Source organism: Marmota flaviventris, chromosome 10 (genome assembly GCF_047511675.1).
Source record: "Marmota flaviventris isolate mMarFla1 chromosome 10, mMarFla1.hap1, whole genome shotgun sequence".
Lineage (NCBI taxonomy): Eukaryota > Metazoa > Chordata > Mammalia > Rodentia > Sciuridae > Marmota > Marmota flaviventris.
The window spans coordinates 32,917,802-32,989,890 of NC_092507.1; the positions used below are offsets into that span (position 1 = coordinate 32,917,802).

The window sequence follows — 72,089 nt, forward strand, 5'->3', positions numbered from 1 at the left end:
TATCAGGGCAGGGTAGAAACCTAAGCCTACAGTCTTGCCAAGCTCACATTTCCACAGGGATGGATTCAGTTTTGACCTTTCCTGTCACTATTGCTACCTGCTTCTGTATCTGGGCCAGAGCTCAAAGCCTATTGAAGGAGGGGAAGGAGTGTCTTTCCCAGCCTGCCCATTCCCATGGCTCTGTGTTGCCAAGAAAATTCCAGGTCTGTGTACCATGGAGACAAGGACCAAGGAGTCCCAGGGATGTGTGGGGAGTCTGACCAGCAGGTTGCAGGGAGTCCCCCCAACCACAAACACAGGGGCTTGGCTGTAGATCAACTCCTGTTACCATTGTTGGGGTAGGGATGGGTGGGCTGGGTTAAGGTCACTTTGGGAGGTTTCAAGGAAATCTATCCTGGTGAGTAGGGGCTTCAAAATACATGAAGCAAAAACTGAGAGAGCTCCAAGGAGAAACAGACAAATCCACAACTATAGTCAGATATACACATTCTCCTCTCTCAATAAGCAACTGAGCAAATAGGATATCCACAGGAATAAAGACTTTGACAACATTATCAACCAACTTGACCTAATTGATATTTATAGAACAGTCCACCCAATAACAGCAGAATAAACATTTCTTTCCAGAACATACAAAATATATCACCAACATAGTCCATATTCTGGGATATTAAACAAATCTTAACAAATTGGAAATTATTCAAGTCTACAGAGTATGTTCTTCCCAACTCATTCTATGAGCCCAACATTACCCTGGTACCTAAACCAGATAAAAATATTACAAGATAAAAACATACCAATGATTTGGCATCCACAAATCAATCACTGTAGTTCACGTTACAAGTAAGCTGAAAAACCATATGATCACTTCAATAGATGCAGAAAAGCTTTGACCAAATCCAACATCCATTCCTGATAAAACTCTCAGCTCAATAGGAATTCCTGAACCTAATAAAGAACACTATGAAAACTCTTAAGGTCAAAATTATATTTAATGGTGTAAAACATGACCAATTTTATCATGAGATCAAGAAGAAGGCAAGAATATCTACTCTCACCACTTCTACTGAACAATGAACCAGGGAAATGAGCTGGGGTAATAAGACAAGAAAAAGAAAGAAAAGAAAATATATTAGGAAAAAAAGGAGCAAAAAGTTTTTATTCTTTGATGACATGGTTATTCATGTAAAATTTGACAGAACTTACCCAGTAAGTATTATGTAGCTTTGAAATGATTGCAAACACTTACATAATTTACTACATAAGTGATAAAATGTTTTGCTGTGATAAGAACTTGGAGTATACTCCTGCCCAGGGAGAAAGTTGTATAACACTTTTTTCAGACCTCACATGTGTTATAAGACCTCATCTAGTGGACTCCAGAACACATATAAACCTAAGAGTTGGACTTTGAGAGCTTAGGCCATGTGGGACTACCCTCTGTTGGCCACAATCCAAAGATTGAGAGTTTTGCTGTGACAGGACCATACCTATTAGCTTTTGGGCAGATCTCCAAAGCCTCTCCACCAACATGGGCACTGCCCTCTACATCAAAGGACCTTACATGTCACTGTGATCTCTATTCTTATTGGACAAACCACCTACAGGTTCACCTTGAACTTCAATTAGACATTATTGTCCACAGAGGTCTGCCTCCACCGTATGTGGTTAGTGTATCTCATCTATTAGAAGTATTCCCTGTGAGATATGTTCTTATTACCCGCCCCGCCCCCACGCAACATTAAGCATTGGCGTGGTCTATCTCCTAGCTGGAAGGCAATGTGACTCTTTTCTCTTTCAGTGAGGAAAGGGAACTGGGACTTCCTTTTTCTTCACTGGTTAAATAAGGGGTCTCCAAGACACAGAACAGACTTAAAAAACTCTTTGTATGGCATAAACAAATGATTTATGAAATCATACTTTAATCATCTATTTATTTTAACCACCAAAACAATATGCTGGAATTTCTGGGCTTTTCTAAGCTTCTACTGAAAATATCTTACTAGAAGCATGGGGAATGGATGCTGTCTAGCAAAATCAGATTCAACATAATCTAGGACATCAATTTTAGTAATAATTCCTAAAGAAGTAGTCTAAAAATGCAGAATTTTACAGCTGTAAAGATCCTCATTTCAGTATTTTTTTAATGCTATCAACATGTGCATGTTATTTTTCATCCATTAAAGATGATAGACATATTGAATGTGAAGCAACTTTGGGTAATGCATATGGTAAAATGAAGCAAAAAAAAAAAGTCTACCAAATAAGTGACTAGTGTACAGGGAATGGAAATTTATACAAAATATGTACTTGATAAAATAACAAAATACACTGAAAATGAAGTGGAATTATGATTGATCCCCTTTTTATATTCACTATCTTCCATTTTCTCAGAAAATGAAGTTGGGATGTTTTCTATTAGCTCTAAAGTTTAGTTATATCCCCACTTTTTCAAAGAACTTCAATGAGTTTCTAGACACAAACCAGCCCTGTGAAAATCACTTCAGCACTGTTCTAGTGGATTACATGAAAAGACTTGGAATGTGGGAGGAAGGTCAATGAAGTAGAAGCATTTGGCGTGGTCTATCTCCTAGCTGGTAGGCAATGTGACTCTTTTCTCTTTTAGTGAGGAAAGGAAACTGGGACTTCCTTTTTCTTCACTGGTTAAATAAGGGGTCTCCAAGATACAGGACAGACAAACTGTGGAGAGATTCGGCTGTCCTATAGCAGCTCCAGGTTTCCTCCACACCTCCATCTCACAATGCCATTGGACATGTGCCTAGTGAAGAGGTGAGCAATGGTAATTACGTCCCCTGGAGTTTTGTGGATGGATGAGACTGGTGCAGTTGTGCATCCAGCCTGTTTAGAGAATGCCTTGAGAATTTTCTTGGCTCTTTGTCCCTACTCTCATGGAGATCATAACTGAAGGGAAGAGAGATAGAAACCAAAGAATCATATAAATAAGTATAAATCCAATTTGTCAGATGTACTCAAGTGGAAAGGTGCGTGGCACTACAAGAGCTTATGATACATCCTTTTGGCCTAGCTGGAGTGGAGAGGTCTGGGAAGTTTCCTTGTGGAGACACAAGGATATGAGAGATCATTCTTTAGGATGCGTGAGATCCCAAAGTAGGAGATAACCAGAGGAAATTGATGGTGGAGGGTTGAGAGCCCTGGGGGAGGGAACAACACCTTCCAAGTTCCATACTGTCAGAAGGAGTACAGCATGTACAAGGAATAGAAAGATTAGTTAGGCAGAAAGTCAGGGAGAAGGACAGAAACTTGTGAAGCACCCCGGGGTTCTGTTTTTTATTTTTAGAGTGCTAGAACTTTATTGAAATCTTGAAATATTTAAACCTAGGACTGATGTCCTAAGACTTGAATGGATCATTCTAGCTCCAATGTGGAGAACAATGTGTATATGTAGATACACATCAAGTGAGTACTTGATAATCTTCCTAGAATAAATAGAACATTTGATTATCAAAGTATTGCTTTTGAGATTCAGAAAGTTTTCCTGTATCATACTTTTGTATATTGCCTCTGGTCCATTTAGTGTTTTCTTTTCTAGAAATTCTTTAATATTTGTAGAATGTATCAAAGCAACTGATCCTACATTTTATAATTTTATCTTTTCCCTGCATTCTGGGGAATATTTCAATTTTTATGAGAGGTCTATCTTTCCATTTACTGTTTCCAGTGTCCAACTTAATTTTATTGTACTTAATGCATTCTCCTTGTTTCCATCAATTATCTTCTATCATGCTGTGCTTTTGTCTTTTTGTAACTGATTGAAATCACACAACAATTATTTTAAAATATTTTTCTTGTCTGTTTTAAAGTAAAGACTTCTCTGAGTCTTCAGGATATTGGACTGCTCTTATGAGCTGCAGACATACATGTAGCGATGGTCTTGGAGTGATGGAAGGGTGAAACTGAGTGACGGAGTTTGTAATGGTGATGGGGATGATGATAATACCGATGAGCTGGTGAGGTGATGAGTTGGGAATGATATTGAGCATGACAAAGCAATATGGAAAGAGTCTTATCCACAGCCCAGCTGTGTCAGGGCAGAGGAAGACACTGCAGCCGGGCCAAACAAAGTGCAATCAACAGCATGGTAAATATATGATTTATTGGGAAAGCTTCCAAGGGATCAGAGACTGCTATAAAAAGAGTTCAGTGGTGACAGGCTGATAACACCTCTGCTCTCATAGTGCCTTGCCAAGCAGTGCCTCTCTCCCTCACAGTGTTTTGTCCAGTAGCAGCCAGCTGGACGAGAGACATTTATCCTTTCCACAGTGCCCTCAGAGAAGGGTTTTATATCTTAGGCTGCTGAAGCAGTGACACCATCAGCATGAGCTTGCTTAGTTTGCTTGTATGCCGGCTCTCAAGGAGCAACTATTTTGGCATATACAAGAAAGTGGCTTGCGTTAGTTCCCAGTATGCAAAGAAGAAAGCTGGTGTCCTTCGGGGTAGTACATATCTGGATTTTTCAGCCCAGGTTTGCTCTCATTGGTCCCTTAACTTGGCTAGGTTTTCAGGAACAGAAAGGGTACATTCAGGGACATGGTGTCTTACTCTCCCCTTTGCTTTAGGGATAATACAGAAAGGATGATAGATTTAGGATAATATTGGATGAAAGTGATATAATACTGATTGGGATAATATTGATGAGGTTATGATGATGACACAGGGTATTGGTGATGGTATCTTGGGTTTGTGCTTAGTAGCTAGTGTGCACACTTGGGATCCACTTAGGGAAAAGTTAAAACAATTTTTTTCAGGTGCCTCTGAGGGACACTGAGTCACTTTGACCTTTTAGCTGCTGGTATTGGCCCAGCTGCCTAATAAGCTAAGTTCTTAATGATGTTCCTTCCATTTTCTTAAGCACTGAACTTAACAAGCCTCCCAGGAATTCTCACTTCAGAGCTACTCAACTGTGGCTTACTTGGGCCACAGCCAGGAAGAGCTCCAGGGGCAGAGGGACCCAGGAGTGGCCTCAGAAACTGGGGAATAAACATGGAGACTCACAGCAGGAGGGGGAAGGAGGAGGAGTAGAGACTTTTAAGACATTACATTTAGCTCAGTTGGGATTAGAAGGGAGCTGCTCTCTGAATGATTGGCAGTTCTTCTGTCCTCCTGGGAAGTGTCAATCTAGAAGAGCTCGAGGGAGAGTCTCAGTGGCTCAGGATCTAAGTCCTATCATTGCACCTGTCAAGCCACACATAGGATCCAAGGGTGGTCCCTGAATTCAGGAGCCCTGTGCTGCTGCCTGAGGAGCTAGGCTTGACATGCAAGATGGGCACTGAAGAGCAGAGCTATTAGAAGCCTTAAAAGTAGTCTCTGCTAGTTCTCAAGTGGCTGCTCAAGGACCAGTGATAACCTGGCTGTATCAGAAACTCCTGGCATTATTGTTATTTTTAATTCCTTTTAGTTTTTCTCTAACTGTACCAGCAAGCATCCATACATCACAGATAAATGAAAGTTACCTTTGATCCTGTCTTCGATACTAGTACCCAAACCTGAGGTTAAGTCTACTTTTAAAACTTTTTAGAAATATGCTTTAAGGTCGCATTTTTGTGAATATACAGAAATATGTTTTTCTTCTGTTTTTACCTATGGTGAAGGCATATAATTACATTGTAACACAGCAAAAAAATAATTTAAATTATATACTTTGTGCAACTAGATCAAAAGTACACTTACTTTTCTTTCTTCCTTTCTTTGTACCAGGGATTAAACCCAGGGGCACTTAACCACTGAGCCACATCCCCAGCTCTTTTTTATATTATATTTAGAGACAGGGTCTTGCTGAGTTACTTGGTGCCTCATTTTTGCTGAGGCTGGCTTTAAATATACAATCCTCCTGCCTCAGCCTACCGAGCCACTGGGATTACAGGCATGCACCATTGTGCCTGACAGTTATAGTTACTTTTAAGAGATACTTACAGAAACAGCAATATTCTGGGAGGGTATAGCTCCATGGTAGGCAGTTGACTGCGCACACACACACACACACACACACACACACACACACAAATACTATTCCAGTTAAAGTCCCAAAGAGTGTCAATGATCCAAACCCTACATCTCAATCAAAACCAAGTATTAATAGTCCGTGACAGGATGAAGCCAAGACATGTGTGGAACTCCTTGGAAGTGATGAGAACTTTATGATTACTGAATCAAGAGTGATCACTGACCATCAGGTCACTTTGATTATCTTTTCACTGTTTCACTTTAACAGTAGTTTGGGAAGAGAAATATATGTTAAAAAATTAAACCAAACTATCAGTTTTTCATTTAAAATTGTTATTTATATGTCCTGAATATATTTTTTATTTATTTATTTTTTCCTCAGCATTGCTGGTATTACTTCATTTTTCTCATTGGTTTTACATTTTATTTTATTTTTTAAAATTTTTTATTGATTTTTAAAAAAAATAAATGACAACAGAATGGATTACATTTCTTATTACACATATAGAGCACAATTTTGCATATCTATGGTTGTATATAATGTATGTTCACACCAATTCATGTCTTCATACATGTACTTTGGATAATGATGTCCATCACATTCCACCATCCTGGTACTAATCCCCTGCTCCCTCCCTCCCCTTCCCACCCCTCTGCCCTATCTAGAGTTTGTCTATTCCTCTCATGCTCCACCCCTCCCTACCCCACTATGAGTCACCTTATATCAAAGAAAACATTCAGCATTTGGTTTTTTGGAATTCGTTAACTTCACTTAGCATTATCTTCTCTAACGCCATCCATTTTCCTGCAAATGCCATGATTTTATTTTCTTTTATTGCTGAGTAATATTCCATTGTGTATATATGCCACATTTTTTTTATCCATTTCTCTACTGAATGGCATCTAGGTTAGTTCCACAGTTTAGCTATTGTTAATTGTGCTGCTATAAACATGGATGTTGTTGTGTCCCTGTAGTATGCTGTTTTTAAGTCCTTTGGGTATAGACCAAGGAGAGGGATAGCTGGGTCCAATAATGATTCCATTCCCAGTTTTCCAGGGAATCTCCATATTGCTTTCCATATTAGTTGCACCAACTTGCAGTCCCACCAGCAATGTATGAGTGTGCCTTTTTCCCAACATCCTCGCCAACACTTATTGTTTGTCTTCATATATCCTTTATGTATTATGTAATTCTGAATCTTTATATACTGACTCTACCTATCTCTCCTTTATGTGCTATATATAAGTTACAAATATTTCATCTTTGTAACATATCTTTGTTATATATTATATTATCATCTTTCTTTTGAAAATTTTTTGCATTTTTGTTGTCAAATCTATTAGTCTTTTTTCCTTATATTTGTATATGTCTTTTAAGGAATGTAATCTACATCCTAAATTTATAAAAATATTCCATATATGGTAATATTTTCCATGCTTTGGTTCATGAAGAATTTATTTTTGTTGTGGTGTAAGGTAGGGATCTCTTTTTTTTAATAAACAAAAAGCTGATTATCCAAATACCGTTTATTCAAAGGCTTTTATTGTTGCTGTTTGTTTTTTGGTATTGGAGATTGAACCCAGGATCATTCTACCTCTGTGCTATGTCCCCAACCCTTTTTTTTTTAACTTTTAAAATTTGAGTTAGGTCTTATTAGGTCTAGGCTGAGTCTGGTCTCAGACTTGCAATCCTCCTGCCTCAGCTTCTTGAATAGCTGGGATTATAGGCATGGGCCACCATGCCCAGCTGAATAGGATGTTCTTCACACAACTGATTTAAAATTCCACCATTACCATTTAGGAACCTATATAAACTAATTGAGCATAGAAAAAAAAACTCAAGCTTTCTATCTCACTTATTTCTAGAGGAAAACTTCTAGCAGTGGTTCTCAATGTGGAGTGAATTTGCCCTTCAGGGAACATTTGCCATTGTCTGGAGACCTCTTGCAATGGTCACATCTTAGGGCAGACAGTGTTACTAGCTTCCAATAGGTAGAGGGCATGACTGCTGCTACAATTCACAGGACAAGTCCTGCCTCTCTGGCTCTCAGAAAGAATTACCCTGACCAAGCTGGGTATGGTGGTGCACACCTGTAATCCCAGTGGTTTGGGAGACTGAGGCAGGAGGATCACGAGTTCAAAGTCAGCCTTGCAAAAGCGAGGCACTAAGCAACTCAGTGAGACCCTGTTTCTAAATAAAATACAAAATAGGGCTGGGGATGTGGCTCATCCGCAGTATGGAAGAAAAAAGAAAGAAAGAAGAAAGAAAGAAAGAGAATTACCCTGTTCAAAATGTCAGCAGTGTTGAGACTGAGAAGCCCTGCTTTACAGTATTGTTTCCTTTTGTCCTTAACACTTTTTTCTTTTCTGTTTTTTAGGGAGATTGTTTTTGCTTTTTGGTACTTTCATGCTTAGTAACAGTGGTTTGGATGTTTAATATGCCTAAATATAACCAGTGGGAAAAATTGAACATAGACCTAAACATGATCTGCAGGATTGTGTGATGGGGTAAGACAGTGGAGCTAGGCTGCTGGGTGTGCATTTCCACGAGTTCTAAGTCACTTATTGCTATGTGACTTGAACAAGTACGTGACCTTTCTGTGTTTCGGTTTAGTAGATTAAAGAATTTGAACTTCACTGACTTGTTATGAAGGTGAACTGAGACTATACATGGGACTCTTATGATCATTTTTGGCACATATATGTAAAATTTAAATAGTAGTGGTATTAATCACATGTTGGAGTGTGTGTGTGTGTGTGTGTGCGCACACACACACACTTGTTTTTTTTTTCTTTTTAAAACATTTATATTTTAGTTGTAGCTGGATACAATACCTTTATTTTATTTATTTATTTTTATGTGGTGCTGAGGATGGAACCCAGAGCTCTGCAGGTGCTAGAGCAAGCGCCCTACCACTAAGCCCCAGCCCCAGCCCCAGCCCAGCAGGCTTGTTTTTTAACACAGTGCTATTATTGAGAGAAGGTGGACACTTAGAGTAATGGTTTGGAACAGCTGTGACTATCCCTGTGCAAATAGAGGTTCTTCAGAAGAGGCAGTGGCAGAAGACTATATGATGAAGGCCATTAAGAAATATCAGAAAGGTCAGACACCCCTGTAAAGATGTAGGGGAATAAGTGCACCTTAGAGTTAATTTGAAGACATAGGGCTTTGGAATCTTCTTGATTGATTTGGTACTATTGGACCTAAGTTTTGCCAATGGTGTGGGAGCAAAATTTGCTTCTTAAATCAATTTACTGAACAACAGTCTTATTTTGAGGCTTAGACTTTCCTTCTGAAAACGCAGTTGTGCTGATATAAGTGCTTCTCATTACAGACTTCTCTGATAAAGATTTTCTCACAAGGCTTTTTTTTTTTTTTTTAATTTTAGCGGTTCTAGAGATTGAACCCAGGGCCTTGTGCATGTGAGGCAAGTACTCTACCATCTGAGCTATAGCCCCAGCCTCATGGATTTCCTTGAGGGAGATCAGGGATTCATTGCATGGGACACAAAGGTGGGAGCTAAAGGCCAGCAAATGAAGACTTCTTTTTGTAAAAAAATTCCATGAAGTTGTCTATGAAACATACACCCTTGGTTAAAAATTCAAGACTGAAAGGAACTTGCCTAGGAAATAATATTCCCATTTATTATACATAATGAAGTATTACTTAGCATTAAAAGAGAATAAAATTGAGGCATTTGCAGGTAAATGGATGGAGTTGGAGAATATTACGCTAAGTGAAATAAGCCAATCCCCAAAAACTAAAGGCCGAATGTTTTCTCTGATTAATGGATGCTGATCTATGATGGGTGGGGGCAGAATGGAGGATCTTTGGATGGGCAAAAGGGTGGGTGGGGAGGGGTTATGAGGATATAAAAGATGGTGGAATGAGATGGACATCATTACCCTAGGAATATGTATGATTGCATGAATGGTGTATCTCTACACAGTGTACAACTAGAGAATTGAAATGTTGCACTCAATTTGTATATGATGAATTGAAATGCATTCTGTTGTCATGTACAACAAAGTGAAATGCTGCGCGCCTCCCCTGACTCAGGCAATGGCAAGGCCCTACTGAGGTGGATGGCGCAAGGCGTCCATCCTCTGGAGGAGCGCAGTATGTTTCTGGGAATGGGCTGGTTTGTTTTGGTATTCCTTTAAATAAGTATAATTGAGATTTCTCATATGACCATTAAGTATGAAGGAAAAAACATGACTTTCCCAATTAATGCAACTACTTCTAAAGAATAAACCTGTTTGCTCTAAATGCAATGATTCAGCTGTGGAACGTAAATTGTTAATGTTTAATGAAAAACCCCCTGTAGGAAAAACAGTCAAGGAAGTTTTTGAGAAATTAAATTAAAATCTAGAGAAGAAGAATTAATGTTAAGAAGACAGATTAGTGCTTAGTACTGGGCAACTTGTTCTTGTTCCTGTGCACAATAGTTTGGTGCTCTTGCTCTTGTTTGATTAAAATTAGTAGCCTCTCTTTTCAAGTTAACCACTTGCCATAACTGTAGCGCCGATTCTAGTCAGTAAGTCAAAAAAGAATAGTCAAGGTATAGGCCAATAGTCTAAGGACATTTCTGACTATTATTAAAAGCTAACTAAGCAGAAACAGCTCAAAGCAAAACGCGAACTGAAAGTAAAAATGCTTGTTTGTGCATAAGCCAAGATACATTCTTCTTATCTAATTGTAGCTACATAATATTTTGTTTCTTTGAATAATGATTCCTGTTTTGTAACCACAAAATACTGTGAGCCTGCCAAAAAGAAAAGTATATATGATTAACTTCACAAGTAAAGATTGGGATTCAGCACATTCACTTTTGTGTCTGTGTTGTTTCTCCACCCCCTTTTGCGGACTCCTCACCATCCGTTCTCTCCTGAGACCCCCTGTTGGAGATGGACTCCGACAGTGAAACAAATTAAAACAAATAAATATAAAAAAAAAATCAGACTTGGAGTCCAAATTGCCTTTTTTTTTAAAAAAAAATAATAGGTAAAGATCTAACCTATACCTCCCTTTTCCCAGTCCTTCCAAAGAATGACATCATAATCAAATGCTGTCAAGGAAGATACATTGTGATCAGATTTCCTATGTGGGTTGTCCCTTGGCTTAATGATCACCTACACATTTTTTCTCTTGCCTAATTTTCCTTCAGTGTCCTTGGCTTTGTCCACATGCTTTGCCATTTTATCTATCTTATAATTTTCCTGCTGCAGCTCTGGTCTGTCATGGAATAAGTAACCTCATCTCTTCTAGTCCTGAGTTGGCTCAGTGACTTTCCAGATCCCATAGTTTCTTTTCTTAGCTTACGCCTCTTTTCATTGTGCATCATTTTCTAGTATCTTCCTAAGAAAAAGAATATGAGAGGTAGACTTTTTATCTCCACACATTTCTGAAATTGCCTCAATTTGGTTGCTAAAATTTTCTCCTTAAAACGTTGAAGGTTCTGGGTCTTTGTGCTGATGCTTCCTGTGTTGCTGATGAGGAATCTGGTGTGTCTCATTCTTGTTCTTCTCTCTGGAAGATTTGGTTTTCTTCCTGAAGATCTTAAACTTCACGATGACATACCTTGGTGTGGGCCTGTGTTCCCTCTTTCACTAGGATGTTTAGAAGGATTCAATTTCTTTCCTGTTGGAGAATTCCACTTGATAACCTAACCTCTCTGCCACTTTCTTTGTTCTGATTCTGGAATTTTTCAGAGGATGAACATCTACTAAGTTCATATTTTGGTCCTACTTTGGGAGAAACATTTAATTTTTTTTCTAATCATTTTATTGAATATCTAACTTATTTCATTTTATCTCCCATGAATTATTCTCTAATTGTTCTGTCTTACATCATTTTAGTCTTCTGTAGATGCAATAAACTATCTGAATTAGAGTTCTTTCAGGATCATTTCTCTTCATTCTTAATTATAGCCTCAGTTATTTTTAAAAGAATGTTTTCTTCTGTTTCCTTCATTGTTTCCTCAGCTGCTCCCTTCCCCATGCCTTTTAATTTTGTTTTTGATACTGGGAATTGATCCCAGGGCACTTAACAACTAAGTCACACCCCAGCCCTAAGAACTGTATATTTTTTTAAGAAGAAAAAATTATTTTCACATTTTCTTCTTTCTTCTAGCACTTATTGGACACAAGGACATTTCTGGTTACCCAGACACTGAGTTTCCAGAATAAAATGAAACTCTGATCACACGAGTCATGCTTTTGGAAGACTCTTTTTTGTGCTCCTCCCTTCTGCAGTGATCTGCATTGGCTGCTGCAGTCGTACAAAGGCAAGGCCCTCTCGGCACACGGAGTAGTCAAGGAAGGATCTAACTTGATGGGCATAAGCTATTACATCTCCAGAAGCTATGTGCAGCATTTGGTGCTGTGGTGGCAGCAAACTTCTTTTCATTTGCATAGTATCTCTTTAGTTACTGCTGCAGATTCTGGCTTATGACAGCTTCAAGATCGATTCCAAGATCACTGGCTCCTGTGTCTTTAAGGACCCTTCTGACTTCCCTAGTTAGATTTCCCCCTTCTCTGGCATTTCCATGTGAGCTCTATCAGGAGGATGGGGGATTGCATCCCTCATGCCTTTCACCCTCTCCTCAGGGACATACAGCACCTTAAGGTACAGGAGCCAGGTTTTTGTTCATATAAAGTCTAACCAGAACTTTGCACACCCTGCAGAGGTCCATGACCCAGATGACAATGCAGTGGGGGTGGGTGAGGGGTGAGGGTGCTGGCTACAAAGGCTGCCTAGACTCTAAGCTGGCTGAGCCAGGGGTCTTGGAACTCACCAGAGAGATGTTCCAGGCTGAAGCTTGGCTTGCCCTTGCCCTGTATTTCTTGGGTTCCCCAGGTCAGGCTGCTGGACATTCAGATCCTGGCCATTCTGAACTGCATGGGGAGGAGGGACACCATCCCAGAATGAGAGTCATCAATGACTCAGTCTGGTTTTGGGAGACAAAAGAACAGCAGGGAGGGAAGGAAAGGGAGAAGGGAGGGGATAGCAAGAATGGTGGAATGTGATGGACATCATTATCTAAAGTACATATGTGAAGAGTCGAATTGGGCGTCAACCTACTTTATATACAGACAGATATAAAAAATTGTGGTATATATGTGTAATAAGAATTGTAATGCAAAACAAACAAGTACATGTATAAGACTTGAATTGGCATGAACATACTTTATGCAAAGATATGAAAAATTGTGCTTTATATGTGTAATAAGAATTGTAATGCATTCCGCTGTTGTGTATTTAAAAAAATAAAATCAATTAAAAAAAAAGAAGCGGAAAAAAAAAAAGAGAGAACAGGGCACTAGAAGGAGGGTCTGGGAGGAGGAGTAGGGACCATGATGGAGGAGTAGCAGGAAAGGGGAGCAAGAACAGGCTGGCGAGTGGGTGGTCCAGAAGGAAGGGAGGAGGAGCTGGGCATGGAGATATTTGAGGTGGGGTAGTAGGAACTGGCACCACTAGCTAGAGGAGGGAACCAGGTAGCGCAGAAGACAGAGAGGGAGGCGTTGCACTGGACAGTAGACAGAGGGAAGAAAGACAGAGTAGTCAGGGGAGGAAGGTGGGTTGGAGGAGGAGCTGTTGGAGGAACAGAGGGAGGAGGAAGCTGGGGTCGAGGTGGGGAAATTTGAGGGCACTTCCTTGTCATCATTTCAAACACCTGGCTTCTCAGCTTGCCACAGTCATGGTGAGCAAGTGATCTCATGCCAGAGCTGCTCCAGCAGTTATGCCACACATGAGGGCCCACATCACCCCAGCATGCCCCTGCACTTTGGCCAGTGAGTGGGTCTCACCAAGAGGCAGTGGTCCCAGTGCCTTGGTCTAAGAGTGAGCATGGGAGACAACCAAGAGAAGAAATGGGGCTGTGATATTAGACCCCTTCTTGAGATAATGTGTACGTTCAATGTTTAAATATCAATGAAAGTGTAGGACAGAGGTAGGAGCCTGTGGTCTGGGAGAACAGACCTGAAGCAAGAATTGGGAAAGTGGAAGAAGCCAGTGGCCCAGTTATTTAACTTGCCACATTTTCCAAAGCTCTTTATTCTTTTAGTGGGGGCGGGGGTGTACCAGGGTTTGAACTCAGGGGCACTCAACCACTGAACCACATCCCCAGCCATATTTTGTATTTAGAGACAGGGTCTCACTGAGTTGCTTAGAGCCTCACCGTTGCTGAGGCTGGCTTTGAACTTGTGATCCTTTGCCTGAACTTCCTGAGCACTAGGATTCCAGGCACCACATGGGGCTTCCAAAGCTCTTTCACATCATTATATCATGATGATGTCTAACTGATTCCACCATCATTCCTACCCCCTTGCCCTTATGAGTTAGCATCTTCATATCAAAACATTCGGCCTTTGGTTTTTTGGGATTGGCTTACTTCACCTGGTTTTTTGAGGAATCTCCTCACTGCCTTCCAGAGTTATTGCACCTGCAGTCTCACCAACAATATACGAGTTGATTATTACTGTTTTTAATGACAGACTAGATACAATTGAATAGAAAATTAATAATCTAGAAATCAGGTCAAAGTGTGGTGTTCATTCCCTCACCCACAACCTATTTGTTGAAGACCAGTTTGTGGGAAGCAGGGGTGCTATGTTCTGAGCAAACAGCAGTAAATCAGGCTGTCAGGGTTCCTGCCTTGGTATCTAGTAGAGAACTAAGAAGTTGAGCCACACACCTTTATTATTATGTGAGAGGAGGTACAGGATGCTTTGAAGGTGAACTCACTCTCAACTCTTTTGGACGCAAGAAAAGTGTTCTTTTAGAAACTTCAGTTTAAGCCAAGACCTGATGGATGAATAGGAATTAACAGTCCTTTGGGGTGGCATGGAGGGAGGGTAGGGTTTAGGGTAAGGAGAGAGTGTAGGGTAAGTGGAAGGTTTGATACAGAAAAGGCAATGACAGAAGACCAATTCATGTGAAGTGAAAGGAGGAAGACAGACCAATCTGAGATGAATCTGAGAAGGTCAGGGGGGTCAGATTGCAACTGGCCTCAAGTCAGCCCAACTTGTCTCCACCCAGCATATCTGAAACTCACTTCTCCTCTAGGGCCAGGAATCTTCTAAGACAGCACTCCTGCCCCTGTATTCAGCTCACCTAATACCATGACTATGGTTTCCAGAGGATAGGGAAACTTCCTCATGATTCAGTAATGGGGTATACCCCCAAACTCTTTCCCTTCATCTCAAAGACTTCAATTGCTCCGTTATCTCTCCTTTGCTGAACACCAATACTGTGGAACAAAAGGAGACAAAAGATATGATGTGCCTGGAAGACATTTCACAGTATCCTGTTATATCAGCCAAATAGTGGGTGGTCTCCAAGGACCTGCACAGAGTTGTGATTAGAGGCTGAAGGGGAGTGAGCACTGGTGCGGCCAATGTTTAGAGCCATGGCCAGCATGCACTTTTGAGTATTGTTTCTCTGTCCTTTTAGGCAAACTCATTCTGTGACCTTGCCCAGCCTGTCACCTTGAGGAAAGCCCTCTTCACGTCCTTATTCCGGAGGCTATAGATGATGGGGTTGAGAAAAGCAGAGATGACATTGTAGAACAGAGCCAGCTTCTTGTCCTCTTCTGGGGAGGCCTTAGAGCCAGGCTTCATGTACATGACCATGGCTGGTACACAGAACATGGTGACCACAGTGATATGAGAAGCACAAGTGGAGAAGGCCTTCAGCCTCCCCTGTGCTGAACGGATCTTCAGGATGGCGAAGAAGATGTTGACATAAATGATAAGGATAAGGGACAGTGGGATCAGTATGACACTAAAACCAAGGATGAAGTCCACTCGGTCATTGAGTGAGGTATCTGCGCAAGCCAGCTTTAAGACTGCAGGAACTTCACAGAAGAAGTGGTTAATCTTGTTGGGGCCACAGTAGGGCAGGCGCATGGCAAAGACAGTGTAGATAAGAGCAGAGATGACACCCCAGAGTCCACAGAAAATGACCATTACCCCACATAGCCATGGGCTCATGATGACCTTGTACCGGAGTGGATGGCAGATGGCCACATACCTGTCAATAGACATCATGGCAAAGAGCCAGGACTCAGTGACACCTAACACCAAGAAAATGTACATCTGAGCCACACAGCTAGAAAAAGAGATGGTCTTCTCCTGGCTGGCCAGATGTACCAACATCTGGGGCACAGTCGTGGTGGTATAGCCCAGGTCCAACATGGAAAGAATGCCAATAAAGAAGTACATGGGAGTGTGAAGGTGGGAATCCAGGCAGATGAGGATGGTAATCAAGCCGTTGCCCAGAATAATCAACAGGTAGATCATCAGAAAGATGGAAAAGAGCAGGGGTGTGGTTCTGGGATCCAGGGAGAAGCCCAGAAGAATGAATTCACTCACAAAGGACTGGTTGAGCTTTTGCATTGTCTTTTACCTCTCAATGAAAAAGAGAGGCACCAATTTAGACAGTAGACTTGTCAAGATATACACTAAGAGCTGGGGTTACTTAAGGGGTTAGGTAGTGGCTGGTGTCAAATTCTGATGGAACACCATAATCTCTAAGCTCTCCCTGGGCAAAGAGACAACCCACATTACCTGCTTTTATCTTTTTTCACCACTCCCAGAAGATTTATGAAAAGGAGAGCTTCTTATCTGGGGTTAGCTGGGTCTCAAATCCACTAGTAGTTTCCCATCTCAGCCTCAGTTTCTTCTGCTCTGAGATGAAAGCATTGGGCAAGCTGATCACTAATTCCCCTTAAATCCAGTTCTCTTTCATACACCTAGGTATTTAGAGCTTACCATTGGTGTGCAGACCCCATGCAAGTTGGCAAACTTCAAATGCCTGAAACCGGAAGAGAATCCATTTACTTATTGCAAATATATAAATTAATTTTCCAATTTAATTTTACCCTTAGTCTTTCATTAGGCAAGATGAATCTCTGACTATCCACTCACCCCATTTCAGGCTGCAGTGTATTAGAAAAAACATTGATTTCCCAATCCTGGCTGTATAATTTGCTAAATGACCTTGAACAAGTCATTTACCCTTCCCTCCCCCAATCCTTTGATACTGCTTTGAACAAGTACAAAATTAGAACAAATATCTCTTTGTCACAGGTTTCCTGCAAAAATTGAATAATATTTGGCACAAAAATCATCACAGAAAGTTTAGCATGTAGTTGATGCATGGTTAATGCTACCTGCATTTCTGAGTGATTCTTCTTACATAAGACTGGGATTCAGATCCAAGGTACACAAGCAAACGTCCTGAGAAGTCACTCCCCCATCCTGGATGCCTGCAGTCAATTAACCCTCCACCAGTGCCTACCTCTGTTTCTCCTACCTACAGAAGCCAGTGTCCCCTCCACTCTTTCAGCTTCTTACTCCCTCTTAGCTCTGTCTGAGCTTGAGTCAGTTTCTTCACGGGAACATGGAAGGACACTTCTCCAAAGAGATGCCATTTGCATTGCTGATACTTGGGGAATGGAGCAATCTTGATGGTGTTGGGGGTTACTCCTTTCCCTGGCACTAATTGATCTGATCTCCAGCCTACTTGTTCTCTAATCAGCTTCTTCTCTGAAGCATTGGAGTGAGAGGCTTCATAAGAACCTTGTGCCTACATTCAATACCTTAGGTGGTTTCTTCACTTTGGCTAACAGAATTGCACACAGTCTAAACCTCTTATGTGCTAAGGATCTTTATGGGACCTTCACAGATCTTATCCAATAGCTGCCAGGTAGCAGGAAGACAATTGTTTTTAATTAAATCTTATTTTTCACCAAAAAGCCTTTATAATCTACATTGTCTCTGTAGGCTGGCCTTAGCTTCTCTACCTTCACAAAAGATAGTAGTACCTGGGCTAGGTGTCTTAAAGAGACAAACCACATGGCAGGGTGGAGGCAGCTGGTTCTTCTTGAATCTTGGCCCTGACTATACTGCTATGAGACTTGGGCTATTAGTGGATTTCTCTAGGTCTCAGCAGTAAAAAAGGAAAAACACATCTTTGCGAGCCACATTCTTCCTATGAAGAAACATCCCAAGGATGTCAGAATTTTCTACCTTGAAGCTTAGAGTGGGAACATGTGCTGCCATTTCTCATTTTTCACACAAAGCCAGTGAGTAGGATTTTCTTTGAGGGACTGGTGTTTGGGAGGGTCTAACCTGGTTGAACTGTGGGGACATTTTGACAATGGTCAAAATGGGACTGCTATCTCTAAACCAGCAAAGTGACCCTGTTCCACGATCAGGAGTTTGAGTCAGAAACAGGCTCCCTGGGTCCCCACCCCTCCTTGACTCTCCCAAAAGTATGCAGACTACTTGGGAGAAAAACTGCCCAACTCTAAAGCATAGAAAGCAGATACCCCATGTGAGGAAGAACAAGTAGCAACATTATTACCTACCATGATGAGCCTGGACTTTGTGCCTTTGAACCAAAAATATATAATTCAGCATGCTTGAAATTCATTCTTTCTGAGCTACATTGCGACTGTGAGAAATATAAGGTAGGGATCATCATCACCATATCACAGATAGGGAAACTGAAGCTCAGAGAGGGAATGTATGGGAGAAACAGAATCTTACTCATTCTTCAATAGCAGTAGGGTTTTCCAGCAAAACCAGAGCTCACTAGAACTCAACCAATCAGAGCCCTCAATTTACAGAATGTCTTTTAGTCCTGGATTATTAGGTCAAAAAGACAAATCATGAGCACATAGAAGCTTGTACTGAATTTAGTTTACATATATGTATACATACATATAAATAAGCACATGTGTGTGCACATGCACATTCTCACACACACACACACACACACATATAGTAATTGATGGCATCTGTGAGATCAATCCAATCAAACCAGTCAGGAACTTGGGAAGACCCCTCAACTCTTATCTCATCCCCTACATCCTATCTGTCCTCAGGGTCCATTGCTGCCACCTTCAGAATGCATCCTCCACCCACCTGTCCCTCCACTATCCTACTGCCAATGTCAGCTTAGACACTTAGCGCCTCTCTCTCTCATGGACTCTTATCTCAGTCCTTCCACTGAACCTCTGCCCAGCCTGTTCTCTGCACTAGCCTTCAGAATGCTCTTTCTAAAACAAAAATCTAGTGGGGCTGCTCCTTCATGAATCTGCTGGTGAAAGGCTAAGAGAGTTAGAACAGCACCCCGGCATTCCTTCAAGCCAGACTTGGTTTTGGTCTCCAGGTTCCCAGGCAGGTTGGTGGGCTCTGCCCTTTAGAGAGATCTTCAGCAAGTACAGGGCTGGCCTGCAAAGCCTCCCACTAGTCCTGGAAGCCATCTTCAGAGAGGAGACATGGACACTGATCTGCAGTTAGAGACCCATTTCTTTTGGCATGATGGGGGTTTGGGAAAGAGTTGAGATGAGGACCCAGACCTCCTGGTTGACAGCTGCCTCCACCCTGCCATGTGGTTTGTTTCTTTGGGCTCTGTCCTAGCCAAAGGCCAGCCTCGGTTCACCTGAAAATTCTACAGGATGGACACGTGCCCACTGAGCTGCTTGGCTCCACTGCATGTCCTTACTGAATACAGAGCCAGGCACATCATGACACCAGTAAATGCTTACTGAATGATCTGCATACTGGGAGGTTCTGGGAAGCCAGGACAAAAGAAAAAGGAATGTTTATATTTTCTTTCTCTTTTTAATTTTCCTTCCTGTTCCTCAGAGTTCAAGAAAAAAAATTCATTTATGCAGAAGGTCACCAGACCCTCAGAAGAAATCATGCCATAAGTCCATGAATGGGTTGGGATAGCTGGTACTAAATATCATGGATCTTTCTCCTCTCTCTCTCAACTCCTGTCCCAGGCAATAAATAATAATAATTCTAATAATAACAGTTTTCTATGTGCCAGGCACGATAACATCCATGTGCTTTACATGAATTATTTTACTTTATCCCCATAACTGGTGTAATAGTTGGAAGATTTAACAATGAATGTGGACACCCCCCCCTCCCCAGTCAGCACAAACTGCTGCCCTAGGAAACAGGGAAAGCTGTAGCAACATGCCTACAAGATGAACAGGAGTCCTGTGAGGTAGGCATTTTTACTATGCACATTTTACAGATGAGGAAAGAGGTGTCATGCCTTGCCCAGGGTCACAACTGTCAATGGAAAGAGTGTGGTTGGCTGACCCTGAAAACAGGGTGCCCTCCCTATCTCACCACTTACCCACTCACTTACTGGCTCATCCCTGCCTCCTCCAGAGTAGAAGCTTCCTCCAGAAGTAGAATGCAAATGAAAAAGGACAAGAGGAGCAGAAATTGTGGCCCCACAGCAGAATGAGTAAAGCTGGGACAGGCCCAGCAGATGCAGGAAGGGAAGGACGCCAGGCTTGTTCTGAAGGCTGCTGGGGCTGCCTGCCCTACCCCAGCCTGTGCGTCCACTTCTTCCCCCTGCCCTCCACACCATCGTCTCCTTCTCAGCCAGCTGCACGGAGGGAAGAGGCATTCTAATGGGAAGCCAGGCAGGTGGGCCAGGGCTGGCCTTCCCCACAGTCCTCTCCAGTCACATCCATATTCCCAGGGAGTCCACAGTGTCATCTGGGAAGAGGAGAGAGGGCTGGCTCAGGGGTATGAGGGTGAGTGGGGGCAGCCTTCTTTAAGTTCTGACACCTGCAATACCAGAGAGAAGACCTGGTGGCAGCCCGGCACCATCAGGAGAATCTGGGAGACAAAAGACAGAGTGGGGAGAGAGGGGAAGACCCTCACCTGAGAGCAGCAAGGATGGACCACGGTCAGGCCAGAGCCCCGGGCTGGGCAGAATAGAGACACAGAGGCCAAGTCAATGAGCAGAAGGACAGACGAGGAGACACAAAGGACCACAAAGTCAGGAAAGAGCCTCTTATCTAGAAAGGGATGGAAGCTGGAAGAATCCGGGGGTAGGAATCTGATCCCAGGGAGCAAGCGGTGAACTTCCAGGGCCCTAGCAGCTGGCTCAGTGGCTGCCACCTCCACACAACCTCCTGCAGGAGCATATCTTTCCTGGCTGCTTGAAACCTGCAGCCTCCCTGAGCATTGCAGGCAGAAGCTGTCCTCAGAGTTAGATGCAGCCCCAGTGCCTCAACCTTAGTACTTCTCCCCAGCTGAGAAAGGCAGTTCTGGTGCTCCCCACAGCCTCTGTATCTGGGAAGGGTCTGGTCTGAGGTGGCAAGACCTGGGCACGAGTCTAGAGCCAGCAAGTTCTGGCTTTTTCTCTCATCTGCTCTGGGTTGCACTCACCTCCCTCCATCCTCAATGCCACCCCACAGATCTGCTCTGAACAACTTCAGAGATGTGCTAAACTTTGGGGATAGTGACAATCTTGAAAAGTCAGCCCCTAAAAGGGCATCTATGCAGCCTCACCTGCAAAAGATGCTCCAATACTATTCACCTACCTCCAGGTACAGGGCTCTCTGCCGTGGTCAAGGACGCTTAGGAGACTGTAGCTCTGCCCTTCAGAAAAACCCTTTCTTGTACTGAAATAAGAGCACACACTTACTTTGGTGTGTGCTAAAATCAGTGATGAATTCTCTAAAGTACCCTGCTCCCCATGCTCTGACCTCCACCCTCCCACCCCAACACCTCTCCTCCGGCCTCTCCAGTCTGCATTACAATACAGTAGCCCTTATCTGCTCTCACCTATGTCTAGGAGGGCATGTGGGGTTGTCTGGGTCTCCTTCTCTCCTCTTTTCCTAATCCTGCACATAATTCCCAAGCTGGATCCTTGTTTCCACCCAACATCCCCAATGCCAAATGGCAGCCCCAGCAGACACTTCCACCCACAGCCACAGGGATCATCACGCCCTTCTGCTCAGCAGCTAATGGCTCCCAAGAACAACCTCCGGGGAAGCAGCTGCTGCAGCACAGGAGCCAGGGATCTGTAGTTAGACTTGGTCACTCTAACCAGGACAAGTCACGTGGATTCCCAGAACTTCTGCTTCCTCTATAAATTGGAACTGTGTTCCTTATATCATAATCATACTTGAAATTTTTCTAAAAATATTTCATTTATTTATTTATTTTTATGCAGTGCTAAGGATCAAACCCAGGGCCTCACACAGGCTAGGCAAGCGCTATGCCACTGAGCTACAGCCCCAGCCCCAATATTTGCAATTTTTTGTATAATCACTATGGGCCAGATAGCTGATATATCTTAAATTTTGCAGTATCATTATCTCCATTTTGCAGACATAAAAATGAAAACTTGGACATTAAGTGTTCTGTGTGGAGCTGGGATTGCGAACAGTTTTGTTTGACCAAAGCTGTGCTCCTAACCAATACTCCACCCAGTGTCATGATCCAGCACAAGCCAGGCGGAGGATACTGAGGATCAGAGAGGTAAAATAACTATCCCAGGTCAAACAGCTGTTCCAGGTAGCTGAGATCCCATCTAGGTCTGACGGAGTACACAGTGCCTATACTGCACTCTGCTTGGGGGTGGGATGATGAGCCAGGACCATCCAATCTCTAGCCTGGAGGGAGAGTCTGCCCTAAGCTTTTCTGATGGCTGGGTCACCTGCAGAATGAAGTCCCTAAGCCAGATTCTAGTCTTTCCAGGAATCCCAGTTGCTCCTGAGGTCTCCACCTGAGCTGCAAGTGGAAAGACCAAGCAGGAAATAGACAATCCTGAACCTCAGTGGAGAGGTTTTCCACTGTGAACTCCTTTATGCCTGGGATAATCCCTACTCAATATGTCCCTATTCCTGAGTTACAGAAGTGGAACACAGTAAGGTGGAAACATTACCCTTTAGTTCTACATACAGCAAATTTCCATTATGATTTATTTTTTTAAAGAGAGAGAGAGTTTTTTAATATTTATTTTTTAGTTTTCGGTGGACACAACATCTTTATTTTATTTTTATATGGTGCTGAGGATGGAACCCAGTGCCCCGCGCATGCCAGGTGAGCGTGCTACCACTTGAGCCACATCCCCAGCCCTCATATGATTTCTTAATGTTCCTCTCTGATTTTTTTCTATGACTAAACAATAGTGGATTTTTTCTTATTTGGTTGATATCATATTTTACATTTGATTTTATTGTGACAGATACTAGTAGGTTGACTAACCATTTATGCCTTCTTTGGTGATACAACATGTTCCTTCTGACAACATTTTTTGGAACAATCAATACAATGTGAACTCTCCAAGCTCAAAGGACAGCTCTGTTTCCCTTTTCCCAGAATCCTTCATGTCAAGGGAAGATATAGAACCTAGTCCTGTCTAGTGAGATGTAGGGAATTATATCAAGGAGTTTTTGTGAAAAATTCTTAACTTCCTAACAAAAGAGAGATACTAAGTGTGATATAATACCATCCTTCAAGCCTTCTTTCTTTCACCATGAATACAGATACAATGTCTGGAGTTTGGCACACCTTCTTGAGTCCATGAGGAAAAAGGCTCAAAGAATCACAATGGTGTACTCAAGACTTCTTACTATGTGAAAAAAACAAAAACAAAACAAACACGTGTTTATCTAAATCACTGTTAGTTGGTTTTTCTGTTTATTTTTGCAGTCAAATTCTAATGGATTAAATATTCTGCATTTTGAAAGATGTAATATTATATGATAATTAATTTACCATCTACTTACATATACTTTGTAACTATCATTTTCAAATACTCATTCACCTATTTTTGGATATGTAGTTTTTATCTCATTTCTTCCCTATTACAAATGATATACTGCCAAATTGGACATCATGGCAATGTAGCAAGATTTTTTTTTTTTGCAATTGTCAAAAATTTCCATTTAAGGAGGAATTTGTTATTACATACTCATGGTATTGTCAGAATAGACAGGACTATTGTCCAATCTGATGACCCAGACAGTTTTCCTAGACTTCTGAGCCAAGTCTTGAAGGTCAAAAAAGAGCTTTTTTCTTTTTTCAACAAAAGTCAAAATCAAATAAAGTTACAACAAATAAGAAGGCTAGTAGAAGGGCATGTTCAACAAGATTCGACCATTATACAGTCAGAATCACCTAGCATGTGGGGAACTCCACAGGACATGTATTTTTTTCAATTAACAAATTACAGGTGATGAAAGAACAATCTAAGGGGCTGGGGCTGGGGCTCAGAGGTAGAGCCCTTGCCTAGCACATGCAAGGCCCTGGGTTCGATCCTCAGCACCACATACAAATAAATAAGTTAAATAAAGGTATTGTGTCCAACTACAACTAAAAAATATTTTTTAAAAAGAAAGAACAATCTAAAATTATAGAAGACTTATGTGTTATGTCAGTTAATCATAATGTGTTAAACTTATTTGGGTATTGGGTCACATGAATAAATAATAGATAAAAATCTGTTCATTTATGTGCAAATGGAATTTATGAGGCAGTTGGATGTTTAAGCACTACTGGCTTGTTGATTATTTTAAGTAATTTTTAAAAGATGAAAATAGTAATGAAAGAGTAATGAAAATGTCCTTCTATACATAAACCTGATTGAGTTAGAGTTATAAAATATAAAGATGCCAGTTTCAGAATTTGTTCCCCACCAGGGTGAAGTTAGAGGAACTGGAATTACTCTTCTTCCTATAATAACTTGTACAAAATTTGTGAAATAATGTCCTCCAAGACATGGGATGTGAGGTAGCAAGTGATATGGATCTATGAGAGAAGGAAAAACCATCGAGTTGAGCCCTAGGATTTTTCCAGGTAACAGCAAAAGAATTGCAAGCCGTGGTGTGGGGATGGAGGACACAGAGGAGGCCAGAGGTCCCCTGTGTTGAGGAGATAGAGTGGGGAGGTCGAGGTGGCTGGAGTCGACTCCAGACTTCAGCTGAGTACTGATTGGCACATGTGTTTGGAAACAACCAGAGGATGGAGGAGGAAGAAAACAAGTGTGTACAGGGGGAAATACAAGGCCAAGGCTTAGAGAGAACATTTCTCAGAATTCACACAAAGCCAGGGATAACCAAATGCAGTTCTCGTCTCACCTAAGAAAACCCAAAGTAAAACTCGAAAGGGTCAAAATATTTACAAGTAATTGGATTGCATTCCAGAAAAAAATACTCAAGTATATTTAGTAAGAATCCAAAAATACTCATTAGAGCTGAGTCCACAAGATTCAAACATCTGACCAACAATGAAAGATTACGAGGAACACGATGAAGCAAGATGTTACAACCCATGACAAGGAGAAAGATCACTGGTTAAAATTGACTTTTAAAAGAATATAGATAATAGAAAAAGTATGCAGGGATGTTAAAGAGTTATCATATCTATATCCCGTATGTTTAAGAAGACTGGAAAGACTGAATACAAGTCTAAGACACATAAGCAATTGTAAAACTCTACACAGAGGACAACTCCAATGTGTTAGATGAGAAATGCCCAAGATTAACTCTAGATTAGAAACTGCAGGAGAAAAGACTAATATGGTTATGTGACAACAAAAATACCAAAATGAAACCCAGGAAGATAAACGACTTTATAAAGGAACCAAGCATCAGTGAGCTGTGGCACAGCTTCAACTGGCCCAACACATGTTACATAATTAGCCTTCAAAGAGGAATAGAGGGAAAACAGGAAAGTATTTGAAAAAATGATGGCTCAAAGTGTTCCAAATGTGAGTAAAACTATAATCCCACAGATCCAATTAAGGCTCAATGAAAAAATACATATGAAATTATAACAAGACATATCATAGTCAAATTGCTTAAAACCTGTGATCATCTTTAAAAGGCCAGAAAAAAGATGTATTACACTCAGAGGATCAAGGACAGCCAATGTCTCATCAGCAATAACAGAATTTTGTCAAAAGACCATGAAGCAGAGTCTCTAAAGTTCTGAAGGAAGAAAAATATCTGTCAAACTAGAATCTTTTACCCAGAGGAAATGTCTTTCAAAATTGAAGTAAACAATTAATTTTTTAGATATTCAAAAACTAAAAGACCTTGACATAAATATATCTAAAAAAATTACCAACTATTTGGAACTAAAAACATACTTCTAAAAAAAATCTATGAATCAAATAAAAATATTAGAAAATATTTGGAACCAAAGAAAATGAAAACAGTTAAAAAATTGTGGAACCAAAATGCCTATATTAAAAAAGAAGAAAAATCTCATATTAATGGTTTCTGTTACTACCTCAAGAACTAGATAACAAAGAACAAGTTAAATTCAAAGTAAGAAGAAAAAAGAAAATAATAAATACTAGGAAATCAATTAAATGGTACTGACAAAAACAATAGAGAAAAATCAAACAAGAAACCTATGTTTTTATTTTGAGAACATAAATAATACTGACAATACTAGGAAAAAAAGGTAGAAGATACAAAGTTCCAGTATCAGAAATGAGAATATCATTATAGATTCTATAGATATTAAAAGAATAATAATGGAATATTATGAATAACTTAACACATTAATAACTTAGATGAAATGGATAGAGTTGTTGAAAGACATTAATTACTGAAGTTCATTGGAAAAATTATATAAACTAAATAGTCATAGATCTATTTTTAAAGTTGAATTCATCATTAAAACTTTTAACAATGAAAACTAGACTCAGGTAGGTTAACTCATGAATTCAAGCAAAGGAAGAAATAAGAAATATTTCAAAGTTTGAACAAACTCTTTGAGAAAATTTCAGAGGACACAGTCAACTCATTCTGTGAGATCAGCACCATCCTGACATCAAAACCAACAAAATATGTTACAAGAAAACTATATATCCATATTTCTATGAACATGGTAGAAAAATTATTAACAGAAATTTCACAAATTAGATCCAACTATATCTAAAAAGATTAATACACCTTGCAAGTATTAGGTAAAGAGAATTAAGCTGAGAGGCAGAGAAGTATGCTGGAATGGAAACCAGTCTCAGTGGGATATAAGTGTGAGCTCCAGCCCCATTGGGACCATTTCCTAGCTGTGTGACCTCAGACAGATGAAGATGATGATGAGGGTGACTATGATGATAAGTTCTCCCATTTCTTCTGTACATGCTAAACTCATGCTATCAAATGTTTAATTATCTAATCTCACTTAATTCTCCAATCATGTGAACTTCATATTATCCAAATTTTACATTTAAGAAGCTAAAGCTTAGAAAGTTCAAGTGAATTTCCTGAGCTACCAGTAGAAACCAGTCTGGAATTTGAACCTAGATCAGGATTCAGTAAGATAATAACTACAGGGCGGTTGGCACTGCCTGGCACGTTTGACATGGGCCGTATTTCTAAACTCCCTTCAGTTCATGGTGTGTAGCCCACTCTTGGACATTAATTCCCAGGATGCCAGATTCAAGAGGTTCATCCTCTTTTAGGAGGAAAGGAAATGATCATCAAGTGGCCACTGCCTCCTCCCACTTGCTTGAGACCTGTGTATCCAGGACAAGGGCCTTCCACTGTGGATCCAGGCATCCAGCTCCCGCCCCTGTGATATGTGTCCTGGCTCCCCACTGGAAAAGGAACACACTCTTAATAGCTGCCCTCTTCTAGGCAGGATAGGATCTACCGCTGGCTGATCTCCTCTACAGAGCAGAACCTGTGCTAATCACTGAAACATGCACAGCATTATTTTGTGTTCTAAATATGAATAAAATGAAGTTCAGGGAGGGAAAGTGATTTATTCAAGGTCATATGGCTAGGAATTGGTGAAGTCAATGTTCAACCCCCCAAACTATCTTTTTGTTTTTGTGTCATATGATAAAGAGAGGCTCTGTGTCTTCTGGTGTTTAAGAACCCTGATCTAGAGAAGGAAATGATGCACGGAGGAGCAAACAGTTAAGACAGAAAACATATGAAAGTATATGAGTATATTGTGCAAAATACACCACATACACCCTGGTAAGTCCTGCTCCATACCAGACAGCTACCAGGCTCATGGCCTCCTAATATAGGAAGCCATATAATGTCTGATCCTCTCCTCTCAGATGACTTGGTCTTGCTAGGACCCTTCCAGTGACTGGGACATATCCAGTTCTGCCCCAGTTCCCATTCTGTGGCTCAGGCCCTGTTCCTGCACAAAGATGTCATTTTATCTGAATTCTCAGCGGTGACCTCTAGCAAGGTAAAAGTATTTCTCATTGGCTTTAAGTGCACCAGTACCCAAATTGGGCTTCACCCTACCTGAACTCCTCCTTCATCATCACACCCTTCATAATGTGAATTCTGGATATGATCAAAAGGACAATAGATAATAAATGTTGGTGAGGCTGTGACAAAAAGGAAACCCTTGAATGCTGTTGGTTTATCTCATATATGGAAACTAATCCAAAAGAAATGGGGAGGAGGGTATAAAAAAAGAATAGAAGAGAGATCAGTGGAGTAGACAAAGGGGAATGAAGGAAAGGGAGGAGGAATCGGAGAGGGAAAAAATAGAATGAATCTGACCTAACTTTCCTATGTTCATGATTATACCGCAGTGAATCTCACCATCTTATAACTCTACCAAAAAAAAAAAAACTATAATAGCAGAAAGATCAGTAGAGTAGAGGGAAGGAAACAGAAGAGAGGAGGAGGGGAGGGAAAGGGGAAGTACTGGGGACTGAAGTAGAACAAATTATATTTCTTGCTTTTATATTTATGTCAAAATGAATCCTATTGTCATGTATAACTAAAAACGACCATTTAAAAAAAAAAAGAAAATCTGGTCTACATACAAAAAGTATACCATTCAACCTCCAAAAATAAAAAATCCTGACATTTGCAACATGTGTGAACCTGGAAGACATCATGTTGGGTAAATTAAGCTAGGTACAGAAAGACAGACACCCGCATAACCTTGTTTATATGTTGGAATCTAAAAAAGACCAACTCACAGAAGCAGAGAGCAGAGGGTGGTTAGGAAGAGCTGGGCTCCCAGAACTGGGGAGGCGTTGGTCAAATTTCAGGTGGATAGGAGGAATAAGCTCAAGAGATCAATTGGACAACCTGGTGACTTTAGTTAATAACAACGCACTTTATATTTGAATCTCACTGAGAGCAATTTTTAGTGTTCTCACCACAAAATAAATGTAAATTAATGTAAAGTAATGCATATATTAATTAGTTGTCACTTGCTGGATCGAGCCATCTCTCACAGTTGGTCCCTACCTCCCGTCCTTGAGGCAGCTTCTTTCTAGTGATCCCTACCCTGCAGCAGTTAATGAGGCCAAGCCAGTTAACCGCCACTCTCTCTTGGACTTCCAGACTCAGAGCATTCCAGTGGGGAGGGTATCCTCAAAGTGGGTCAGAAGGTGGCTGCACATCTTCCCTGGCCTTTGACCTCTGGCTCCTACACCAGCCTTTGGACATTTTACAGCTTGACCACACACCCTGAAAACCAGCACTGTGCCTCAGTCACAGAAATGCTGTAGTAGGATGATTTGAAATCTGACAGATCCATGTTCACATTTGGGCTGTACAATGTATCTACTATGTGGGGTGAACTAGCCACTTAATTCTTAAAGTCTCTGGGCCTCATTATCTAACAAATGGCCTGCCAACCTGCTGTGAAGATTAATGATATTATGTGTAGTGCCCACTGTATCTAACAAAAGTTGGTGTTCAATTGTAGGTATTAAGATATATTTATACCACAATGAAGTATGTGATTTAGGGTGGTTACCTAAGGATACTAGGTCTTCAATAAATGGTAGTTATAGAATACTAGTAACATTATTAGTTGCCTTTATATTATCTATATCCAAGCCTTATTTTTTTTTTACCTCTATTAGATGTGTGACCTTGGTTAAGATGTCTGTAGATGTTAAAGTGTTTGGGAAGGAAACAAAGCATATCTTACTTGCCTTATTATCATGTCAAAAAGGGATGTGGCCATGCGGCCAGAGGGACCCCTCCCTTCTCGGTCTCAGTGGGAAGAAATTTAAGTTCCCAAATGGAAATTTACAAAGAATGCCCAGCTCACCAGCTCCAGAGACCAAGCCTGAAATGTCAGGGGCATTAGACTTGCTGGCTGTATCTTCTTCCATCCAGCCCAGGGGCTCTGTGCTGAATTCACCAGCACAGACAAGAACAGGCTAGATTTCCACTCTTCATCCCATTCAGATATAAAGAGGGCTCCTGGGTCTACCAACCAGGAGCCCCTCTCTACAGGGCTGCTTTAGGCCCAACACACTTAAGAGAGGTGCAGAGCTTCCCCATGGAGCCACTGTGCCGGGGAGAGGAAGATGGCTGCTTTCCACTGAGAAGCACAGAACTAAGAGAAAATAGCCTGCTGCTGCTACAGGGGTGAAGGAAGCTGCCCAGGCAAAAGAAGCTACTCAGGTCATTTGTAGGTATAACTGAGGGAGGGGATGGAGGGAAGTTTCTGCCCTGGACATCCCCCAAGGATGGACAAAGGGGCCTTAACCTTCTCTTGCCCACTCACTGGGGAGGAGGAACAAGAACCTGCTCTTCCTGGGCACGGGTCCAGCTCCAGCTCTCTTCCATGACTATTTCCAGACTTGTGCAGGTCCCTGTCAGCAGCACACCCCTCTCTGCACTCAGAGTGTGTCCTAAGTCTCTCTAGTGGGAGCCCTGATAAGGCATCCTCTCCCTTCTTTACCAGAAGTTCAGAGGCTGGGAAGGAGCAGGGAAACCTTGGTAAGTAGAAATTGTAGAGTGGATGTGAATATGGAGCTTTGCTACTAAGAGAGCTTGATGTAGTTGTTCCTTTACATGTGCCTTTGCTAGAGGCAGTAGGGCGCAGTGTTTAAAGCTCAGGTAGGCTGGGCAACCTCAGGCCCAGATTCTAGTCCCTGTCCTGCCACTTACTTATTAGTTTGGTAGAAGGCAGAGCAGAAATTGGTCTTAAAGCAGAAAACTCGAGTATTGGAATAAGGCTCCAAAAGCTGTCTGTCAGCCCCTGCTCTAGCCTAAGTGGATTCTTACAAATCTTTCCCCAAGAATCAACATAGATGTGAACCCCAGGTTTTTCCAAGTCCTGAACAGGTAACTTCCTTGTACTAGATACTATTGAAAGATCTTAAAGAGAAATGGCTTCTGTCCACAGCCTAAGATAATACACACATAAAAGAAACCATGAAGGACTGGTCAGGTAAGGATGAGGAAAACCTCATCTGGGCCTTGAAGGTCCACAGGATCTGAGGATGGAAAGGGGATTAGAAGAGGCATTCCCCACAGAGGGACAGCCAGAGCAAAGTGTGGTGAGCATACATGGCAGGTGCTGAGAAAGCCATTTAGCTTGGAAGATCTGTGACTCCACCAGGAGGAGACCCCCAGACTGTCCAGATTAGGATCCCACAGGTGGTCATGTGGCTAGCATTGTGGCTCTGAAGTTTCACTGAGCTACTAGAGAATCATACTGAACTGGTTAGAACCAGACTGGGAGGGGCCTTGAATTTGATCAAGAAGGCATGAGAAGGGCATAATAGATGAAACTGCCTCTTCTGATGTGTGGACAAGGAGACCAGGGGGAGGCCTTAACAAAGTCCAGGTCTGGGATGTGGATGGGTAGAAAGGAGAATGGGGCACATCCTTACTCTCAGCCCTCACTATCTCAACACCAGAGACCATTCCTCAACCCCTGAAAGTAGCCCTCTCAGTATCCAAGGCTCTGAACTGTGTTCGGTCCCCTCTTATCTTCACAAACATTCCTTACCTGGGACACTTTTCTCCTCCATCCAATGACTGATGTTCCTTAAAGTTCAGAACACACATCTCACACCACCTCCTTTTACCCACTCAATCACAAGCAACTGTTGCATCTTCCAGACCTCCACCATCATCCCATGGCAATCGATCTGCACCACCATGTTTTCAGCCCTGTCCTCCAGGACCTCAGAAATTTTAAGTTACTCAAGATCACACAGCAAATCATGGATGAAGCTAGGAGTAGACCTTAACTCTTCTGATTTCCGGATTCATTTCATTTACACTAACTGCTTTTATTTGCCTCATGTTTTATATTTTGCAAAATGTCTTGACCTACAGAATCTCAGGTTTGCTTTGCCATAACCCTGCGTCATAGATGTTTCATTTTTGTTTAACAAATGGGTAGATTGAGGCTCAGAGGTGAAGGGATTTGCCCAAGGTCACACATATATCTGAGTACAAGAAACAAAGTCCAGACAGGCCTCAGGGGAACTGGGAGTAGCAGTCAGGAACCAGGGCCACTGACGACTTGAGACAGTTCAAGGGCTGCAGATCTCTCCTCGCTGCTTCCCAGCATGTTTTTATTTTCGTTGTAAACCATCATTTTTATTAGATGAGCAAAACATTGCCAAACCAATGACCTTGATTATTAATATATAAATGCATATGCCATGAGACATTTAAGCTGGTAAACATACCCATACTAATCTTGTCTAGAGTTAATTTGCCTGATTTTTTTAATGTGTTCAGAGAGGTCAGCTATAACCTAGGTAGTCAATATCCAAATTATCACAATTTCTAAATTAATGTACTTTAAGTGTATTTGGCTGTAACCTAAAGTCAGTAGTAAAATTCTGTTTGTTCTCCCAGCTTGTCTTTTATCATCTCTGTGAGTCCTTCTCTGTGGCTTTAGCTCCCTGGAAACTTAAGGTTGCCGCCCCACCAGCTCTAGCTTCCCTCCCCATTTCATCCAACTCAACAAGGTTTGACCAAATCCAGGAAAGCTGCTATGTGTGGCTCAGCTTCTGTCCTCCCTGTCCCTGCTCCCCCAACACCAGGGACAGAACAGGGACGTGCTTATCTCTCCTTAACAGGCAGATCGCCATGCAGCGCCTTGGCAAGGAAAACCACAGCTCAGTGTCCGAGTTCCTCCTCCTGGGCTTCTCCAGTGAGTCACAGGTCAGAACGGCCCTGTTCATCTTCTTCCTGCTCCTCTACCTCATCACCCTCCTGGGCAATGGACTCATTGTTACCCTGATCTACCTAGACTCACGCCTCCACACACCTATGTACTTCTTTCTCAGTATCCTCTCTCTGGTGGACATGAGCTATGTCACCACCACTGTGCCCCAGATGTTAGTTAATATGGTACGTCCAAGGAGGACCATATCCTGGGGTGCTTGTGTGGCCCAGATGTTCATCTTCTTGGTCCTGGGCATTGCTGAGTGTGTCCTCTATGCCATTATGGCCTATGACAGGTATGTCGCCATTTGCTTCCCCCTTCACTATTCCCTCCTCATGAGCCGTCTCGTCTGTATCAAGATGGTGACAGTCTGTTGGTCCATTAGTGTCACTGGGGCTCTCATCTACACTGTCTTCACCATGCGCCTGCCCTACTGTGGCCCCTACAAGATCAACCACTTCTTCTGTGAGGTCCCTGCTGTCCTGAAGTTGGCCTGTGCAGACGCATCCCTCAATGACCGGTTGGACTTCATCTTGGGTTTCATCCTACTTTTGGTACCTCTCTCCCTCATCCTGGCATCCTACGTCCGTATCTTCGCCTCCATCTTAAGAATCCGCTCAACCCAGGGAAGGCTCAAGTGCTTCTCCACGTGCGCTTCCCACATCACTGTGGTCACCATGTTCTATGGGCCAGCCATGATCATGTACATGAGGCCCGGCTCCTGGTATGACCCAGAGAGGGACAAGAAGCTGGCCCTATTCTACAATGTCGTCTCTGCCTTCCTCAACCCCATCATCTATAGCCTCAGGAACAAGGATGTGAAGGGGGCCTTTCTGAAAGTACTTGGAGATAGAAGGACAGCTCATTGACCCAGGATGTTCCAGAGTCATCCCTAGTCACTGGCAGACTGGATGGAGTTCATGTGGTATATTAAAAACTCATCCATTCTAACCAACCTGTCTTCCCAGAGCTGTGAGCAACTAGGAGAAGGTGTGGCCACTCCTAAATGGAAGGTCCCTCCCATTGGTTGGAAAGCGTACAGTTGCCACCACCATGAGCTAAGTATTGAAGGCAAAGAATCTATTTATAAATACTGTGTCCTTAAAGTTCATGGCCATTACTTTATTGTTCTCTCCTTACCTCTGGAAGTTTATGTCATCTCAACATGATCACAGCCAAATGTTCAACATGCACACAAACTTTTCTTCGTTATAAAGGAATTGGGGATGAAAAGGACATAAAGAGTAAGCAAGACTATGTAGAGACACAGTCTTGTGTTACTGTTTGATAAGCAACTTATACACAATATTTAACATTGCTTTTTGCACTAGATGCCATAAAATATGGACTAGAATCATTTTAGTCATACCCATGTAAAAATATAGCTAATAATTGGCGTAATCTGGGCTCAGCTTATGAAAATGACTCTTACCTGGTCAATTTAAAATTTATGTTTTAAATCCCACTTTTATTTAAGAAAAAACATATATATATATTTCTAATGGAAAAATAAATATGTATCATGCATATCTATATCTACATACACATACAGAGAATGAGAAAGATAATGGAAAATAATATAACAAAGACTCTATTTTCTCCAACCCAAAGTAAACACTTGATAATGTTTTGTCATTGTCCAAGCCTTCCTTCTTTCTTCTTTTTTAAAGGATTAGATAATAATAATAAAGTTAAACTACCCTTTGACTATTTCTGACTCCGAAGTCAACTCCTGTATTTAAACTGAAGTGTATTCAATCTATTTTTAAGCTGTTCTTGTATGTGTTTAAATTTCTTAAATGGTAATTTGATATCAGTATGACTCTTAAAAGTACTAAATATCGTGTTTGTGATATCTACTCATTTGATGATGATAGGTCTAGTTCATTCCCTTTAATAAGCATATGAATACACCACATTTCATTTATCTAATTCCCTTTCATTCAATATTCATTTATTTCCACTTTTTCACTACTTAAATAATTCTGCAAAAAAAGTCTTTGGGAGGGCTGGAGATGTGGCTCAAGTGGTAGCGCGCTCGCCTGGCATGCGTGCGGCCCGGGTTCGATCCTCAGCACCACATACAAACAAAGATGTTGTGTCCGCCAATAACTAAAAAATAAATATTAAAATTCTCCCTCTCTCTCTCTCTCTCTCTCTCTCTCTCTCTCTCTCTCTCTCTCTCTTTAAAAAAAAGTCTTTAGGAACCCATCCATATATAAATATTTTTCTAAGATTTATGCGTAGAGTAAATTTTGTAGATTGTAGAAACAAAGAAATCTCAAATTTACAAGATAGTTTTAAGTTATTCTTCCAAGTAGTTATGCCAGTCTACACCTCTCACCTTCACTGACACTTGAAATTGTTTGAATCAACATTCTAATGTTTCTACCCTTCTTATGGGTGAAAAGTGGTCACATTGCTCTTTGTCTCATTTACTCCCTGGTTGCCAGTTAGGTTAACATCTTCCATAAGATTGTCAGTTGTATTGCATAGTGTGATAGACTCAAGAATCAGACTTCAGGGTCAAATTCCATATCTATCCTTTAGTAACTCAGTGGTGATGGGCAAGTTACCCAACCTCTCTGGATCTCAATTTCCTCATCTGTAAGTGGGAAGAAAATAGTACATGCCTTAGAAGGTGGTCAGAAGAATTAAATGAGATAATACACGCAAAGCACTTATAGTGAATAACATGCTATAAATTTTGTTTGTCTTTTATTGATTTGTAGTTTGTTATGCATTTGTACATAGATTTTTTTTGTCAATTACATGCATTGAAACTATTGTCTATGAACTTATTACTTGTTTTCTTTATTACAAAAGAAATACATGTTTATTCTTAAAATTTTATAAAACAGACAAAAAGAAGAAAATCATCCTTTATCTTAAACCTGGAGGCAACCATTGTTAACATTCCAGTGTCCATGTTTTGAGGTTTCAATTGTTAAATTTTTTTCTATCAATATTTTTGGAGAAATATACATAAAATTATTAAATAATTTATCTTTTTCCCCAAACTTTGAATTATTCACTGCATATTCTATTACTTATCACAATTACTCAACAAGAGGTTTCTGGACATTTATCTATGTTGATTTATTTTTGCTGCTGAAGAGTATTCTTTTCACTTTCTTTTGATGACTAGAATAGAATAAAATACAAATAACTTTTGATGAATATGATTCTTCATTTAATACAGATGAATGTATGCATCTTTTCCTTTATGGTTATGAAGTGAACATATGTCAAAGATTTCACTGAGCTCATCACCATGAAGGAACCAGTATGATGTCAGCACTGGATCAAAACAGAACTTGATTTACAGAGATTTATATTGCTCAACTGAACAAATTCTATTTGCATTATTATGAGCAGGGCTCATCTGCAGCACTGTGGACAGGGTTCATTTGCATTGCTTTCAGTTTTCTGAAATTTAACAGAAAAACTGCAGAGTTATAAAATACCCTCATCTATAAGAAGTCAAAGGGACCCAGGCCTGTAAAGACAGACAGTGCTCCAAGGATATCTAGACAACATCCAGACTGTACTGAGAAGCCACCAAGTAATCCTTTTCCCCCTTTCGCAAGTCTTAGGTGCTTTTATTCCTGACAATATCCTACTTTTATTATCCTTAGATAATCTTCAAAGATTATTCTGGATGACAAATAAATGCTGGTCACATTGTTTGGCCTCATTGCTTAAACTGGCATGGTGAGAATGTTAACCATAGAGGCTTCTTTGATTTGCTTTGCTTATCTAGAGACAGGCAGTATTGAGCCATTTCTAATGTCATAGAATTAACTTCTGTCCAGAAGTTTCAATAAAGAATCCCAGATTTGACTTTTAGGGCTGTACTGTAGCTCGGTCGCAGAGCACCATCCTAGCATGCTAAGCCTCTGAATTTGATCCCCAGCAAATTGATCAAATCGGACTTTCAAAATTCCCTATTATTTGCCACAAGGGGGTTGGAAAAACCAAGAAATTATCATATTTTACTGGCAGTACCTATACATTTGGATGAACTCCTCTTTAATCAAGGTCCCTAACTTTGCTAAGGTCTCCTGGCCAGGAAGTGACAGAGCAGGACAGGATTCTGAAAGGCAGGTATCAGGCTGGCTTTGCTAGGAAACCCTTATAGAGATTCGCCCCGTAGTTCTCTGCCCAATCCTAAGATACTCATTTTAAAATACGACCTTGGTTAATAATCAATCTAATCAAGTATAACTTGGCTAAAAAAACCCAGAATCTATTGATTGCATGCTATATCAATGCTACTATAAAAAGTAAGGAGACATAATTTGAGTTTCTGAATTCAGAATCAGATAAGAATAAATAAGAATCAGATACAAGTTAAAAACGTTTCATTTTAGTTTACCAAAACAAGATCTACTTGGCTGATATTAGAGACAGTTTAAGAGGAGGAAGGGATTCTTTCATATATCCATAACAAGTAAACATTAAACAATACAGTTACAGTGATCAAACAAATAACCTCATCGCTGCATCCAACTCTTTGTAATTAGCTCTTGCTCTGACTCTAGTCTGAAAAGCATCTGGGAATCCTGACTCAGTCCACTTAGTACATTTGGAAATTTGCCTAAATGATTTCAGCTTGGAAACCTGGACCAAAATGCCTTTTCCTTGAAATGGCAAATGTTCAGAGCAACTGGGAGGAGGCACGAAGCAGGCTCATAGGGTGCTGGTGGTGTTCTGTGTCTTGGTCTGGTGGTGATTACATGCGTATGCTCTCTCTGAAAAGTTCTCCAAGGAAACTTGATTATGGATTTGCTCTTTCTTCACTTTGTCCCTTGCGTATTTGGAGGCCAGTAAGATTCATACAAATAAATTGTATGTAAGTTGAACTTTTTGTCATGAAATTCCTGTCATTATCTCCAACAAGCTTTTCTCTTTTAAAATCCATTTCATCAATTACCAATATAGTAAATCTTTTTTTTCTATCAGTTTTACTCCCAACTTCCTAGATAGTCATGTTTTAGATTTATTTTTAAATTGGATTTTAACTTTATAAGCCAGTCCGATAATCTGGTCAATGCAATCACTTGTATATTTGAAATTATAATTCCAAATGTTTGAATATCATTTCTTGCCTTCATTAGGATTGGTTAAAAATTTACCCTTTGATTCCTCCCCTCACTTTAGAAGTCAAACAACTTATTGCTATTCTTTCAGAAGAGAAAAGCACACATATCTCATTTTTAAAGTCTAAAACTCTCATTGTAATTGATATTGATAATGATATTATCCTCTAAGAGAAGAACCTTTGGATTTTTTAAATTAGAGGATTATAATTATACATAGTATTTGGGTTCCTTTTGACATAGGTAGACATACGAGGAATTTGATTTCAATCCCCACTTCCCCTCCCTTTTTCTCCCTCCTCTACTGATCTTCCTTTCACTCCTTTAATTATTTATTTTTGATTGGTACTTGCTACATGTATATAAAAGTGAAATTCCCTTTGGTACATTTATATATGTGTATAAACTGATTCCGTTATTCAGTGCCGCAGTCTGGCTGGGCACAATCAGGAGCCACTTGTCAAAAGAAACTAACTTTATTTTTAGAACCACACATGCCAAACAAAACAGCCTCTCAGGAAAAACCCTCAGAGCCTCAACTGCCACCACCAGCTTTTCACAAGCCTCTCTCTCCCACAAAAGCTTCTCTCCACCTCCCACAATCCTCCTGCTCTTGAGGCCGATTGGCTGGGTCACGTGGGCGGAGCCAAAAAAGTCCCCCAATGAGCAGCTCCGTGGTCTGAAAGGGCAGGGAAACAGCCCAATGAGCATCACCACAGAGGAGCCAATCAGCTAGATGTTGCTGGGGCCGCTGTGAGCCAATCATCAGCCGGCAGCTGGAAGTTTGCTGGCAGCTGGAAGTTTGCTGGGGCCCCTTCGGCTGTGGCTGTCAACATCTCCCCCTCTCTGTTTAAACAACAAGCATGTGGCTTAAGGACCGTGCCTGCCTTAGGTTGTCCAATAGTACATATGGTCCTTAGGTTGGTACCACTGCAATTGGATCTTACTCGTCACTGACTACCGGTCCAGTATACAGCCACACCTGTGGAGAGGTCTTTGTACCAGCGGGGGGGTGAGGTTCTTTGCCTCACCTCTGTTGGCCCCCAAATTTTAGCTGGACGATCATGACAAGCAGAAGGGAGGAAGATACACCAAGCCAATTGACGGCTCCTTTTGGAAAAATTGTACCACCAATGACATCATCAGCAAAAATACCCCAACACTACCACAAGTCGTTGCACCAACAGATAGTTCACAATGCATACAGGTGAGCTCACAATGTGTCCAGGCAAGTTCTGCAAGCAGTTCAGTGATGGCTATTGTAGAAGCTGTAGATTGGTTTTATCTTTGACTTCACCAGCACTGGGATGAAGATAGGAATTCTGGCAATAATGGCTAAAGAAAAAATTATGTAACATTACAGAAGGCACTAAAAGAAAACAATTTTCTTAACAATTTACATTGTCTTCACCGGCACTGGGATGAAGATAGGAATTCTGGCAATAATGGCTAAAGAAAAAATTATGTAACATTACAGAAGGCACTAAAAGAAAACAATTTTCTTAACAATTTACATTGTCTTCAAGAGAATTATTAAATATAATGAAAAGGAAAGGTGAAAGTAAACAAACAGATCTGTTAACCTTCTTTTTTGTTTACATATTAAAACAATCCTCAACAGTTGTTTACCCAATTTAAATTAAACCATATAAATCACGTGAAAAAAAAATATTTGGATCCATTTTATCATGAGCGCTCATCATATATGATATATGGACATACATACATTCAAACATATAACACAAAACACAAGTGTGCACACATAATATAATACATACAACACATAACATTATAGTAAAGGCCTTATAACTTTTTACAGGTGAAATCTCCATTGCAATGTTTTAAAACTCTATAGTCAAAAAATAGAACTGATCAGCAAAACATTAACCTAGGTCTATATGAGCTCAAAAAACAAAATAGAACTTCATGATATGGCAAAGGGCAATAATAAAATAGATATTGAAAAAAGCATCCTGGTTCTGTTGCAGATGTAAGAATAGCCAAACTGGAGTTTTGGATATCAGTTGTTATGGATTTGAGCCAAATCATCTTCTTTTTGGTCTGTAGAAATCACTTTAGTTAATCTTTCTGGAATCCAAATCGGCTGCTGTTCTCCCTGTGGAAACACACAAACAGACCCCCGACTCCAGACAATCACTGGGTCAGGACCTTGGTTAATCTCTCTGGAATCCAAATCGGCTGCTGTTCTCCCTGTGGAAACACACAAACAGACCCCCGACTCCAGACAATTACTGGGTCAGGACCTTTCCATTGTCCTGTTAGAATATCCTTCCAAAGTACCTTGGGCTTATGCACATTTTTTGGACACATATGCCTTTCCGCAGCACTAAGTCCTGATGAATCCAAATTTAAAAAGTTTAGAGTAAAAAGGGTTATTTTAAGTTTATCTTTGGGGAATATATACCCCTTCCCAATTCCTTCTTTTTGCTTTAATAAGTACATTTTAATAGTTTGATGAGCTCTTTCAACTATGCCTTGTCCCTGTGGATTGTATGGGATTCCTGTTATATGAGTAATGCCAAATGTTGAGCAAAATTGTTTAAAAGAGGTAGAAGAATAACCAGGGGCATTATCTGTTTTTAACTGTTTTGGAACACCCACAGTGGCAAAATTTTGTAAGCAATGAGCTATAACATCTTTAGTTTTTTCTCCGGCATGAAGGGAGCCCATCAAAAATCCAGAAGAAGTATCAACTGTAACATGCAAATATTTTAATTTTCCAAATTCTGGCAAGTGTGTGACGTCCATCTGCCAAATATGGTTAGGTATCAATCCTCTAGGATTGACTCCAAGATTAACTTGTGGTAAAAAGGTCACACAATTTTGACATTGTTTTATTATTTGTCTAGCTTGTTCCTTAGTTATTTTAAAACACTTTTGTAAAGTATTAGCATTGACATGGAACTTTTTATGAAAATTTATAGCTTCTTCTAGTGTAGAGAAAATATGTATGTCATGTGTAGTTTTATCTGCTAAATCATTGCCCAAACTAAGGGCTCCAGGCAATCCTGTATGTACCCTGATATGTCCTATAAAGAATGGATCTTTTCTGTCCCAGATTAGACTTTGTATAGTGGAAAGCAAAGAGAAAACAGTAGAAGAAGGGGAAATCCTACCAGCATCTTCAAGGGATACTATAGCATTAACTACATACTGACTATCAGAAAATAAATTAAATACAGAATCTTTAAACATCACAAAAACTTGTAAAACTGCATTAAGCTCTACCTTTTGAGCTGATTGTTTGGGTACTAAAAATGTAAAAGTTTGATCAGGGGTAACTACTGCTGCTGTACCATTATTTGACCCATCAGTGAATATATTTGGAGCATTCATGATAGGTGTTTTTCTTGTCATTTTTGGAAAAATTACAGGATGCAATGACCAAAAAGACAATAAAGGATTAGATGGTAAGTGGTTATCAAATGAAACATTAGATTTGCACATGATTATTGCCCAAGTATTTAACTCATTAGCTAACTCATTGATTTGATTCATAGTATATGGAGTAATAATTTTATTGGGAGAAATTCCAAACACTCCCTTTGCTGCTTTTATTCCTTTGAGTATTAATTGTCCTACAGCCTCAGGATACCTAGTAAGAATAGTGTTAGGAGAATAAGATAAATGTATCCATAATAATGGACCCTCTTGCCAAAATACTCCTGTAGGAATATTTTTTGTTGGTAGTACAATAAATAATAAAGGCAAACTTATATCAATTCTATCCAAATGCATATTTTCCATATATGTTTCAATGATTTTTAATGCCTTTCTTGCTTCAGGCGTTAACATGCGGGGTGAATTTGGATCTGATGGACCTTTTAGGATATCAAATAAAGGTCCCAACTCTCCTGTTGGTATACCTAAATAAGGCCTTATCCAATTTATGTCTCCTAATAACTTTTGAAAGTCATTAAGTGATTTGAGTTGATCTACTCGTATTTGAATTTTTGGTGGACGGACCATGGTTGAGGATAATAGAACTCCTAAATAATTAATTGGAAAATTTAATTGTACTTTATCTATTGCTATCTCTAGATTATAATTTTTTAATAAGTTTGTAAGTGTGGCATAACATTCTAGCAATGTGTTTTTATCTTTGTGTGCTAATAATACATCATCCATATAGTGAAATATTTATAGTTCAGGATTTTGATTTCTAAGTGGCTGGATTACTTTGTTAACATAAATTTGACACATAGTTGGGCTGTTAGCCATCCCTTGAGGGAGTACTTTCCATTCATATCTCTGATCAGGACCTTCATGATTCAGTGCAGGGATAGTAAATGCAAAACGTGGACTATCCTCAGGATGAATTGGAATTGAAAAAAAACAATCTTTAATATCTATAACTAAAACATACCAGGTTTTTGGCAAAGCAGACAACTGAGGAATCCCTGATTGAGCAGGTCCCATAATAACCATCTCATTATTAATGGCTCTTAAATCTTGCAATAATCTCCATTTACCAGATTTCTTTTTGATGACAAAAATGGGAGTATTATGGGGAGATACAGAAGGTTGTATATGTCCTTCCGCTAATTGTTGTTTGACCAGGTCATGGGCTGCTTGTATCTTTTCTTTAGTCAGGGGCCACTGAGGAACCCATACTGGTCTTTCTGATTTCCAAGTAATTTTGATTGTCTCAGTGGCCCTTTCTGAAAATCCAACCCATGTCTTTCTGTTCCTTGATCTATTTGTATTGGTGCTGCTATACCTTGTTCTTGTTTTTCTAATCTTTTTCCTTTCCTAAAACCTTGTCTAGTCATAATAGTGGGTGCATTTTGGTTGATGTTATTTGTTAATGTCAAACCTAATTGATCTAGGACATCTCGTCCCCATAAATTTACGGGAAGATGATCCAATACATATGGCTGTATAGTTCCTTCACATCCTTCAGGATCCTTCCAATCTAATACCATTGCACTTCTATGGGGATTAGTCGCCACTCCTAGGCCTCGAAGCGTTTGAGTGGCTTGTTGTAATGGCCAATGTTTTGGCCATTCTTGACGAGAGATGATGCTAAGGTCTGCACCTGTATCCAGTAGCCTATTAAATTCATGTCCTTGAATATTTAGTTTTAGCATGGGGCGAGAATCTAAATTTAAAGAAAGCATAGCCCAATCTACACCTGTGGAGCCTAATCCCTTGGAACCTCTTTCTACAGTACGACTGGAAAATTTATCATGTAGGCTGGGTATTATTAGTAACTGTGCTATTCTATCTCCTGGTGAAATTACTGATATACCCTTTGGAGAATTGGCTATAATTTTTATTTCACCTTCATAATCGGGATCAATTACCCCAGGACTTATCATAAGTCCTTTTAGAGTAGAAGAGCTGCGTCCCAATAATAAGCCTACTGTTCCTTTGGGAAGAGGTCCTTTCACCCCTGTGGGAATGATTTGAACTCCCATCTCTGGAGTTAGTACTGCTCTGGCGGAGGCGCAGATGTCCAACCCTGCGCTCCCTCTGGTTTGTCTGATGAGGGATCTGATGGACAATGTGTCCTGGGCACTACCCTGATGGGGTTGCTGGGTTCCTCCAGTGCTCCGTATATTTGTGGTTTTGGGCCCCGGAACATTGGGCCCCCCTGTCCATTTTTTGGCAATGGAGCCCGATGCCTTTCTCCACGATATCGTGGATAAACACCTGGTCCTTGTTCATTTTTTGATAATGGAGTACCCTCTATGGTGGTTTGAGAACGGCATTCATTAGCCCAATGTCTCCCTCTACGGCATCGTGGGAAAATACCTGGTATTCTACTCCTTTGATACCTAGTTTTGTTAAACCCTCCTCCAATGGGGCAATTCCTTTTAAAATGTCCTGTTTGTTCACAATTGTAGCATGTTCTTGGCCTGGCATCTAAAGCCTGTTTTACTGCAGCTGCCACAATTTGCCCTTGTTCATTAATGTCTCTACATAATTTAATATATGTGTTTAAATCTTCATGTTTCCATGGTCTAATGATATCTCTGCACCAACGATTCGCTTGCTCATAAGCCAGGTGTTTTAGTAATGGCATTGCTTGTTCTGTATTCCCAAAAACTCTGGTAGCTGTTTGAATAAGCCTATCTACAAATTCAGCATAAGGTTCATTAGCTCCTTGTATTACCTTAGATAATTGACCTTGTAAACCTCCATGTCCTTGTAAAGTCTTCCATGCCTTAATTTCATCTACAGCAATTTGTGCATATACACCAGGATCATATGCAATTTGTTGCTGCTGATCCTCATAAGGTCCCTTTCCTAACAACATATCTAGATTTCTCTGAGGATAACCAGCTGCTGCATTTTGCCTAGCCGTCTCCTTGCAAAATTCCTCATTGGCAACCTTCCATAACAGGTATTGTCCTCCATTTAGCACAGCTTTACACATATTAGCCCAATCTGCTGGCGTCATGTTCAAGTTGTTAATGGATTCGACCATGCTTACAGTGAAGGGTGCTTGAGGACCATAGGTTGTTACAGCCTCTTTTAGCTGCTTCACTGTTTTGAAATTTAAAACTTGGTAAAATCGCTGCCCTCCTGCCTCAAATACAGGGCATGTTAATATTTGAGATCTTGTCTCAGGATCCCAACTATCAACTGCGGGGGTTGGGGACCTCCCAGCATATGGAGGTGGCCTTGTTAGTTGGACACTTACGTCCTCTGGTGATAGAAAGGTGTTAGTAGCAGTCTCCTGTAGAGGTGGTGCTGTTGGTTGGACACTTACACCCTCTGGTGATAGAAAGGTGTTAGTAGCAGTCTCCTGTTGTAACTTTCCCCCTGATGGCTTTTTCTGTTTTACACTTTCTTTCTCTGTCTGACTAGCTTGAGAGGCCTTCTCTTTTACTTGAATCTTTTCCTCTGTCTGACTAACTTGAGAGACCTTCTCTTTTACTTGAATCATTATGTCTTCTCCTTCCTCTACTATTGTCTGAACTGAAGGCTTTGGACTAAGCAAACAAGATATGAACGTCCACAATGGCAATGTGCCAACTGGCAGAGTCCCTGGGCTTTTCTTTTCTATTCTTTTTAAATCTTCACCATGATGGTTCCATTGTGATATATTTAACAACTCCTCCTTAAAAAGCCATGGGCTACATTTTTGTATTGTATCAACATATGCCCTGACTGTTCTTGATTTTACTGAGATGCCTCCTTCCTCTAACAATTTACTTAACACTCTTTCAGTTTGTTTTTTACTAATTTCTGATCCTGTATTTCTACTATAATACAACCCAACAAGATGACGCCAAACAAAACCGAGACAGAATGAAATAAAAAGGGAACAACAAAAAGTCATTATGGCCTTTCTATCCTCCTGACATGTGCATCCGTCCTTTCTCCCTATCTGTTCCTCAGACATAAATAGTTTTTCCTCAGATGTGAGCGGTTTTTCTTCCGTCTCACTCATCTCCAGGGACAGGCAACTTAAAACAAAAGTGAAGCAAAATAAAAGAGGAATCTTAAAATGGCTACCCATCCTCTCGCCCTGCCCTCAGGGGCGAGCAGTTTCACTTACCCTCAGTCGCTCCCCGTGCGAGCCACCAAATGCCGCAGTCTGGCTGGGCACAATCAGGAGCCACTTGTCAAAAGAAACTAACTTTATTTTTAGAACCACACATGCCAAACAAAACAGCCTCTCAGGAAAAACCCTCAGAGCCTCAACTGCCACCACCAGCTTTTCACAAGCCTCTCTCTCCCACACAAGCTTCTCTCCACCTCCCACAATCCTCCTGCTCTTGAGGCCGATTGGCTGGGTCACGTGGGCGGAGCCAAAAAAGTCCCCCAATGAGCAGCTCCGTGGTCTGAAAGGGCAGGGAAACAGCCCAATGAGCATCACCGCAGAGGAGCCAATCAGCTAGATGTTGCTGGGGCCGCTGTGAGCCAATCATCAGCCGGCAGCTGGAAGTTTGCTGGCAGCTGGAAGTTTGCTGGGGCCCCTTCGGCTGTGGCTCTCAACAATTCAGTTCATATTTCAGTCCATATTTCTTTCCCTTTCTTATCCTCCTCCCTCCCTCTCATTCTACTTCTGATCTTCCCTATGTCTTTACAATATCCAATCCTCTCCCCCACTGACTTCTTTCCCTGGTTTTGCTCTAGCTTCCACATATGAAAGAAAACATTTGACCCTTGATTTTCTGAGTCTGGCTTATTTCACTTAGCATGATGTTCTTTCTCCATTTCCATCTATTTACCAGCAAATGCCATTGTTTCATTCTTCTTTTATGGCTGAGTAAAACTCTATTGTGTATATATACACCACATTTTTCTTAATCCAGTCATCTATTGTCAGGCACTTGCATTGATTCCATAACTTGGCTATTGTTGAATTGTGCTTTTATAAATATTACAGTGGCTGTATTGTTAAAGTATGCTGATTTCAGTTGTTTTGTATAATTACCAAGAAAGTGGGATAGCTGGCTCATAAGGTGTTCCATTCCCAGTTTTTTGAGATATCTCCATACTGCTTTCCAAAGTAGTTGTACTAATTTGCAATTCCACCAACAATGTAAGAGTGTACCTTTCTCTGCACAACCTCACCAGCATTTATTATTATTTGTATTCTTTTTTAAAATTTTTATTCTAATTTGTTATATATGACAGTAGAATGCATTATAATTCATATTACACATGTAGAGCACAATTTTCATCTGCTTGTATACAAAGTATATTTATACCATTTGTCCTTTTCATACATGTACTTAGGGTAGTGATCTTTATCTCATTCCACCATCTTTTTTTTACCCCCTTGCCCCTCCCTCACCCTCCTTCCCCTTTGCCCTATCTACAGTTTGTCTAATTTTTCCATGCTCCCCCTCCCAACCCCACTATGAATCAGCCTCCTTATATCAAAGAAAACATTCAGCATTTGATTTTTTGGGATTGGCTAACTTCACTTAGCATTATCTTCTCCAACACCATCCATTTATCTGCAAATGCCATGATTTTATTCTCTTTTATTGCTGAATAATATTCTATTGTGTATATATGCCGCATTTTTAATCCATTCACCTACTGAAGGGCATCTAGGTTGGTTCCATAGTTTAGCTATTGTGAATTGTGCCACTATAAACATTGATGTGGCTGTGTCCCTGTAGTATGCTTTTTTTAAGTCCTTTGTGTATAAGCCAAGGAGTGGGATAGCTGGGTCCAATGGTGGTTCCATTCCCTGTTTTCCAAGGAAACTGCATACTGCTTTCCATATTGGCCGTACCAATTTGCAGTCCCACCAGCAATGTGTGAGTGTGCCTTTTTCCCCACATCCTTGCCAACATTTATTGTTGTTTGTAGTCATTTATTGTTGTATGTATTCAGCTGCCATTCTGACTGGAGTGGAATGAAATCTTAGAGTAGTTTTTATTTGCATTTCTCTAATTGCTAGAGATGTTGAATATTTTTTCATATATTTGTTGATTGATTGTATATCCTCTTCTGAGAAGTGTCTGTTCAGGTCCTTGGCCCATTTATTGATTGGGTTATTTGTTGTGTGTGTGTTGTGTGTGTGTGTGTGTGTGTTTAGCTTTTTGAGTTCTTTATATACCCTAGAGATTAGTGCTCTATCTGTGCAAGTGGTAAAAATTTGCTCCCAAGCTATAGGCTCTCTATTCACCTCACAGATTGTTTCTTTTGCTGAGAAAAAGCTTTTTAGTTTGAATCCATCCCATTTATTAAATCTTGATTTTAATTCTTGCACTATAGGAGTCTTGTTAAGGAAGTAGGAGCCTAATCCGATATGATAGAGATTTGGGCTTACTTTTTCTTCTGTTAGGTGCAGGGTCTCTGGTTTAATTCCTAGGTCCTTGATCTACTTTGAGTTGAGTTTTGAGCATGATGAGAGATAGGTGTTTAATTTCATTTTGTTTCATATGGATTTCTAGTTTTTCCCGTGCCATCTGTTGAGGAGGCTATCTTTTCTCCAATGTATGTTTTTGGCACCTTTGTCTAATACAAGATAATTGTAATTATGTGGATTAGTCTCTGTGTTCTCTATTCTGTACCATTGGTCTACCAGTCTATTTTGGTGCCAATATCATGCCGTTTTTGTTACTATATCTTTGTAGTATAGTTTAAGGTCTGGTATCATGATGCCACCTGCTTCACTCTTCCTGCTAAGGATTGCTTTAGCTATTTTGGGGTCTCTTATTTTTCCAGATGAATTTCATGACTGCTTTTTCTATTTCTATGAGGAATGTCATTGGGATTTTGGTTGGAATTGTATTAAATCTGTATAATGGTTTTGGTAGTATGGTCATTTTGACAATATTAATTCTACCTATCCAGGAAAAAGGTAGATCTTTCCATCTTCTAAGATCTTCTTTAATTTCTTTCTTTAGCATTCTGTAGTTTTTGTTGTAGAGGTCTTTCACCTCTTTTGTTACATTGATTCCCAAGAATATATCTTTTTGGGCTATTTTAAATGGGGTAGTTTTCCTCATTTCCCTTTCAGAGGATTTGTCACTGATATACAGAAATGCATTTGATTTGTGGGTTTTGATTTTGTATCCTGCTACTTTGCTGAATTCATTTACTAGTTCAAAAAGTTTTCTGGGGGACTTTTTGGGTCTTCTGGTATAGAATCATATTGTCGGCAAATAGTGCTAATTTGAGTTCTTCTTTTCCTATCTGTATCCTTTAATTTCTTTCATCTGTCTAATTGCTCTGGCCAGTGTTTCAAGAATTATGTTAAATAGAAGTGGTGAAAGAGGGCCTCCCTGACTTGTTCCAGTTTTTAGAGGAAATATTTTCAAATTTTCTCCATTTAGAATGATATTGGCCTGGGGCTTAGCATAGATAGCTTTTACAATGTTGAGATATGTTCCAATCATCCCTAGTTTTTCCTAGTGTTTTGAGCATGAAGTGATCCTGTATTTTGTTGAATGTTTTTTCTGCATCTACTGAGATGATCATATGCTTCTTACCTTTAAGTCTATTGATGTGATGAATTACATTTATTGATTTCCATATGTTGAACCAACCTTGTATCCCTGGGCCCCACTTGATCATGGTGCACTATCTTTTTGATATGTTTTTGTATTTAATTTTTCAGAATTTTATTGAGAATTTTTGCATCTATGCTCATTAGAAATATTGGTCTGAAGTTTTCTTTTTTTGATGTGTCTTTGCCTGGTTTTGGAATCAGGGTGATATTGGCCTCATAGAATGAGTTTGGAAGTTCTTCCTCTTTTCCTATTTCCTGAAATAAGTTGAAGAGTATTGGTATTAGTTCTTCTTTAAAAGTCTTGTAGAACTCAGCTGTGTATCCATCCGGTCCTGGGCTTTTCTTGGCTGGTAGACTTCTGATGGCATCTTCTATTTCATCGCTTGAAATTGATCTGTTTAAGTTGTGTATATCATCCTGATTCAATTTGGGCAAATCATATGACTCCAGAAATTTGTCAATGCCTTCAATATTTTCTATTTTATTGGAGTAGAAGTTTTCAAAATAATTTCTAATTATCTTCTGTACTTCTGTAGTGTTTGTTGTGATATTTCCTTTTTCATCCCCTATGTTAGTAATTTGAGTTTTCTCTCTCCTTCTCTTCGTTAGCATGGCTAAGGGTTTGCCAATTTTACTTATTTTTTCAAAGAGCCAACTTTTTGTTTTGTCAATTTTTAAAAATTGTTTCTTTTGTTTCGAATTCATTGATTTCAGCTCTGATTTTAATTATTTCCTGTCTTCTACTGCTTTGGGGGTTGTTTTATTCTTTTTTTCCCCTAGGGCTTTGAGATGTAATATTAAGTCATTTATTTGTTGACCTTTTCTTCTTTTAAGGAATAAACTCCATGCAATGAACTTTCCTCTTAGCACTGCCTTCATAGTGTCCCAGAGATTTCAATATGTTGTATTTGTGTTCTCATTAACCTCAATTTTTTAAATCTCCTCCTTGCTGTCTTTTGCAACCCATTGTTCATTCAGTAGCATATTATTTAGTCTCCAGGTATTGGAATAGCTTTTGTTTTTTATTTTATCATTGATTTCTAATTTCATTCCATTATGATCTGACAGAATGCAGAGTAGTATCTCTACTTTTTTATATTTGCTAAGAGTTGCTTTGTGGCATAATATATGGTCTATTTTAGAGAAGGATCCGTGTGCTGCTGAGAAGAAAGTGTATTCTCTCATTGAAGGATGAACTATTCTATATATGTCAGTTAAGTCTAATTTATTTAGTTCTATAGTTTCTTTGTTCAGCTTTTATTTGGATGATCTATCCAGTGGTGAAAGAGGTGTGTTAAAGTCACCCAGAATTTTTGTGTTGTGATCTATTTGATTCTTGAACTTGAGAAGAGTTTGTTTGGTGAACATAGATGCTCCATTGTTTGGGGTATATAAATTTATTATAATATATAATTTATTGTATATTCTTGTTGATGAATGGTTCCCTTAAGCAGTATGAAATGTCCTTCTTTATCCCTTTTGATTAACTTTGGCTTGAAGTCTACTTTATTAGAGATGAGGATGGAAACTCTTGCTTTCTTTTGCAGTCCATGTGAGTGATATGATTTTTCCCAACCTTTCACCTTCAGTCTGTATAGTTCTTTTCCTATGAGATGAGTCTCCTTGTGGCAGCATATTGTTGGGTCTTTTTTAAAAAATCCAATCTGCCAGCCTATGTCTTTTGATTGGTGAGTTTAGGCCATTAACATTGAGGGTTATTATTGAGACATGATTTGCATTCCCAGCCATTTTTGTTTGTTTTTGGTATTTAACTTGACTTGGTTTCTCTTTTGATTAGCTTTTCCTTTAGTGTAATACTTCCCTCTGCTTATTTTCATTGTTGACCAACTGGACCACACAGCTTCTTGGAGATGGGTGTGGCTTGCCAAGATGCCAATCAATCTATTAACTGCAAGACTCTTGCCACACTGAGAAGCAAGACTCCTCCTGCTGAAACCTTATCCTTGCCTTTGATGAACTCCCCTTAAATAAAGAACAGAAGCCAATTTTTAGTTGTTCAATTCCAGCTCCTATCAGGACTGGAAGACCTATCAGATGCTCCACTTCCTCTTTATCTAATTTCTGGCTCTGCCTCTTATTTTTTGCTAATTATTTCAGATTTTATATTTCTCAGGCAGCTCACACCTTCTGAGCAGAAATCTATCCTGGGAGGGTGTTGGTTGCCCTGCAATACTGCTGGTGACAAATTTTCATAATTTTGATTACTTTATAAATGTCTTTATTCCAACTTCATTCTTTAATGATATTTCACTGAGTACAAAATTCCTTGTCAGTATTTTTCTTTCAGCATATTTCCATTGATGCTGTTGAAAAGAACTTTGGCTGTCATCTGTTCTTTAAATTATTTTTTCCCTTTGCTTTGGCTACTTTGGTCTTTCATGATAATATTCTGAAGTTTCTCTATGCAGTGTGATGGTTTAAAACAACAAACATTTATTATCTCACAGTCCTATGAGTCAGGATCCCTGGCACAACTGAGTTCAATCCTCTGGCTCAAGGTCTATCCCAAGGCTGCAGTCAAAGCACCATCTCAAGATGAAATATGCTGCTGTCCTGTTCTGCCCCATCCAGATGTGAATCATCCTTTGTCCAGTATATCCATACTGAATATGCTACCCACCTGTTGGTATGTATAGGGTTCAGTACTATCTGGCCATGTCAGGCATCCACTGGTGGCCTTGTAACATATCTCCTGTGGATTAGAGGGGACTACTATAGCTGGGTGAAACCACAATATTTGATGAGATTTCTTAAAGGAAGTACATTCATTTTCCTCTAATATTCATTATCTCATTCTCACAACAACACTGATAGGTTAAATTACCTTAATTTTATAAATGAGGCAGGTATGGAGAGCTAAAAATGACTTGTCCTGCAGTCTGCAGTGGACTTACAAAAAAAGATTTAAATGTGTATGACTCCAAAGCTTGTGTTCATTCCTCTGTACTATGTGCTTCACAACAACCTGTTCTGACATCCTTTGATCCCTCTTTCTCCTCTCTGAGAGTTTGATATTTGTCAGAACAGCTAGCAAAGTTTGTGGCTCATCAATTTTCAGTTTTCTCCTCTATAAAACAAGGATAGCAACTCCTGTTTAGGATTGTGAGTGTTTATTGAGAAAACACATTTCAAGGACACACTCTAGATATTGAATTGCTGTTGTTTCCACTTTGTCTTATGGACAGGAACAATATATTTCTCCTTGGTTTTCCATAAAAGTACTGATTTGGGTAACTTTATTCTTTCAAATGAAGAATAAGATCTTTTGTTACTTATACAAAGTGTTCCCTAATTTCGTTTTTTCCCACACTCTGCCTTTGTCCAGAAAGGAGTTTGGGCAGCTGTTTTCCTACAGGACTAAATTAATTGATCGGGGGAAAAAAAAAAAAACAATCCTTTGTCAAACCATTTATCTGTGTCTTCAGCTAGGAAATTATTCTTGCCACCTTTACAGGACTTAGAAGGGTGCAGCCCTTGGGGAGTAAGTTGCAAGGTCAGGAATGAGCTATGGACCCAAGCCAACAGCCAGTGCCCCATGGAGGACCTGCTCAGCTCCAGGGACTAGAGATCTAGCTGGGAGTCCCTGAGCTGGCCAACCCTGAAATTCCAAACCTGGTCTCTTTGGGTTCTGTCTTCCCTAGGACACCATGCCCCATCAATATGTATCTCTTGCTCTGTTCACATCATATTTCTTTCTGTCCTTCAGATGCACCATTTCTTCATTGATTCACTCCATCCTTATTGACCAATGCCCACTCTATGTCAAGCCCTGTGCAACACTGAGGTAATAACACCATCACTGTTCTTATGTGGTCTGAAGGAGGACTTCATGGCCATTTTATTTCCTTCCTCTGTTTTTTTCACATACTATGTTCCCTGTACCTTCTCTGTCCTCTTCATCTATCGAATTCCTATTCGTCTTTCAAGACTCAATTTAAATACTGCTTCTTCTATGAACTCTTTCCATATTGCTCAGAGAAAAAGAATCAATGGGACCATTCTCTTTGACACTAAAGACACTTGTGTATGTCCTTCCCCAGACCTTTAGTACACATGTATCCAACTCCATCTCCCTAACCAGAACTCAAACCATCATGGACAGACCAGGTCTTATTCATCTTTGGTCTCCAGTGGCCAGTAATGTCTGACACACCACTGGCATCTATGAGAATCTGTAGACAGCTGGTCAGTGAAACCATAGCACACAGAGAAACATGATAAGCAATCCTGGAGGGCTCTCATGAAAGCAGAGTTCTCATTATATGAAATGTCAGAAAGGAACTGTGCAGGGCTGAGAGCAGATGACCTTAAGGAAGTCTACTTAAGTTTGCAAAGGAAGGTTCAACAGCTGAGGGAGCACTGGAGCTGGGCTAGGAGGCATGGGGTGGGGGGTCCAGGAAGTACCCTAGGGCAGCCTAGGCTGAGGGAGCAGCAGGGGGGTCCTGGCTGTGCAGAGTGCACGTGTGAGTTAAACAACAGCTGAGGAGTTGGCGTCTGCACAGCTGGACAGGAGTCCACTCAGAAAGGGCTCTGGTTGCCAGATAAGAGCTAAGATGGAATTCCACAGATGGGAAACATTAAAGGTTCCTGAGAAGGACAGGAGCAAAGTCAGGCGGCAGACCAGAAAGACAGATGTAGCAGCCATGCGGACACTCATGGTCTAAAGAGCCTAGTTGCTGAATTTAGGCCCTGTTTCTTGAGAAGGGAAATGGAGCATAGACCTATAGTCCCTGAGCTTGGGATTGAGCAGCCAGGGAGAGGATTCTGGGATGGATCAGGAAAATGCTGGGAAAGAAACAGCCCTCCTGAGGTGTTAGGAGACCCCTGGAGTGGGAATTCCCATGTGGCAGGCGAAGGCCTCCCTGAGGGTCTCTGAAGAAGCATGTGGACACCACCAAATCCTGAGATCCTCTCCCTTGGAGGACAGGCCTCCACAGCCTGATCAGTACTGTAGGGGGTTCCAATGCTGGATCAAAAGAGAGGGAATAGAAGAAGGAACCCACCTCTGAGAAAAGTGTCCAGCCATCATTGTGGCCACAGAGGTGACCAAGTGAGTAGGAGAGGGAAAACAAGAGCAGTGAGGTCACAGCTCCCATCCCTGGCTTCCCACCTCCCCTCCACCCAGGAGAAGGCAAACCAGCCTGAGGATTCCTCCTGTCCCACAGCCAACACTCCTTGGCTGAGCTCAAACCAGCAGCTCCTCAGAGCCTGTATATGGCCCCAGACACCTTCTCAAGCATCACCCTGGCTCCTCGAGTGACATACTGAACGATGTTCCAATATCACTTCTGTCTGGGGGAACCAGTGAATTTCTCACGCTCAGAAAAAAATGGAACCTGAAGTTTCTTTTTCTCTCCAGGCAGACCTGGGCTTCTCCTTCCCCTTTGGCCAAAGACATCAAAAGTGGAGGCCCTGAGATCCTCCCAGCTGCCTCACTCTGGGAATTGTAAGATGTACGTTTTTTCTGCTGTCTGTCTTGAACCTTCTGTACCACAATCTTGGCCCCTTCTCTCTTCCTATTTTCTCTACATGGAAGAGAAAGGTTTGTCACCAGGTGGCCTGAGATTCCAGAACACCCCCCCAAGGGGCTGAGACCCCAGAGCCCACTGGATAGCTTAAGACTTGCGTGGGCACCATACTTTATGAGATACATATTAAAATTTAACCATGTTCCACATTAAATACAATTAATTTATCACTTTCTATGTGAATTAATATATATCACACCCTTCGTGAGAGTTCAATAACATATAGAGTTGACTAACTGATGGGGTTATACTTAATAGTCATTTAAACATTGACTAATATTTATTTTGCATGACCCCTATTTTGAGGTGATAATTTTACTTCAAGTCTCTAATATGTCTGTAGACAAGAAAGTTCAAGGGCCTAGACACTTTGCCTCTAGTACCTCGTGGATGAAATCACCCCGGGGACATCACCTGGCAAGGAGAAAGGACAATTTCATGGCCTTCATCACCCCAGACCTCCCAGAGACCTCATTTTTTTCCCCTTAGGGAAGGAGTCACTGAGAAAAGACATGCCCTGGGGCCCTGTGTGAGCCCAGCTGATAACCCTCAGCATCTGAACCCTGCTCCAGCCTCCTCTCTCCTCCCATATGCAGCGTGGGCTCCAGAAGAGGGTATGGCTGGACATCCTTGGGCAGCAAAGCCCCACAGGAGCCCAGTGCTTCCTCCCTGAGCCAGTGGTGGCTGCAGGAACTGTCCTGGCTGGAGCCCTGGAGCCAGGTCTTCTCAGGAGTGGGCTCCTGAGTCGGAGAGGGCCCTGCCAACACCCCTTCCCTGCAGGATTATAAGCTCAGGACGGCAGTGTCTCCAGTCCTGCAGGGGAGCTGTCAGCTGCCCTAGCTCTGGTCTTGCTGGCCAGGAGCTCCAGGTAAGAGTCTGGGCTGATGTGCAGTTCCTGTCGGCCAGCCGTCTGTCTCTCTATCTCTGTCCCTTCCCATGTTGATCTGAGTGCATATGTGGCTGCCTGTCTGCCTCCTGCTCTCTGAGTCTTATCTACTCCTCTCTTCCTCTGGGCCTATTGTTATCTCTCTGGCTGCTTCTTCCTGTCCATCTCTATCTATCTCTCTGCCTCATTCTCTTTGCTGTCTCTGTGCATTTCTGTCTCCAAAATTTTTGTCCCCTCTCTTCCTCTTCCAGCTCTGAAGTTCTCGCCTGCACCTTGAGCTCACTCTTTCTGCCTTTCTTTGTCTCTTTGACTTCTCTGTTTTGCGCTCTTGGACTCTCTCTGACCTTGGATTTGCTGGTGGCCCAGCTGCCCCCCAGCCCCAACCATCCCTGATGCCTCCCCCTCCCCTCATGTCTCTGATTCACCAGGCCTTGCTCCGTGAGGGTCTCCCACAGGAGCCTGGTTCTCTGCCCATCTTCCTCCACCACCTGCATCTCTTGGCCTCCACCAGTCTGTCCACTTCCTCCCTGGTCCACAGTCACCCCACCCCCCTGCTGTTGGGCTCTTCCTCCTTCCTCTGCTCCCTCCTCTCCTGCTTCTTCCCTTCTGTCCCCCCTCCCCTTGGTCTCTGCCTTGCAGCCAGCTGACCTCACAGCCTGCTTGCTCAGCATCTCAGACATTCTTCCCTGTCCTCTCTCCTCTCTGTCCCCTTGTTCCCTTACCCTTTTTGGTCCCTCTGACAGTCATCCATCAGGTCTCTATGTCTCTGTCCCTCTTCTAACACCAATGCAGAAACAAATACAGTCCCACCGTCCTCCTCCTCCTGAGCCTCCACTCTCCTCTTCCTGTCCCTTGTGCGTCCCCTTCTCTCTCTTCCATCTGGGCCCTTCCTGCCTTCGGTGCCTTTCTCTGCCTCCTGCGCATCTGGTCTGTGTCCCTGTCTTCCTTCTCACCTCCCTCTCGATCGTTCTCTCTGCTTTGAAATTTCATCTGTTCTCTGGATGTTCTTATCTCTGAAGCTCTGTGCTGACATGAGGGAGGCAGGTGTGTGTGTGTGTGTGTGTGTGTGTGTGTGTGTGTGTGAGATAGGGGAAGGGGCCGGCGAAAAGGGAAGGGGAGAGAAAACACGCATCTTTAGAAATAGATATTATTTCACTCAACCTCCTCTTTCTAAAGATAAGGAACAATCACTGCTCAGAGTCGTCGTGGCCAGTAAATGACAAAGGGAGAAATTCAAACCAGCTGTTCTGAGTCTTTCATCTCCTTGTGGATGCTGCAGGAGAGGAGATCTGACAGGAGGAGATAAATAAAAAGGTCCACAGTAAAAAAAAAAAATCAGCTTTTCTCTGATTTTCATTATATTTTGGCAAGTAACCAAGGATAGTCCCCTGACCCCAATTCCCAGCCACCCAGGGAGCTAGAGACTTGCCCTCTGCCAGGACCTTGCAACCACACAATCCACTTCTATCTTCTCATTGACAACAGATCATCATTAAACCCAGCTGTGGCGGAGTCAGAACTTAAGGCTCAGAGAGGCCAAGCAGTTGGCCCCAAGGCATTCAGCAGGCCAACCAAGGAAAGTGAGAAGAAAACCCAGTTCCCATGGTCTGCTCTGGATGAAGACACCAATTCATCAAAACCAAGGAGTCCTGGGGATCAGGGACTTGCCACCTGCATCTTCTGTGCTTCCCCTGCCCTCAGCCTGCAGGCACATGCTGGAGGTAAGAATGGGGTATCCTCTCATCATCATAGCTCTTATTTATTAAGGATCCCCATATCTCAGAGCTGATGTGGTTTGTAGCATCAGATTCCTTGTTTCTGAGTCCCATGTCCAGGCTCACCTCTGAGAGCAGCATTTGGTGCTGTAGGGGTCTGGGCTGGGGAACAACACAATTGGTACCCCCCTAATTAGGCACCCCCTTGCTGTGCAGACTCAGCCCAGTGTCTTCCCCTCTCTGGGCTTTGGTGAGAGAATTTATACTAGCAGTCATCAAATTGAGGTTCAAGGGACATTTAATTAGTAAGAAGAGCCACCAGGGATCCTGTGTTTCCAGTAGAGGTGTATGGAATGCTTTCCAAGCTTCTGTAGAACTTGGCCTTTGACCAAAAAAAGTTCCAGGGCTTTAAAAAGTTTGAAAATGCATAACTGTGAAATTGTAAGACTTAAGTCTCTCAAAGCTACAGGTCCACTCGCTCCAACACACATTTTCAGTTCTGTTCTCAGGAGTGGCCAGTTCTAGAGGACAGCATCCCCTCACCACACACACTTCCTGCCAGGCTCAGCTTCACGTGTCCTCAGGCCGAGGACAGTCCGTATGAGGCGCCCATGGAGAGGTGGGACTGTGGGTTCTATCTCTACAACACCATCTCCTGGCCCCAAAGCTAGGCATAGATAGAAAGTGTCTATCGTGCATTCGAGAGGCACCACTGCAGACTATCCACCACCTCATTTCACAGATGAGATCACAAAGGCCATGGACATTAGGTGACTTAACCAAAGTCACACAGCAAACTAGAGATTAGAAAGAACCAAGGCTCGACTTTTACCAGGACTTAATGGGTGCGGTGACCCTGACAATTGGTTGGGACAAATGTAAAGACCTTTCATGCACATTCAGAAGGCTGGCCTCCTTTATTGTTAATAATGATCAAGTTGCTTCCTGCCCTAGGTGGGTGGCAGGCTGGGGGAAGAAGGCAGTGAACTGGTAGTAGCAGGCAGTCTCAGTCTGGTCTTGGGCTCCTCTACAGTAAGTCCCGCAGCTGGGGTGGAGACCTCTTGTGAGCGAGCCTGCAGATAGATCCTTGGGCACAGAGATGGACGGAGCAGCTAGAGCCCAGAGCAGGCCATCCCAGGGCCAGTCTGCTTCCTCCCCTTTCAGCTGGCACATTTGCTGGGTTCTCATGATGGTTTAGAAGGCAAAGAAGTATCTCTGCATTTTGTGTTCCCACCTCTTGTGCAGACACCAGCAGGTCCCTATTGCAAAATGTTTTCAGTATTTATCCAGCATCTACTTTATTCATTGGCATGGACCCAAGACTCTTTATTGTCCCCCCAACCTCCCAACACTTTGTGGCATTCCCTTTACAGATGAGGCTACTAAGGCTCAGAGAGGTGACATAACTTGCATGGGATACACAGCAAGAATGGCAAAGCTGCTCCTGGGGCCTTGGTCATCCTGACTCCAAATCCAGGGCTCTTTCTGCCCCACTGCACTGTCCAATTCCACAACAGCCCAAGCTTGAGCCTGGTTTCTCCTTAGTTTTCCTGCCTCAGGGGTCCAACAGCCTCAGGAAGACAGGATCTGTTTTTTCGCGTAATGACCATCTTCTCTGTAACTGCCTAGTCTGGCTCTGGGATGAGTCATTACAACTTGGGTTTCCAGTCTGTTTCCCAATCCACCTTCTCCATATGCATAGAGCTCACCTAGGCTTTCACTCTTGGTCTGTTTCCTCCCAGGTAATCTTCTATGCAAAACAGGTTTGCATTAACCAACCAATAATTTAACATTAAACTACACAGGCTGATTCCCTAGGTCACTCTGTGGTGGAGAGCTGGAGGACACTCTATTCTATTCTTCTCAGTCTTCTCCAGGACCACTGTCTTTCTCCATTTCTGATTTTCCTCTCTCATGACTATTCTTTATTTGGCTAAAAATTTTTCTGAATAATATTATATAGCAATGGATAGAGCAGCCCATAATTATAGTTCATCATTAGAATGGGAACCACAAATTCACATGTACAAGGGCTCAAAAAGCAATGTAAATGTATAAAGCTAATCTAATCTATGAAAAGTATTAATGAATGATAAGAAATACTTCACACTGGGAGTGGAGGAGTTCATGCTCCATGAAAAAGGAGAGTCATATGCCTCCTGACCATTGCCAATAATAGAAACCTGGACCCATTATGGCCAAATTTATGATCCTGAAGATCTAGTTTAGTTTTTTCTTTTTTCTTTCTTTCTTTTTTTTTTTTGTCTGTTTGGAGCATTATAGTTATACACAATAGTTGGGTTCATTTTGAAAAAATCAAGAGATTCATGAAATTTGATTCATTCCATTTTCATTTCCAGTTCTTTCCACTCTTTCCTTCCCTTATTTCCCCTTCCTCTACTGATCTTTCTTTCACTCGTTTATTTATTTTTAATTGGTACTTTCTACGTATACATAAAGGTGGAATTCCCAGTGATACATTCATACATGTATGAACAGTGTGGTTTTGTTAAATTCATTCGCTTTTCTTCCCTTTTCCTATCTCTTCTCCCTCCCTGTTGATAGCTGCCTTCTACTCCACTGATTTTTCCTATAGAAGATCTACTTTTTTATGTATAAGTAAAATTTTGGCAATTAAGCCTGGCACAGTTGTGCATATCTATAATCCCAGTGATACAGCAGGCTGAGGCAGGAGAATCACAACTTTGAGGCCAGCCTCATAATTTAGTGAGATTCTAAGCAATTTAGCAAGACCCTATTGCAAAATTTTAAAATTAATAATAAAAAGAGCTAGGGATGTGGCTCAGTGGTGAAGCACCCCTTTTAAAAACTAAACAACCAAACAAAACAGGTCTAAGGTTATATTTGGCCAGTAGGTCCTCCTCAACTGTATAGTGTTAGTGTGAAGCATAGTGTTGGCTTTTGGTTTATGCCAGATATTCTTTATAAAGTCAAGATAGTTTCTATATATGCCATATTAAATGTCTCTGTGACAGTTCAGAAAACAGAAAGTTGAAAGGAATCTATGAAGCCAGGGTACTAAAAGAGGTCCCAGTCAAAAACGGACACCTTGAGATATTCTACCCAGCCACATATCATCAGCTCTTAGCAAAAATTGCCCTTTCACAAAACCATAGAATTTTGAGTATGTTAGGAACAAAGCAAATATTTTTGAGTCATAAAGCAGAACAATAATGAATATTAAAAGGTAGACTCAACCACAGGGAAAAAAATTTTGAATCTCCTTATGTTCACTGTCTCCAACAAAGCAAAACCAGTTTATTGGCACCACACTGACAGTGTGAAAAACAAGTCTTTGTAGTATTTCTAATTAAGAAAGCATGACAAAAAATAATTAATTGTGCAATTCAAACATTATTAACTTAAGATTATATCTCCTTTGTATGTATGCAGTAGGATTATTCTTATATTGGTAATTCCAAAAATTGTTTATAGAGCCAAACTCAGTTTATCCAAGATCTTCTCTTAACTATAAAATATCCTGCCCCAATATTTAAGAAAAACAACCTTCATATTTGTTAAGACAATGTTATAGTGAAAATGTTGATAAAAATTATTGAATGACTGACATAATCAATGCCATTGAAGCTCAGTCAAGATTCAGTTTAGAAAACTAAATGTTAAATTTTAACTCTAATCTTTATTGTACTTAATATTTAATTTAGTGCCAAATGTCCTTAAATCTCATCTGAACAATGATAAAAAAAATTTAATCCAAATAATGAATTTAATAGTCCCAACTCTGATCCTCATCTTCACCCACATAGGGTTTAGCAACTTCTGTAGTCCCGAGAGAAAAAGGAAAATGGAGTCAACATAAGGTTGAGTCAGGAAAAGGAGAAACAGATTCCCACAGGCCAGAAAAGAACATAATCTACACTGCTACCCTGGACTGACTGGAAATACCGTTTGCATCAGTGTGACTCTCAGTAAATCCTGAATCTCATTCCAAAATCATTCAAAATATAATTGGGAATTATTTTTGGTGTTTCCACATTTCAGTCCAAAGTTTCCTGATTCTGTTAGAAAATGTAAATGAAACAATGGGTGTGCAAATTCCTTACATTCTCTTGACACAGGAACTCAATAAATTCCATATCCTAAAAACTCTTTAAAAAACAGGAAGATCACAATGCAGGAACTCAACCAGTCCACCGTGACAGAATTCATTCTACTGGGCTTCACCCCCAACCCCAGGACCAACCCTCTGCTCTTCACCTTCTTTTTAGTTTTCTACCTGCTGATCCTTGTGAGCAACAGTCTCCTTATCACACTCATCCACCAGGACTTGCGTCTCCACACACCCATGTACTTTTTCATCAGTGTCCTTTCCCTGCTGGATGTGTGCTACACCACCACTACTGTGCCCCAGATGCTTGTGCATATTCTCAGCAAGAAGAGGACCATCTCTTTTGCTAGATGTGTGGCCCAGATGTACATTTTCCTCCTCTTTGGGGTTACGGAGTCCTGGCTTTTCTCCATCATGTCTGTGGACAGGTATGTGGCCATCTGCCACCCTCTCCGATACAAAGTCATCATGAGCCGTAGGATGTGTCTACTTTTGGTGGGTATCTGTGCAGCCTATGGTGTGGTGGGTGGCCTGTGCTATACCTTCTTTGCTATGTACCTGCCCTACTGTGGTCCTAATGAAATTGACCACTACTTCTGTGAGGTTCCTGCTGTTCTGAAGCTGGCCTGTGCAGATACATCCCTCAATGATTTGGTGGACTTCATCACAGGCTTCAATGTCATTGTGGTTCCACTCACCCTGGTTGTCATCGTCTATGCCAACATCTTTGCCACCATCCTGAAGATCCGTTCAGCCCAGGGGAGGATCAAGGCCTTCTCTACCTGTGCCTCCCACATAACTGTGGTCACCATGTTCGCCATTCCATGTATCATCATGTACATGAGCCCTGGCTCTGGGTCCTTATCAAACAGTGGCAAGAAAATGGCTCTTTTCTATAATATTGCCACAGCCTTCCTCAATCCTGTCATCTACAGTCTAAGGAACAAGGATGTGAAGAAGGCTTTCCTCAAGTTGATGGGATGGAGCAGGGCTCCAGAGTGAGGCTTTAAAGACCTGGAGAGCTAAAAACAAACAAACAAACAAGACTTACAATCACCTATTCTCCAAGACTCTTCCACGAGACGAGGAAGAACTGGCTCTGTCAAGCCAGCTCTTCACCAAAGCAAAGTGGGTACTTGCCATCTGCTATATGAATGGTGATATTATTTGAGACAAACAATTGCAATGGTAGGATGCAGTAGTGAAGAGCTTGGATTTTAGTGCCAGACAAACCAGAATAAGAGCCTTGTTTTTTACTGATTATTAGATTCATAAATTTTTGCCAGTCATTTAATTTCTCTGAGGTTTATAATTCTTCCTCACATGGAAGTTGCAATGATGAAATGAGATAATTTATGAAAAGTGCTTAGTACAGGGCCTGGCAAATAGTAATCTTTCAATAAAGTTAGTTCTATTAAATTTGTTGATTAACTGAATTTATTGCTGAGGAATGAACCATCAACTAGTAATTAGCCATGATCTTCCTGGGCTGTGGAAGTGACTAGAGGACTAGAGGGAAAAGCAAAACTAGAAACCCACAAACTGCAAAGTGGAGAATCTTAGAGTGAAACAGACTTGCAAAGGAAGAAACAAACCTATATCTATCCATTAGGAATTGTGCACTTAGAGCGCACAAGGGTGATTGAAATGATCTTGGGGAAAGCACTGGTTTATAACTAATTTGTGTGTGTGTGTGTGCGTGTGCGCACGCTTTTAAAAAAATCTTTTACCTCTTGATTTTTCCTTCTCCCCTTTTTTTGATAAGGTCCATTTTGGAAAATTGCATCCTATCTTGGGTGATATCAAGGAAAAGGGACTCTGTTCACAGAAAAGAGGAGAGAAATGAGGGAAATTAGAAGAGGAGAGAATGGGCAGAGCTCTGCCTGCCCCCGGATGCAAAATCTAGGCAATCTGAAGACAGGAAAAACTCAACAGGGAGTTTTGGTTCTGTTCCCTTTCAATTGGAGGAACCTCCCCCAACCAAACTCTGCATATTCCTAATAGAATCTTTACAAACACAAATTGTTTTCTTTCCAGGCTTCACCATTCTGTAGGGTCACCCATCATTATCCTGTCCTGGCTTCTGCCTCTACTGGCTGCTGCAGAAACTCCAGTACCCAACATAGCAACCCCTAGAAGGCTCTAGAGATGTGCCTCACAAGTTAATATGCAGCTCCTCCCTTCAGTTCTTCTTCCTCAGTCCCTCACTGATATATTCCTCCTATGCAATCCCTTGTAAAAAAAAAAAAAATCAGCTGGGAAGCCCTGAAAATTTTAACATGAATGCCTGTGCCCCCTATGAGAGCCAGGATCCATCCCAAGGGTGCAGGTTCCCAGTGATCTCAAAGGTCTTACCTTACCCACCCACCCAGGATCCAGAAAGTTGCATAAGTAATACTGCAAAATTAAAGGTAGGTGACAAAACAGGAACTATAATTGCAAAATACTTATAGATACACGGTTAGTATCATTAACACAAAAAGAGCTTTCATAAATTAGTAACAAATATACAAATGCTTCAGAAAACTGGCAACAGAAATCCAAACTGCTGATAAACATATAGGGAAATCCCACCACAATAAGCATCAAAAAATGCAAATTAAAATATCAATGAAATATCACTTTGAAATTGCTAGAGTCTTTAAATAAAGTCAGAGGTGGCCAAAATGCAATGAAACATGGACATTCATAGATTTCTAGTGGAAATATAGATTAATCTTTTTGAAGATGAGTAGTTTTATGTATTAAGAATATTAAACATGTCCATGCCCTTCAACCCAATAATTCTACTTTGGGGACATTTTAAGAAATAGATATCAGAAGCATAGAAAATGTATCACAAAATTTTTCATTGTGTGACTTATGATAGGAAAAAAGTGAAGTCAACTGAAAACATTTTTATAATAGTGTGTCACTAAAATATGGTATGGACAATAATGGTATACTTACTCTGTGGCCATTGAAAATGTTATTTCATAAGTATAATGTGAATTCTCCCAACATGATGTAAAGCAGACCAAAAAGCAGGAAATCACACCACTAATATTTGTAAATGCCTTTTCGCTCATGAAATCAGATGTCAGAATCTATAATGGTGGGAGAGGGCTACTAGGTCAATGCTTCTCTGCTAACACACACACACACACTACTCCAGTTATGAACCTTAGTTGATTATAATGTATCAACATTACTTCATCAATTATAACAAATACACGCTAATATGAGATGTTAATAATAGAGAAAACTATGTATTGGGGATAGTGAGAAAGGATATATAAGAATTTCACTTTCTGTGTAATTTTTCTGTAAACCTAAAGCTGCTCTAAGAATAATAATTTTTGAAAGTCCAATTGAAAATACCAGAAATAAAAAGCATGATATCAGAACTGAATGGTTTATTCTACTAACTTATCTACAAAAGAATATGGCAGAGAAAAGAACCAATGAACTCCAAGATAGGCCCACAGAAATCATGCCGTGAAACACTAAAAGGAAAAAAAGATGGAAAATGAACACAACATCAAGAGATGTAGGATAATATCAAACAGTCTTACATTCATGTAATTAAAGCTAGAGGAAAAAAAGAGAAAAAACAGGATGGAAAAATAGCTCTTGGGGCTGGAGTTGTGGCTCAGTAGTGAAGTGCTTGCCTAGCACGTGTGAGGCACTGGGTTCAATCCTCAGTGCCACATAAAAATAAATAAATAGAGGTACTGTATCCATCTACAACTAAAAAAAATTTTTTTAAATGTAGCTCTTTCCTAGCATAAGTCTAACATTTGCTAAGATACACCATATACTAGAACCAACCAGATGTGCTCAATAGATGAATGAATAGGGAAACTTTGGTATATATATATATATATATATATATATATATATATATATATATACACACACACACACAATGAATATTACTCAGCATAAAAAGATAATAAAATCATGGCATTTGCAGGTAAATGGATGGTGTTGGAGAATATCATGCTAAGTGAAGTAAGCCAATCTCAAAAAACCAAAAGCCAAATGTTTTCTCCAATGTAAGGATGCTGATTCATAATGGCAATGGTGGGCTGAGGGGGGGCATGGGAAGAATGGAGGAATTTCAGATAGAGCAAAGGGGAGGGAGCGGGGAGGAAGGGGAAAGGGAGGAGGCATGGGGATAAGAAAGACTGTGGAATGAGTTAGATATCATTACCCTAAGTACATGTATGAAGATATGAATGGTATGAAAATACTTTGTGTACAATCAATGACTTGAAAAATTGTACTCTTTATGTGTAATAGGAAATGAATTACATTCTGCCATCATATATAACAAATTAAAATAAATAAACAATTTCATAAAAAATGTAGTTCTTTCCTACAATAAGTCTAACATTTACTAAGGTACACCATATCCTGGAAAATAATGTAAATTTTAAAATAAGTAAAATCATACAAGGTAAGTTCTCTGGCCACAAAGAACCAAACTACTAATCAATAACAGAAAGATAATAGAAAATTCTCCAAATAATTAGAAATTAAATTCCACACTTTTAAATTCCATGGATCAAAGAGGAAATCTCAAGAGAAATGAAAAATATATTTCACAGAAAAAAGGTGAAAGTACAACATATAAAGGTCTGTAATTTATGGCTAAAGAATTAATCACTTCTGGGACTGGGGTTGTGGCTCAGTGGTAGAGCACATGCCTGGCATGGTGAGGCCCTGGGTTCGATCCTTAGCACCACATAGAAATAAAGTAAAATATCCACTGGCAACTAAAAAATATTTTAAAAAAAGAATTAACCACTTCTTTGGAAAAGGAGATTAATAATAATAATGATATATATTAGAAAAAAAGAAAAGTCCTCAAGCAATATAAGTTCCCATCAAAAAACTAAAAAAAAAAAAAAATACACCCAAAAATAAACATAAGGAAGAAAATAATAAAGATAAAAACAAAATTAAACTAAAAATATGAAAAAGCAATAAAGAAAATCAATAAGCTAAAAACCAGGTCTTTGAAAGCACCATAAAATTGACAAAATTTCAGCCAAACTGACACAAATTACTAATATAAGGAAAAAATAGGGGACATCACTACAAACCCCATAGACATTTAAATGATATTAAAGGATTAAACAAATTACTCAAAAAACACAAAGTACTCACCAAAGATGAAATAGATGAAAAGCTTTTTAACCTATGGACAAAATTGTATTCCCTGCTCCCCATTCCTATGTTGAAGCCCTGGTCATCCAAAATGTATTTAGAGATGGGGCTTTTGGTGACTAATAGGTGTAGATGAAATCAAGAGGACAGGGCCCTCACAACAGAATTCACACCAGAGGAAAGGCCATGTGAGAACATGACAAAAGGGCAGCCGTCTACAAGTCGGAAAGAGAGCTCTAACCAAGAAACAAATCTATCAGCACCTCAATCTTGGACTTCCCAGCTTTTGAAACTGAGAAAAATAAATTCTTATTGTTTAACCCAATCTGTGGTATTTTATCATTGTATGGTGACCTCAGCTAAGACACAAATCAAATCCATAAGTATATAAAGAGTAAATACTATAGCCAAGTGTGTTTTATTCTAGGAATGCAAGACTGGGCCAATATTTGAAAATCAAAGTCATTCATCATGTTAATAGTCTAAAGAAGAAAATCTTCCTTTACTGTTATGATCATATCAGTTGAATCTGAAAAGTCATTTGACACAATTTGACACTCATTCGTGATTTAAACAAAACAAACTTAGCAAACTGAGACTAGAAGGGAATCTCCTCATCTTGGTAAAGAATATCTACAAAAACATCCAGCTAATATTATATTATACATAATGATAAAAGATTAGGTACTTTCCCCCTACCATTAGGAAGAAGTCAAGGGTGCTTGCTTCCTCTCACTACTTCTCTTTAAAACAGTATTGGAAGTCAGAAAATAAAAGATTGGAAAGAAGAATTCAAACTGCCTCTATTTGCTGATGTTATGATTGCCTATATAGAAATATCTAAGGGTTCTAAACAAACAAAAACCTCTTAGAACTAATTAATAGGTTTACCAATGTCACAGGATGCAAAGCTAATACCCAAAGATTAATCTTATTTCTATATAACAGCAATAACTATTAGAAAACAAAATTAAAACCACACTATCTCATTTAACTATGTAGGTAAAACTTAACAAACATGATGAAAAAGAATCAAATAAACTTAAGTGTAAGATCCTTGCTTAGCATCTGGGTGGCCATCTTAAGTGACAGCCACCATTTTAAGGAAAGGTTTTTCTTTTCCTACCCAAGGGCTTTTCTGAGAAAGGCTCACCACTCCCTCGTACCAACCCCAACCCTTCACCACCTGCACTGTTTCCTGCCCAAGGGGTACCAACCCCACCCTTAATCGCCCACATTAGGACCCTCCTGGCTCTAATCCCTGAGCCACCCCTATAAAAGTCTCCAACCCAAGTCAGTACGCCTTTCTCTATCTATGGAGAGATGTGCCTTTATTTGTCAGCTCTGACAAACTCTTGTATCTCTGCCTGGTTTCTTTCATTTCTCGCTTGCCGCCTCCCAGTTCTTCGCTTTCCTTTCACTAAGTAAGTGAAAGGACATACCTTGTTGGTGAACTAGAAGATTCAGATAAAAGCCAGTTTTCAATTCTTTCTAAATGGATATTTTTCATGCAATGCCCACCAAAACTGCAGCAGGACTTTTTGTTGGTGCAGACAAGCTGATTATAAAATTCACCAGCTGCTGGGGATAGAGAATTATGAGCATAAGTAGATAATCATAATTGTTTGCCAGTGCTTTGATCTTCAGCTTGCCTTCTTTGAAAGAACTTTCATAGAAAACCCTTTTGATGATAAAACTTATATGATAAACATGCTGAGCTAGCTCTGGGTCATTGTTCTTCCACCAGAGGATGATGTCGCACCTTGTTGAGAGCCACAGCCGAAAGGGGACCCAGCAAACTTCCAGCTGCCAGCTGATGATTGGCTCACAGCAGCCCCAGCAAACTTCTAGCTGCCAACTGATTGGCTCCTCTGCGGTGATGCTCATTGGGCTGTTTCCCCGCCCTTTCAGAGCATGGAGCTGCTCATTGGGGGACTTTTTTTGGCTCCAGCCATGGGACCCAGCCAATTGGCCTCAAGAGCAGGAGGAGTGGGGGAGGTTGAGAGGCTTGTGGGAAGCCGGTGGTGCCAGTTGGGCTCTGAAGGTTTTTCCTGAGGAGCTGTGTGGTTTGGTGTGTGTATTCTAAAAAAAATAAAGTTCGTTTCTTTTGACAAGTGGCTCCTAAATTGTGCCCCGTCAGTTTTCTCTCTCTGAGTATTTCTTTTCTAATCACCCCCCACCGCCCCCACCCCACCCCGTCGCCCCTTGCTGGTTTCTGAATTAATGGCCATGCAGATTGCAGCACTCTCCCACTGAGTTTGGACTGGACCTAGAAGTTCACTTCTCATGAAAAAATAGCCCATGAGTGATGGACAACTCCTTCAAAATTAGACTCCAACTGGCCAGACTTCCACACTGCTCACAACCTCTCTCTTGCTTGTTCGTTCCACTGAAGCCAGCTGCCAGTTGGTAAACAGCTCTATAGAGAGGCACACATGGCAAAGAACTGATGGATCCTCTGCATAATAGTCAATAATTAAACAGGCCCCGTTGAATCCTTGCAACAACCATCTTGTGAAATTGAAAGCAGATTCTTCTCCAGATGAGCTTTGGAAAATCTGCAACCCTGGCTTGTACACTGATTGCAACCTTGTGAGACTCCCTAATCCAGCAACCCATCTCAGATTCATTGATATTCTTGATCCCTGGAAACTGCAAAACAATAAATTTTTGCAATTTTATCCACCAAACTTTGGGGCAATTAAGTACATGGCTTTAGGTTATTAATACATAGGGATTGCAAAGAGTCAGGAACCTTGATGTTGATTGTGGTGATGGTTTCACAGGTATACACATGCATCAGGACTCATCAGACTATATAACTGGATACAAATTATATTGGATTTATTGTATATAAATTATAAATTCTATAATTCATTTTATGTCAATGTACTTAAATGAAGTTGAAAGTACATTATGAAGTCTATGGAAGAGGATACGTTCACCCTAGATTACAAATATCACTACAAATATCACTTCCCAAAAAAGAGCTCTTCTCTTTAATGGCATGAGGGTGTATGTACCTTAAGTTCATACTGTCCTAATAGTACTAGATAATAATGACCTGTATTACTCTATTTACTGTGATAGCCATTGACTTATCTCAAATTGTTCTTTCTTCAAGAGTTATCATGCTTCTGATTGACCTGTAGTCAGGCTACTGATCTGGGTGTCTTGGAGGCACCGTATGCCCTGCAGTTTGAACTTATTTCATTAATAAAGCACCCACATGTTGATGCTAATTCTGTGCCTGATAGTCTAAGCTGATGATAAGAGAGATCACTACGGGACCTGCCTTTATGGAGTCTATGGTCTCGTGTGCTCATGTTTGAGAGGCACCCACTGTCCTAGCCTTCTCAAACATAATTTTGCCTAATATTTTCCATTAATATATCATGTGTGCCCACTGGATGTTAGAAGGAATTTGGATGAAGAAGATATGTAGGCTGTTGTCTTTGGCTTGGTTCTTAGTGTTCATGCTTCTGGGACATCATTCTGACCCTTTGTCATGGCCTAACACTTTGAGGAAAGCCCTCTTCACATCTTTGTTCCGGAGGCTATAGATGATGGGGTTCAGGAAAGCAGAGATGACATTGTAGAATAGAGCCAGTTTCTTATCCTCTTCTGGGGAGGACTCAGATCCAGGTCTCATATACATGACCATACATGGGATAGAGAACATGGTGACCACAGTGATGTGAGAAGCACCGGTGGAGAAGGCCTTGAGCCGCCCTTGGGTTGAGCGGATCTTCAGGATGGCAGCAAAGATGTTGATGTAGACAATGATGATGAGGGAGAGTGGAACCAAAAGAAGAATGAATCCCAGGATGAAGTCCACCTGGTCATTGATAGAGGTGTCTGCACAGGCCAACTTTAATACAGCAGGTACTTCACAGAAGAAGTGGTTGATCTCATTGGGGCCACAATAGGGAAGAATCATAGCAGAGACAGTGTATATCAGGGCACAACTGATACCCCAGAATCCACAGAAGGCCACCAATGACCCACACAGTGAAGGGCTCATGATGACTTTGTACCTGAGAGGGTGGCAAATGGCCACATACCTGTCATAAGCCATGATGGCAAAAAGCCAAGACTCAGTGATTCCCAGCATCAGGAAGATGTACATCTGGGCCACACATCCGATGTAAGAGATGGTCTTCTTCTCACAAACCAGATGCACCAGCATCTGGGGCACTGTGGTGGTGACATAGCCCATGTCCAGAATGGATAAGACACTGAGGAAAAAGTACATGGGTGTGTGGAGGCGGAAATCTATGCGTATCAAAGTGATAATGAGCCCATTGCCCAGGAGGGTGATGAGGTAGAGGAAGAGAAAGACACCAAATAGAATAGCATTTATCTTTGTGTCCCTGGAGAATCCCAGAAGAATGAATTCAGTAACAGAGCTGTGGTTTCTCCAGAGGGAGTCCTGCATCCTTCTGCTGAAGGGAAAAAACAGAGAGCAAGAGCCATCATCATGAAGGTGGAGTCTCCAGACTAACCCTGCAGCTATTCTTGTAATAGGAGTGCCAAACCCAAGTAGCAAAAGAAATACATAGTAGAACCCACAAAGCCAGGGACCAAATTTTTTAAAAGAATTTCCACTTGCTAGAAAATGGCATGTTAATATTTTACTATATAATCCTAGTTTATTCAGAGATCTCAAGTAACAAATTCCAAGCTGAAATGTAGAATTTGAAAAAAGAGGGTCCAAAATTAATGTCTTGCACTTCATAGTTCGTGTAACTTATGAAAAAAATTCAAAGAGATTAAGGAAAGAATTAGATGGTTAAGAACATAGCAATTGTTATGCATTTCATCCCAAGGGGAAAATATGCCTCCACCTAGGAACTGCTCCCCAAATCAGTCTCAGTTGGACCACTCAAAGAGCTTGATGGGACACAAGAAACTTTAGAGACACTGTTACTAGAGCTTGGAATAGCAAGAAAATAACTATTACTTAAAAATAAATTATATTCCATGAAGAGTCAAAATCCTGTGTTTTCACGAATCAGAGGTGAGTGATACCAGGTGGAGGGGGCAATAAAGTAACTAAAAAGTAACGTTCAACAATTTTCCCAAATGGAGGAAAGGTGTCGGCCTATGGAATGGAGCTGCTGTCCATTGAGCTCCAGGAAAGATAAATACAAAGAAAAACTGCTGAAAAACCAAAAATGCTATCTTCAAAGAGGCCTTAGGGAAAAAAAAACAAAAACACTGATTACCTTTAAATGAACAGTGATGAGACAGGCTCAAGTCTTGCAACAGAAACTATAGAAAACAGAAGACAACTGGAATGACACTTTTGATGTGCTGAAAGGGGAGTGGGGGGAGAGGGGGAAGGAGAGGAAGGGAAGAGGAATGGAGAATAGAGGGAGGGAGGAAGAAAACCACCAACTCAAACCTTTATAGTCAACAAATATATCCTTCAGAAATTAAAACTGTTTGCTCTCAAATGAAAACAATAACTGATTACCAAAAGACCCACAGTAAAAGGGATTTTAAAGAACTCCTTCAGTCTGAAGGAAAATGATCCTTGACAGATGCATAAAAATGAAGAAGGAATGAAGATGAGAAAAATACGAAACAGGGTGGGTAAACATGTAGAATGTCAATTGTTTAAAGCAACAAAAATAAGAATATCTCACGGATCTTGGAGTGTGTGTGTGTGTGTGTGTGCATGTGTATGTGTGTCTATGTGTAAAATATATGACAAAATAGCCCAACAAGTAGGAAGGGAAATGGATAAATGGACCTAAACTATTCTAAGATTTCTGCATTGTTTAGGAAGTGGTAAGTACTAATTTAAATGAGCCTGCAATAGGATGCATGGTTCAATCTCTAGGAGAGGTGTTAGAACACCTCCTCTGTAGAGGTCCAGATAGTATCTCAGGCTTTGCCAGCTATACAAAGTCACTGTGGCATTCTTACAGACATGCACCATGTAA

At 40.7% G+C, this 72,089-nt stretch overlaps 4 protein-coding genes across 4 annotated transcripts; 2 read left to right on the forward strand and 2 right to left on the reverse strand.

Annotated features, from left to right (window-relative positions):
- Positions 1–15,432: 15,432 nt before the first annotated feature.
- On the reverse strand, positions 15,433–16,380 carry LOC114094087 (olfactory receptor 2A12-like). Its single transcript, XM_027937028.2, has one exon. The coding sequence runs from the start codon at positions 16,378–16,380 to the stop codon at positions 15,433–15,435; it is 948 nt and encodes a 315-aa protein (XP_027792829.2).
- Positions 16,381–32,612: 16,232 nt separating this feature from the next.
- On the forward strand, positions 32,613–33,560 carry LOC114094520 (olfactory receptor 2A12-like). Its single transcript, XM_027937708.2, has one exon. The coding sequence runs from the start codon at positions 32,613–32,615 to the stop codon at positions 33,558–33,560; it is 948 nt and encodes a 315-aa protein (XP_027793509.1).
- Positions 33,561–61,047: 27,487 nt separating this feature from the next.
- Positions 61,048–61,986, forward strand: LOC114093999 (olfactory receptor 2G3-like). Its single transcript, XM_027936922.1, has one exon. The coding sequence runs from the start codon at positions 61,048–61,050 to the stop codon at positions 61,984–61,986; it is 939 nt and encodes a 312-aa protein (XP_027792723.1).
- A 7,642-nt stretch (positions 61,987–69,628) lies between these two features.
- LOC114094470 (olfactory receptor 2A12-like) lies at positions 69,629–70,576 on the reverse strand. Its single transcript, XM_027937648.2, has one exon. The coding sequence runs from the start codon at positions 70,574–70,576 to the stop codon at positions 69,629–69,631; it is 948 nt and encodes a 315-aa protein (XP_027793449.2).
- Between the last annotated feature and the right edge of the window lie 1,513 nt (positions 70,577–72,089).

Coding starts and splice junctions, on each gene's coding strand:
- LOC114094470 (XM_027937648.2), bottom strand. CDS start 70,576: ATGCAGGACTCCCTCTGGAGAAACCACAGCTCTGTTACTGAATTCATT.
- LOC114094087 (XM_027937028.2), bottom strand. CDS start 16,380: ATGCAAAAGCTCAACCAGTCCTTTGTGAGTGAATTCATTCTTCTGGGC.
- LOC114093999 (XM_027936922.1), top strand. CDS start 61,048: ATGCAGGAACTCAACCAGTCCACCGTGACAGAATTCATTCTACTGGGC.
- LOC114094520 (XM_027937708.2), top strand. CDS start 32,613: ATGCAGCGCCTTGGCAAGGAAAACCACAGCTCAGTGTCCGAGTTCCTC.